Genomic DNA, 72089 nt, shown 5'->3' on the forward strand with positions numbered 1-72089 from the left:
GGTAAACTTGTAGGCCACTGTGTCAATCATCTTTGCTTCTGGACTCTCAAAGAGTAAATGTCTGTACATATAGAAAGCTGCATGAAATGTGATCTAGTCTTACATATTTTGCCAATGCTGTTTATCACGGTAGAGATGACTGGAATCCGGATGAGGTGAAAAAGGCCACACCACCATCACTAGGGGTTTGACACCTCGCATCCACTAGTGTAGAGATGGTTAAAATGAGGAACTTTGTTGCATCTAACATTAAAGGTCATAGATCTGTTGTCAAGCTCTAATCATACAACTAAATCTGCAGAGCTGTGGTTTATGAGTTATAGTCTGTCCCCAATACCATTCGAGTGTTGTAGCACAAAACAAGATAGTTTAGAATACACAACCTTTTTGATCTAATTTTCTTGGTCTCAGCTGTCATGAGACTCCACCAGTGTGTTGTTCTGCTGTTGCTTCAATGTTTGCATTAAGAGATTCTGTAGACCTCAGTAGCAATAAGTGCTATTATTTCCATTCTATCAGCTCTGAGCTTTGGAATCAGCAAGGCAATTCTGACCACGAATCTGCCTTGGATACGTTCTGTTTGTCTCTGTAAAACCTACAGGTGTCTGTGTGTGGAATTCCCAGTAGATCAGCAGTTTCTGAAATACTCAGCCCAGCCCATCTGGCACCAACAAACAAGCCATATTTAAAGTCATCTAAAGCATTTTTCTTACCAATTCTAATGTTGTTTGAACTTCATTAGATCACATACAAACATAAATATATGTACAGAACAATTTATTGTACTTGTATTATAATTTGATTGCTACAAGTTGAGTAAAGCACACACAAAAATGTACCAACACTGATTAAAATGTCCTTGTTGCATTGCAATATCGAAATACCAAATGATTATCAATAAAATGCATCAAATTAAATTCATTATGAAACAGAGTACTCCAAATGAGTACTGCGAACCTAATTCATTTGAGTAAACGAAGTAATTAGAGTACAGTAAAACCCAATAAATGAAGAGAACTCAAATCAACTGAGTACTGTAAAACCCAATAAGTTAAGGCAACTCAAACCGTTTGAGGAAACTGATTGCTACAAACCATTTGAGTTAAAAAACTAATCTACAGGAGTACTGTGAACTTTCTTCATTTAAGTTGACATAATGAGGTTTTTAATTAACTAATTACCTTCAACACTGAGTTCAAAACTCTTTTCAAATGAGTAGAATTAACTTTCAGTAAGTTTTGAGTTAACACTCATTTCATTTGATAAAGTTAACTGTTGGGTTTTACAGTGTATGCTGTAAGATAACACGTTGAGCATGCTAGATACAGAAACTGAGAAAACATTCAATAAATGATCTGATTGTTCAGGGCTTTATATGATAAACAGATTCTTAAACCTTTTCCAAAGTCAAATTTAAGCACTTTTTGTGCATTTTGTTGGCATGATTGCCCGAAGCGCAACACTGAATTACTGTCATTTACTCTCATCCTAAATGTCATCCTTTTAAAGTTATGCGTTGTTCACTTGTGAAATTGTAATCTCCATGCAGTCTTCAATCACTGCTTAATCAAAGGGCACAGATCAACATCACCACCATCAGCACATGCGAAGACTTTTCATTTTATGCAAACGCAAAATATTTGTAATTTGAATAGTAAATTATGTCCTATTTAACAAGTGATTATAAAAGCAACATTTTTACATTTTCAAGCAATTTATGCAAAAAACGAAGCACTTTTCAAGCTTTAAAACACCACAATAAAATTCAAGCATTTTCAAGGATTTCCAGCACCCATACAAACCCTGGATACAATATCAGTTGTGAAGTCACTAGTGCCCTGGGTGCCTGAATCATGGCTGCATATAGTAGCACTGTTGGTCAGGTGCGGTGCCCTCTAGTGAGCCCATAAGGAGCTGCATCTACAAACAATAGTTCAGTTTACTGATAAGACTGTCACACCAATAAATACTATTGCTTTTAACTGTGTTTAGAATTCCAAAACTGTAAAGTGATTTAGAAACTACAAGAAAAAGGCACGTCTAAACACCCAAAGAACTGAGGTGCTGTGAAAGAGGAAGAGCAGACAGGGTGTGCGTTTCAGTTTGTTTGTGAAACCGCCTGAACTGTGCTAAGAAAGTTTCGTAAGGCAGATCTGAATTACTCACTTGCTCTTTACAAAATCACATTAGTGTGACACATAACATACCCAAACATTTTACTGAAGCCCTGCCCAAAAGTATCTTAAAGTGATATTTTACCCTTGTGTGTGTTGGGAATGTTTTCAGCACTCTGGGGTGATTTTGAGGTTTATTTGGCAACAAATCTCTGTGTTTGAGCAAATGGAATGATTTTTGGTGACAAATCTTATTTCTATGCATATTATGGGAAATGCTTTGGATTATTACACAGGTTTCAAACATTTGTTAACCTTCGAGTATTGTTCAAATGTACTACCCTTTTTTTTTGTTAGTAGCTGTTTTTGCCCCACTGACTTCCATTATGACAACATTTTTTGATTGCAAAGCCATGACACCAAATCATGCATTCTTGATTGTTGGTGGTTTTCCCTTTTGGAAAGAGATAACATTTGTAATTTTGGTCCCACTTTATATTAAGTGTCCTTAACTACTATGTACTTGCATCAAAAAATAAATACAATGTACTTACTGTGTTCATAATGCATTTGAGAACACTTGTGGTGCTCTTGAGTTGGAATAGGGGTTGGGTTATGGACAGGTTTGGTGGTATGGGTAGGTTTAAGGGTTCTTAAGTTAATTACAGATGTAATTACATATAGGTATTTAATCAAGCATAAGTACACAATAAATACATGTATTTACACAATAAGTACTTTGTAACAAACTATTAATTCCTGTGTAAGTACATATTTGTTAAGGCCACTTAATATAAAGTGGGACCGTAATTTTTACTGTTGATGATCAGTTACAGTGCAAAAAATTATTTTGAGTGTGTATGTGTGTGCGCGCAAGAGAGACCTTTGTACACTTACCTTGATATTTCTAAAGAAAATAAATAAACACCTCGGCTCTCAGAACATAGTAAAACTAGTAAGTGTATTTATTCACACACACTATAAACTGCTGTTATACTCCATAAAACTCCATATAAAAGCCAAAACGTTTTTGCACAAGCCTATCAAAAAAGTAAATAGTGGATCAACGGTATAAAATAAACATTTTTCCTCTTCACAACAGGAAAAACCATCAACAATCAAGATGCATAACCATATGGTGTCAAGGCTTTGATGTTGTTGAAAATGTTGTTATAATAAAAGTCAATGGGGCAAAAACAGCCACTAACATAATGAAAAGGTAGTCAATTTGAACAATACACAAGGGTTAATGAATGTTTGAAACCTGAAGCCACAGTATACATAGTAGAAATGATACTGCTGGAATCAATGGCTACTAGTTTTCAACATTCGTCAAAATAGCTTGTTTTCTGTTAAATACAAGAACGAAGCTCAAGTTAAGAGTGAGTAAATGACCACAGAGTTTGACCTTTTGGGTGAACTGTCCTTTTAAGCACAAATCTTAACCTATTTAATTACACAATTGCTTTAGTTCAGTATATACTGAGATGATTTACCAATAAATTAATAATAGTTAATAATAATATAATTATTAATATAAATTATATTAATGAATAATTATTATTAATCATAAAGAGAACAGTAATAATTATTACAACTTGAATCAAGTATGTACCCTGACCAGCAAGCGGTGAGTAATGATGATTAATGACTTTTGCATAGTAAAGGTCTGCACATATATGGGTGTAAAACTACCAGTGGTTGGGTGTTTTTTTTTTTGACAATTCAGGCAGGAAGGAACTAGGCCGAGATGTGCAGTAGCCTACCCACAGAGAGGAAATGAGAAAACATTTATCAGAAACGCCACCAAAATTAGAAACCAGTGCCAATGTCTGAACATTATGCTATTATATGGTCACATTCTTAATACATTCATTCATCTGTTCACAGGAACGACTATTTAGACAACAATCTCAACTCAGAGATCACTCTAGCCAAGATCAATGAGGTCCTCCTCTATGTATCCAGTTTCCTTGCGCTTCTTCTTCAGCCAATCAGCTCTTAGCTGCCTAACCTCATTTCCATAGTGTTCATGCAATTTGCTGAATTCCTCCAAAGGATCGAAGCCCATCATTGGCCACTCACTATGAGATGGTGCCGGACCATTTAAAGGGGTGACGTGAGCATTTCTCTTTGGCCAGAGTTTTGGAGATCTTTTGTTAGTAGCTTTGAACTGAGCTGGAGGGGCATGAAGACTGAAGTTGCTGGGCCTGTTCGGCACATATGTAGGTGCTATTGAACTGGTGCTGTAGCTCCGCCCATCTCTGGGCACTATGGAAGTCCCTTGTATAAAATACGGTTGTCCGGTGTACCAAGAAGCCATTATCGTGTTGGGTGCTGAAGTCACTTCAGAGGTCTGGATGGAAACACAAAGGCCTTTGTCTCTTTTGGCTTCTGTTTTATTGGGAGCATGAAAAAAACATGCTTACAATGGATAGCAGTATTGAAGCAAATAAACACACATCAAACACAATAGTTTGGGTAGTTCACAAATAGGCAGTAAAAATAAGATTTTGTAAGATATCGATTTTTTTTTTCTTATAAAATGGCGTATTTATGTAGTTTGAAGTCTATGTATGATCAAATAGAAGACATCACTAACTTTAACTGTTTCAAACATTTTTTGAACAATATCTAAAATACATTATAAAATGCGACACAGCAAAAATGAAGAAAAACTTTACATTTTCATCTTCATTGTTGGACACTTATATCTATATAGTGCTATTTATTTTATATGAAATTATGAATAATCTTTTTTTTCATGATCTGTCTGCTTGATGGACATTGACTAGGTTTACATGGACATCAGTAATCTAATGACTTGCCTTAATCTGAATAAGACAGCAACATGATTAATGTGTTTACACGAGTTGCGTTTTGAATGTTTCTTTCATGATGCCGTTTCACGTTACAGCACATAATTCAATTAACGTCATTGCTCAATGCTATCCACGATTCCTCATGAGTTTCACGTAATTTCAAGCGGTTTCAATTTTTAATTTTGGGACTTTAACTGCAGTTCGGCAGTTTCACTTTCATTCAGGAACATTTCATTCATGCCTCCGTGACAAACTGAGGTATTGGATGCAAGTATTAAGAAAGAGCTGGTAAAAGAGTGATGTTTTAATGTAGTTTGATACTGCATGCCGAATGGGAGAAAAAAAAACCCTCAGCATTTCGTGGTGTGTGTGTGTCTGTGGTGCAGAGAATAGTGTCAAACAGCCATATGTGTATGTAATATCCTGTCACAAAACACGGCGAAAAGTTTTACATAATGTTAATAGTTTAATTTCGGTGTTAACATGTCTGTACTGCACTTCAGTAATGCGACTTTAATTGGCATACTCCACATGTCTTAATCCAATTTCTGTTCAGTTTGATTATTAACCTAATCAGATTAAACTAACTAAAAATATATATAATAATAATAATAAACAAATAAATAAAATAATTGCTGTTTACATGGTAGACTCTTTATCAGAGTATTGTCTTAATCACATTAAAATCGGATTATTGGTGTCCATGTAAACATACTCATTATCAAGATACGCATCACACCAAAGGACAAAACTTCCTTAAATATTTTCCATGGAATAAGCACACAAGAGGACAATGACAGAATGTATTAACTTTGTATTTTTAGAGAAATATAGAGGAAAAAATTGATTGGCGTTTACTAAAATAGCCTCTTTAAAACAAAGCCTGAGGTATTTATTAAAGAATTTCCATTTGGTTGTTTTCATTTATAAGAATTGAACTATGCATAGGACATTCACACCTGTTTTGAGATTTGGCTCAAATAATGTAATTACACAGCAGTTTTTATAACAAAATGTCCATGGTGGACAAAGAAATGTTTAACCATTTGCTGCATTTTAATGATGACAATACTGATTATATTAATTTTTGTCATGTGTGACTGAAAATGTAACGTCACGTCAACAAAAAACCCACATGAGCATGTAAACATACCTTCGTATCGTCTCTCCAGGTCTCTGACTATCATGGAGAGGTAGATGTGACTGGCGCAGAATAGAGCAGCGATCCAGCTCTCCTGGCTGAGATGGTCATCAGCAGCTAGTCTATAGGTCCGTAGCCCTGGTCCAGTGAACACCAGAGAGAAACAGAACTGACCGTCCGTCTCACACGCCTGCACCATGCATCCCTCCAGCACAATCACACCCAGCAGGTTACGATCACCCGGACGCTCCTGATAAAACAGCAGATTCCCCTTCAGCACAAACCAGCGGCGCAGGTACGTGGTGTTCCTCTCCCTCTGTGGGAAAGTAATACACAGTCATATTGATTATGATGTTTGAAGAGAATTATTTTTGATATAATTATTTAAACCAGGGGTGTCCAAACTTGATCCTGAAGGGCCGTAGTCCTGCAAAGTTTAGTTCCAACCCCAAGCAGACACACCTAGGCTAGCTAATCAAGCTCTTACTATACTTTCTAGAAACATACTTGCTGGTGCATTGAGGCAATTTGGAGCAGACTAACACAAGGAGTCATCATGCTGTTAATTTGTTTCTTTTAATGACAGCAATAAATGACTAAACAATTATTTGAACTGAACAAGCGTTAAGCTAAAATTTAACATTTATGTTTATATCTTTTTTTTATCTACAAAATGTGCAGCGTTTGTCACTGCAGTTTCTGGGCTTTTGGGAGATAGATATTTATATTAGTATACTTTTATACTTGACCTTTACTTAAGTATACTTTCTTTTTCCTAAGGGTGCATTTACTGACTTTTTGTATTGTATTGTATTGTTGCTCTGACAGCCAAGTTGGGTCAAAGCCATGCTCCGATCAGGCTTTTTGCAGTAGATACAGAGTAATGATTCCTTGTCATGGTGATCGGCTAATACTGAGCACGAATTCTAATGCTTCAAGCTTTATAATGCATTGAGCACATTTTCCCTCCAAGTAGGAACCTTAAGAGAAGATCTTGCCTAACCTATTGATAATAGACATGCACAATATTCAACTGTTTTTGTTTGTTTTTTAAAGGAATATTATATTATGCAGTCACGCACATGTTTTGACAGCAAATATGATGGTGATTTGATGGTTTGCAGAAGTTGCAGACACCTTTACTGATATCAAAATGCTTTTTTGATGCAAAATTAATTTAAATTCGCAGATAAGGAACCTTAAATAGGCCTAGGTTACTGTAATAAAAAAAATCTGCTAAAAAAATGTAAAACTAAATAAAATCGCTCAATATTCTTGACACATGAAAGTGTAAGCCTGCAACTCAAAACAAAGGTGTAAAGTTATTGCGTATCATATTTAACAAACCGAATTCTATGTAATTTTGCTCACATGGATAATTGAACATTAATCAGATGATGTCATTACGCTGCTCTGCCATCAGCCAATCATTGTTGATCATGATTTGGAGGATCAATAGACCCATCCTTTACAACACACGCAGTGATCTCAGATCAGCTCACCCTGACATTTTAACTTGTTTTAAGAACCAAATTAGCCTTAGATCAGTTATCAAGATTAACAAATCATCTTAAATCAATCAAGCGAGGTATGAAGAATGAACCATAGAATGTACCAAGTATTACGCAGTTTTACTAATCTGACATCTGACAACAGCCCAGGTACTTTTTCTCCCAAAAAGCACATCAATCACCAATGCAGTTTTTAAACTGTGCAATGTTAGAGTCAGCTTTTCATGCTAGTTTTCTAATGGTTTGTTCAAAATGGGGGAAAAAAAAATCTGCCTTTGGAGTGAAAATGATCCAGGCTGCCACATTTAAGGGTTGAGTATGGTCCTGGAGGACCACTAACACTGCATGTTTTGGATGTCTCCTTTGTCTGGCACATTTATTACAGGTTTTTCACTCTCTTCTAATGAGCTGATGACCTGAATCTAGTGTGTTTGGTTAAGGAGACACATAAAATGTGCAGAGCTGGTGGTCCTCCGGGAATGTGGTTGAGAATTTCTGGTATACACTCACCGGCCACTTTATTAGGTACACCTAATAAACTCCAACTGATAGAAAAATGCTGACCATGTCTATCCCTTAATGACCACAGTGTACCCATCTTCTGATGGCTACTTCCAGCAGGATAACATGCCATGTCATAAAGTGTGAATCATCTCAGACTGGTTTCTTAAGCATGGCAATGAGTTCACTGTACTCAAATGACCTCCAGAGTCACCAGATCTCAATCCAATAGAGCACCTTTAAGATGTGGGGGAGCAGGAGATTTGCATCATGGATGTGCAGCCGATCTGCAGCAACTGCGTGATGCTATCATGTCAATATCGATCAAAATCTCTGAGGATTATTTCCAGTAGCTTGTTGAATCTATGGCACGTAGGATAAAAGCAGTTCTGAAGGCAAAAGTGGGTTCAACCTGATACTCATTCATTTTCTTTTCAGCTTAGTCCCTTTATTAATCTGGGGTAGCCACAGCAGAATGAACCGCCAATTTATCCAGCATATGTTTTACACAGCAGATGCACTTCCAGCCACAACCCATCACTGAGAAACAGCCATACACTCTCATTCACACACACTCATACACTACAGTCAATTTTAGCCTACCCAATTCACCTGTACCACATGTCTTTGGACTCATGGGGGAAACCAGAGCACCCGAAAGAAACCCACTGTTAATTGACCCAGCCGAGGCTCGGACCAACAACCTTCTTGCTGTGAGGTGAACGTGCTACCCACTGCGCCACCGCGTCACCCCAACCCGATATTAGTAAGGTGTATACTAGTAAACCTAATAAAGTGGCCGGTGAGTGTAATGTACAGTTTTCCCTCCTGTTTTTCATAATGCTTCTTTGATGCAGAGGATGAAGAAATGGCTCCAATGTAGACTATTCTTGTGGCCTACCCCCTTTATTCATTTGAAGCTCTGGAGCAAGGATAGGGTCCTGTCCTGGAGGGCCAATATCCTGCAGAGTTTAGCTCCATTCCTCATTAAAAATACCAGAAAAACACAACCAATGTCTTTAGATTTGCTCAAATTACCAAAAGGTGTGCATGAGATAAAGCTAAACTCTGAAAGATAGTGGCACTCCAGGACCGGAGCTGTCCATTCAGCTGTGGAGTGTAAACCCTTTGAAGGTATTACTGAGTATGTTCAGTCCTGTTCCTGGAGATTACCAACCTGCAGAGTTCAGTTCCAGCCCTAACAAACACACCTGTCTTTAATGATCAAGTACAAAGCTTGTCGAAGGCAAACCTGCAGGCTGCAACCTACAGCCAAAAATGTGACACTTTGTTGGCATGCACTTGAAGAGACAAGAGGCCATTTTCTTAACGAATGTCAATGGAGGATATGGAAAAAACGAAAGTGAACATTTTAATCTCTTCGTGAAGGTTATGGTATTAGGTTATTTGACCCGAATGAAGTCCGCGATTCATGTATATTATTATGCCTCTTCAATATAGTTTAATAACAGGTGCGAAGTGCGTTTAATAGCCTATAGACAATTTATACATACGTTTTATACACAGCAGAGAAGAAAATATACACACATATCTGTTTTAATCATTGTACATGCGTGCAGTGTACATTTATTTGCAACATAATAACAGCAATCAATCACAGCCGCCTTGCCATGTCACGGTATCGTGGCAGGTAAGATAACGAGGTACACGTCGTCTTTCGTTGACTTCTCGTGTATTCCAGACGACCTAATGTTACAGTGCCCTTAAATCTGTCCAGATATGTGCGCAAGATCTGGGTATACAGGTCCTTACCTTTTTGTAGAGGTATCCCTCCTTATCTACAGGTGAAGTGCAGGACAGGTAATGGGTTAGAATCTTCTTATGGATCTTCATTACACCGCCACCTGGCGTGCAGCCGTGTCCTAGCACGAGCACAGGGACGCGAGGTGAAACATACAATAAACTATAGGATTTACACGTCTCCTTTTATTACTTGTATTCTTCATTTAAGCTAAAAATTTGAAAATTACATATTTATTCGAGATATTTTGTTTTAAGCAAAAACAAAACAGAAATCTAATTATGACTAAGCAGGAAAAACCGGTCTATCCGGCTTACGCAGTCTGTCAGAAGGGCACGTAAATAGTGTGCATCCCACTAAACATCTGTGTATGCTTTCTAAAATGACAGACGAGAAAACTGGCAGATAATGGTGACCCGGAACAGTGACAGACCGACTCTATATTTGTCAGGTGCACCAACTTACTTGTCAGTGTCCTTCCGTTGATTTACCCCTGGTATCCATACAACCTTAGTGGCACACACATCAATTCGGGTCAAGCGCCCCAGCCCCGCTCATCCTCGCATGATGAAGATCGGGAGGATATTATAAGTTTCGTATTACCAGCGCGCGCGCTCACGCCGGTCTCACAAGTGTTGAAATATAAATAACGCGACCCACTTCCTGGTAACAAAAGCTGATCCCCTATTCTTTTCAGACTTCATGATGAAACGACAGAGACATGTGCGCGTTTAACAACAGATATAATCAATAAAATAAGAGGGGAGTAAATCATTATACATAATTAGAGATACTCTGTGCATAATTTATAAATGTTTCTAATTTAGGCTCTGATCAAATATTTACTAAGTTAGACAGATCAAAGCAGACAACAGTGCATTTGCTTGGTGGAGGCTGCTGGACGGTTGTTTTGCTCTGCATCTTCAATGTATTTCCTGCATTTAATATTTTGCATGACATTTTACAATGAAATTCTCTCTCAAAGTCTAAAGTGAAGCATAGGTCAAATATTTGTTTGGAAATAACAAGACAGACATTTGAAAGCGTAAATCAGGAAGGTGTCTGTACTACAGTAGGTAACATTTTCTGGCAATGTGGCAAATCAAGTGATGTACGTGAGGCAAGACGTGAGGTCACTGAAGCGTTGGACGTCATTCTCTTGGCTCCCCTCTAGGTGGCGATAGAGGATTGGCTAGATTTACAGGAGTGACGACGTTCCGGTTGTAGTTTTGCTTGAATGGCGCAGCGGGGAGAATAACATTAAGGTAACTTGCTGCCTTCTCTCATCATGTGTTTGATTTATTAGCGTCGGATTATATCCGAGCAGTCCATAAAGACGGTGTCTAGGTGGAGCTAAAGTTAGTTATGTATAGCTTTTGTGTACGTTAACAAACTGCCACAGGCGACACACGTAACGTTACGCTCATTAGCTCGGGCTCCAGCGCTGCTGAAATTGTTCAACAAATAAATATGATACTTGACCAACATATCTGAATGAATCCCCAATGGAGCAACTGCCAAAATACAAAATATGTACCCTACGTATTATGTGTATTCTAATTAGGCCTATCATTTCTGCACATTTCATCGTAGATGTAGCAAACTGTGTAGGTACGCAGTTAAGTTACCTCAAGTCAGTGTTATAAAGAAGTTATATCCTGTGTTTCAGTCTGCAATTAATTATTAGCATCATGCTGAGAATATTAAATGTTTGAGTATTGTGCAAGTTAAACCATATGTCTGTAACGTTACACTAGGCATGGGCTGATATAAGATTCTCATGGTAGGATAACCTTGTATAAATTAATCACGGTTTCACAGTATTGTGATTACTGCTCCAATATATATATATATATATATATATATATATATATATATATATATATATATATATATATATATATATATATATATATATATATTAAATGTCTGGGTAAAAAACAACTAATATTTTCCTCCTTTAAACACAATATATTTCATTTTGATAAACATTTATAAGATATTGAAACACTAAGCATGTCAGGCTAAATAATTCAAATGAATCTTTGAGTTCTGCTGACTTCATTAGTTTCAAAAACACTGATTTCTTTACTATTTAAAACTGCATCTTTTGATATTTTTTTCTGCTGGAGATACTGTTGTTATGAAAAACAACAACAAAAAAATCTTACACATGTTAGGAACGATATCGCAGAAAATTTTGGCCGTTTTAAAACATTCACTTTTCCAAACTGCGGTATAGCTTGACGGAAATCATCCCATGTCTGTGTATACACACACCATAACTATGTTGGCTCACACAGGCAATTGTGTCTCTTAGCATGTCGAAAAGGAAAGTGACGTTTCAGGATGGAGATAGTGAGATTACTTTGGAAGAAGAGATTCCGAAGAAAAAGGTTAGTGACATGTAACTATATATCCATGTACAGTGCTCAGCATATATCTAACAAAGTATATTACGATAACAAATATATAAAAGAGGAAAACAGTAGTTTTAGTAGTTTTTGCCATATTTTGCTTGAATTTAATTGTATTATCTTCCCATTTCTAAATATGTTTGGTGACTAAAATATAATTTATATATATATATATATATATATATATATATATATATATATATATATATATATATATATGTATATGTATGTATGTATGTATGTATGTATGTATGCATATCTGTTTAATAAATCTGTTTTGTTTAAATGCACCAAAATACATTGACTATATTTACTGAGAAATGGAGAAAAATTCTCATTTTTAAAATGGGCTGTACTCGATTATGCTGAGCTCTGTATCTGTTGTTTGTGTTTTGCTAATAAAATACATTTCTCATGGTCTGTTTGGTTTATTCCATGACTATTTAAAGATGGTTGATGGTTTGACTGGCCCAGGATCCAGATTTAAGGAAAAACACTCTTTGGACAGTGATGAGGAAGACGAAGTAGAGGATGTAGACAATAGCAGTAAATATGACATCCTGGCCAGCGATGATGTGGAAGGTCAGTGAAGAATTAAACAGTGCAGTTTATGTAATTAATACATGTTACTGAATAGTTATTTCTCTTTCTTTTTCCCTACTCGTATAGGTTTGTAGTACCTTTTTTGTTTTGTTTGTGAAGACCCCAGTATACTAAGAATATGAAAATATGTGATGTGTGTTTTTCTCGTTAACAAAATAAGTGTAAAACTAAATAATGACAGTTATTTGCTCAATGTTCTAAAATATTCCAAATTGATATGTAGATAAATTATTTATATAGAGATGTAACTAGAGTTTTTTTAAGTCAAAGAAAACTACCAAATATCTAATCACCATATAACAATGATAGTATGAAGGTGTTGATCAGCTGAAGCGACCTGGAATGTTTGCTTGGACAAGTTGCCTTGAACTTTAGTAACGATTTCACTTGAAGTATATTGGGGCCTTAAGGAATAAAGTGCTTTGAAACTGTTATTCAGAAAATGATTACTGGGGCATATTTAAGTAAACGTATACAACATATCTTAGGTTTCTCTCCACATCCTTATTTTAAGTTCTGTGAAAAGGAGCATCCAGATACTTTTTTTACATATGATGTGGCATCCCAAAACCTTTGGGATTCTGAGCTGGAAACTTTATTAAAGTTACAAAAATGTGTTTCCCGAAAGATCCTGTACTGTTATTGTTAAATGATAACTCTCAATTTCCCTTAGATGCAAAGGTCTGTAAGTTGTGGTTAGCTGCTTCAACTGCTACAAAGAAAATGTTGGTACAGAGGTGGAAACCCCCTCATGATCTTTCTGTTAAGCACTGGTTACAGTCACTATTGTAAATACTGTACCAAGAACTGTCATCAGCACGGATCAACTATGCTAAACTTGACATTTTGACAGTGTGGAAAAATCTGTGTGATAGTAAAGAAGTCTTAGACACTTAACCCTCATGTGATAATATGAACATCAAATTTAATGTAATTTATTTGTGTGTCTAAACTACAGCTCTCCTGTGTTTCCTGATGTGCACATAGTAGTAAAATATTTTTCTGTTTGATTGTAAAAATTGTATGTTTTATTTTTTGGAAATAAAAACGGAATTACAACAAAAAAAATATTACTGAAAATAAAATTGGTCGTATTTTTGTTTACAGGTCAGGAAGGGGCGACCATTGACTATGATGAGGGTGTACGCATCACTCCTTTTAACCTTGATGAGGAAATGCAGGAGGGACACTTTGATTCAGAGGGAAACTATTTCGTTAACAAAGAGAAAGATATCAGGGACAACTGGCTGGATAACATTGACTGGGTACGTTTTAATGCAAGAATTATTTTAAAAAGTTCCTCTCCATTTTTTTAGACCATAAACTGAAAGTAAAATTTTTATCATTTAATATGTTCTGTGACTTAAAGTCTAAAAGGACTTATTTTACAAGCAATCAGAGGGTGTAAAGTGCACACATTTTTCTTTGTACCAATGATAGGCATGTAATTATTTTTATAGCATTTAAGGATTAATGGGATATAGAATAAATTTTTAATACACATTTTATAAATGGAAATGTGGCCACTTCATCTGATATTGCTTTAGGCAGTAAGGATGAAATGACCTCAGTTTATATAAAAATGGATTTCTCATCTATTTCTACATCTAAGGTTTATAAAGCTTTGATAAGTCTAGATTGTAAAACATTTGCTGACCTGGATCAAAAAGAACCTTTTTTTTAATATCTGCAGACTTAATAGCAAGACCCATTGCTTCAATTTTTAATCTGAGTTTAACTAGTGGTCTGTTACCAAGTTCTTGGAAAACAGCAAATATACAGCCATGCTGAAGAGTGGAGATCCCACTAAGTTAGATAATTATATCATCCTATTTCAAGGTTGTCTGTTACAGCTAAAGTTTTTGAGTCTGTGGTAAATGAACAGTTAGTGGTAATTGTCAGCAAATAATATTTTATGTCAAACTCTGTCAGGTTTTATAGAGGGGCACAGCACTATAACTGCTGCAGTGTCAGTTGTCTAATGATATAATCACTGCACTGGATGATAAAAAAAATAATGTGCTGCACTTTTATAGATTTATTAAAAGCTTTTGATTCTGTGAACCGTGATATTTTGTTGCAATGACTAAGATGTACAGGGTTTAGTACAAAAGTGTTGAAATGTTTCCACAATTATTTGACTGAAAGAACTCAGTGTGTTTCCATAGAAATTTATATCTCTGCTCCTTTAACAGGAAAGACAGGTGTTCCCCAAGGCTCAATTTTGGGGCCAATTTTATTCTCTATTAATTGAAATGAACTTGGTAATGCTGTTGAGTCAGCAAATGTACACTTTTATGCAGACGAAATTATGATTATGATGCAGACAATTATTTACTCTATGGCTTCATCTATAAAAATGGCAATAGACTCCTTACAAAATGCTTTTTTATTAATTCCAAATGCCTCTAATTTGTTGGAGTACTGTTTAAATACTTGCAATACCAGATCAGCAGATATACTCTTACTAAAGATGACATTTTTTCACACAGAGTTAGGTCGATCTATGAAATGAGCTTCAACATATACTACATAGGAAATCTGTACCATCTGTCATTATATTTAAAAAAATATTTTAAAGACTGTCAATTTAGAACACTGCACATTTTTTAACAATTGATTATGGTTTATACTTTTTTGTGTGTGTCTATGTGTTGTGACATGCATTTCTTTTTTATTTTTTGTTACTTTGCTTTCAGGGCCAGGACTCACCGGTAGAAGTGATACTTTATCTCAATAGGACATTCCTGGTTAAATAAATAAATAAAATAGTTCAAGCTTGATGGATAAACTAAATGTTGTTTATAGTGATTGTCACAGAAACCTGTTTGTCTTGTACTTTGGTCTTTCATTCTTTTTTGGTCTGAAAATTAATGAACTTAAAAGTTTTTTTGTTGATTGAGGGGAAATTAAAGTGCATTTGTGAAGTCTTTTAAAGTTTTTATTTTAGAATTTTTTCTGAATTGTTATGAAGTGATACCCATACGCAAATGCACCTTAACTCTTTCTTAATCTTAATTTTTTTCCTAACAATGCATTTTCATGTGACTTATTTTCCATAAAATACAGTAAAAAATCTTTTTCCTAAAACTGATGTAGCTTGATTACTCTTCATGTCCTCACACAGGTGAAGGTAAAAGAGCAGCCTGTGAAAAAGAAGAAAGGCCTTGCAGCTAAGAGGAAGAGAAGAGTTGGTGATGAAGATGAGGCTGAGGAGGAGATAAAACGAGAGGAGCAGAGGAATGACAGTGAAGATGAGGAGGAAGAGAAAGAGAAAGAGCCGGCAGAAGACCCTCTGGCTGCATACAGTCATTATCAACTCACAGAAGCCATCATTGAGCTGCTACTGCCCGGAGAAACTGTGTCTGCTGCTCTAAGAAGACTTGGTGGTCTTGGAGGACAGAAGAAGAAAGGAAGACAAAGAAATGGAGAGGAAGAGAAAAAGGAGGCTTCAAACAGAGATGCCGATAAACTTGACAAACTGACAGCATTGGCAGATAGACTGGTGGGCATTGGAGAGTTTGAAATCTATCAGCAGACATATGAAAAACTGGCCTACCAGCTGAAGGGGATGACTAGAGGAAAAGCAGCCAAAACACTAGGGGATGAAGAGGAGGATAAAGATGAGCTTGACATGTTTGGTGATGACTTTGATGAGAAGCATGATGCGGATAAAAATGAGGATAATGATAACAGGAAAGGTGAGGGGCTAGGTGAAGGTTTGGTGTTTAACAGAGTCGAGTTAAGATGCATTTTAAATGGACATTGTGTTGATTTTATTTTTTATTTTTTTGTGGTTTTATCTTCACAGTTAATTTAGTCTAGTCCAGTTGCAAACTCATATTTTATGATTATTTGTTTCCTGGCTAATCCATTAGTAATAGCATTCTGTAAAATGTATATGTTGTTTTCCAGTGAGTGATGAGGTCATGTGGGAGTACAAGTGGGAAAATAAGGAAAGCTCTGAGCTCTACGGACCCTTCAGCAGCCAACAAATGCAGGTAAGAGATCGGAGACAACTCGTGGCTCTCTGGAGCCCTATGCAAGTGACTGCAGAAGGGGGATGGGCGACCCATACTAAAGAGTGGTGGCAAGTTGGGTGGGGGGTTGGCCTTCCATAATGTGTATCGGCTTGTGAAGTCGTGATGTATGGAGTACTGTTTCCGGGTCCAAGCCGCTACTCATTTAAATTGAGAACATTTCCATTTATTGCCACCTTTTTGTCATATCACAAATTAAAGTGATTTTAATATAAAATCATGGTGTAGACAACAGTCTCTGGACTTGCTGCATCACATATACCAAAATTTTAACAATTTATAAAAAATAGTCACTTTCTGGCCATCAGATATTAGGCATGAATATATACATTGCAATCGTGATTTTCGAAAGTTTCTCATCGCTTTGTAAACGTTTATTATTACCATTTGTTGAGTCTCCCCATATAGTTTGATAGAGCCCTTGGACCCAGAAACCGCTTCACATGACTTCACATTTAACAAGTGGATAGGGCGGATCAGTACTGTAATGGCCCGTTTCCGCTGAGTACAGTACAGTATGGTTCGGTTTAGTACGCTTTTATGGCCATTTCCATTGTCAAAATGTATCTGAAAGCTAACTGTACCGTCTGACTTTTTGGGTATGCTTTGCTTAGGTTACCTAGCACAACAAAAGATTGGTTTACAGAGATACGTCACTTGCTTGTGCAACAAGCCAGGTGAAGGAAAACAAAGGCAATTTTTAAAAACACAGCTGAGACATTATTATTACATATTTACATATAATCACAAGCCATGGTTGACCTGAGCTCAAACAAACCTTGTCGTTGTCTTGATGAACAGCCACAAAGCCAAGAAAAAGAGCAGAATCTACCCTGTGCCCCATTGCTGTTTCCAAGGCCGGCTAAAGCGTGAGCGGTTTCTCTTTCCTGCGCGCATATATTTCAAATAACGAACTTCTTGGGCTGATGATAATAACTTGCACAGGATTATTAAAGTGCTTCTGACATCCGATTCTTTCAGAGACTTGCGCGTGAAAAAACAAAGGAGAAAATTATTTTTTTTAGCAACCTTAAACATAAACAGCAATGTATAACTATTATCATCACCATTTGGACTATTATGAACTCAGGAATGACGGATTTACTTTCTAACAAGAGGTTACATGTGCTGGTAAAAAATAAAGAGACAGATGAGAAGTTTGCTCTGACTGTGAGCTATATGTTGCCTGTTTTTGAAGCCAAATAAGGACTAAATATATGCTGTGTGTAGTTTTTCCGTAATTGATAATAAATCGGAGAGTGTAATGGGCTGTGTATGTTCACATACAGTTGAAGTCATAACTATTAGCCCCCCTGTTTACTTTTCCCACAAATTTCTGTTTAACAGAGAGATTTTTTTCAGCACATTTCGGAACATATTAGCTTTAATAATTCATTTCTAATAACTGATTTATTTTTATCTTTGCCATGATGACAGTAAATAATATTAGACTAGATATTTTTCAAGACACATCTATACAACTTAAAGTGACATTTAAAGGCTTAACTAGGTTATTTAGGTTAACTAGGCAGTTTAGGGTAATTAGGCAAGTTATTGTATAATGATGGTTTGTTCTGTAGACTATCGAAAAATATATAGCTTAAAGGGGCTAATAATTATTACCTTAAAATGGTTCATTAAAAAAATGTTAACTTTTTTATTCTAGTTGAACTAAAACAAACAAGACTTTCTTCAGAAGAAAAAATATTATCAGACATACTGTGAAAATTTTCTTGCTCTGTTAAACATCATTTGGGAAATATAAAAAAAATTAAAAGAGAAGTAATTCTGACTTAAACTGTATGTTGCATTTATTTATTTTATATAATTGCAGACGTTGGGTATGCTAAATTGTCCATAGTGTATGAGTGTGTGTGTGGATGTTTCCCAGAGATGGGTTGCGGCTGGAAGGGCATCCACTGCGTAAAAACTTGCTAGATAAGTTGGCGGTTCATTCCGCTGTGGCGACCCCGGATTAATAAAGGGACTAAGCCGACAAGAAAATGAATGAATGAATTGCAGATGTTACAGTAGGCTGTTTCGCTATCATTGATCTGCAGTTATAATCAAATCTTGTTCATAGAAAGGTTAGTAATGAACTTTTATACACAAGCATTAATGTGTATAAAGCATCTGTTTTGTTAGAAGTGCTTCTCATATGACATGTGAATGACCAGTACAGATTTACTTTGACATTTTCTCGAGTGAAAATGACGTCGACTGAAGCTTTCTGTCGTACATCACGCCCACCAAAAGTACCATTGGTACGCTTTTAGCAGTGGAAATGCAAGCCTCTTAGGGCCTACTCACACTATGCCATCCGTACCGTGCCCAGGGCCCCAGGCCTGTTTCCCGGATCGTTTGAAAAGTGTGTGCGCGCTGAATCGGGCTCAAGCAAGGTTCACTTGGCTGGCCCTGGCCCGGTTGGAAGAGATGTGCAAGAGGGCTTTGTGATTGTTTATGAGTGCCAAAAGTGGCGGATCTGTTTGGCAAAATATCTAACTGCGTGTCACTGTATATCAAACGACTGAAACGATATAACTAGAGAAATCTCCACTGTGCTGCTGAGTGAGAGAGCGCTTCTCACTGAACAGCGCAGCAGCGATGACGTAAGCGTGCCGAAGCCCGTTTGTGGTGTGAGTGCGGGCCGTCGGGGGAGACGGGAGGGGGGACAAGCGTGCTTTGGCCCGGTTCGAGGCAACTGTACCTAGTGTGAGTACGGCCATAAAGGTGACCCGTACCGCACCTTCCTGTACCAGTCAATGAAAATGAATGTTTGAATGAATGATCTTGAATGGCCATCCCAGTTTCCATACTTGAGCATCACCTAAAATCTATGGATTGATTTAAAAAGGGCACTTCATGCTCGGCACCCATCAAACCTGACTGAACTGGAGAAATTTTGCCAGGAAGAATGGCCCAAAATGCCTTCAGAAAGAAATCAGGGACTTATCCTTGGAAAATGATCAGGGGTGGTCAAACTTTTGCATAAAATTATATATATATATATATATATATATATATATATATATATATATATATATATATATAAGCATGTATGAATATATATGTATATATTTATATATATATATGTATATATGTATGTATGTATGTATGTATGCGTGTGTGTGTGTGTGTGTGTGTTTGTGTATATGTGTGTGTGTGTGTGTGTGTATGTATGTATATATGTATATATATATATATATATATATATATATATATATATATATATATATATATATAAGCATGTATGAATATGTATGTATATATTTATATATATATATATGTGTGTATATATATATATATATATATGTGTGTATATATATATATATATATATATATATATATATATATATATATATATATATATATATATATATGTATATATGTATATATGTATGTATGTATGTATGCGTGTGTGTGTGTGTTTGTGTATATATGTGTGTGTGTGTGTATATATATATATATATATATATATATATATAGTAGTGTGTTTGTGTATGTGTTGGTTTTTATTTGTTAAAATGTTAACTACAACCAAACTGTAATCAATTGTGGCAGATTCTGTATTTATCTGATTATGAAATGGTCTGTCACAGAATATGTAGTTAAAACAATGGCATAATCATCCAAAATTAGACAGGCAGAGCAGTTTTGAAAGCTGATCTAATTTGGCAGCCTTGCTCTGTTTTATTCCAGGACTGGGTGGATGAGGGCTACTTCAATGATGGAGTCTACTGCAGGAGGATTGACCAGGAAGGCGCTTCATTCTACAACTCAAAGAGGATAGACTTCGATCTTTACACATGAACTGTCTATAAATCATTTTACTGGTTTTATTTGATTTCTTCAGCCCTTTCGAGAGAGCCTTTCTGAGCAATTGTTTACTCTGCAATAATTGACTTGTGTGCCCACACACATTGGTATGTGCACCTGTGTTTATACGTGATGTTGTTTTAAAATAAAGTCTTTTCTGGCTGGATCCAATCTGCTGTATTGTTCAATGCCACATATATATTCTGAATCACGCACTTCTAATACGTGCAGTGGATTTTTTTCAGTTTACAATTTTACAAAGCAGTGGCGTTCAGTATGCAAACCGCGCGGTCTATCTGCATACACATGAGCCAATGAAAACACTTCAGTTCATATCAGGACAAAGACGACTGTTTGGCGGATCGCTATTGGTTGCATTTCTCCCTCCTGAATCTCGATTGGCCAGAACGTTGTGGCTGCACGTTTCTAATTGGCTGTCATTTTAGACTCTACCCGACAGGCGGGCCGTTCACATACTATGCGAGGTTGTGATTGGTTCTTCGCCAGACCGGGAACACGGCCGCACCGAATGATAGGTCTGAACTCTCGGTGCAATGGTGAAACTCGGGCGCCGTCCGGCATGGAAATGTCACACAAACATCGGTGTTTTGAAAACAACGCGTAAAGGAGATGTTTACGCCGCCTCACTGCACTTTTCCCCTCATACGATTTTAGGTTTGTATGCACTTTATTTACGTCACGTGCCTGTGTGAGAAGTACGAGAGAGTAAAATAAAATATGAACGCAGTATGTTTTACTGGTTTATGCGTAGATAGCAGCTTAGCTCTGTTAGCCGCCGCAATTTACGTCGACGACGTACACAAAACCACACCAGTGTCTGGAAACTTAGATTTCTAGACAAGCGCCCGAGGGACACATTTCAGCGCCGTTACCTCTGTGGAATTAAAATATTGTAATATTCAGTGTTGAGAGACTTCTGGTGGTAATCCGTTTAACCGTAGTTATGGCTTTCGGCTGAAGTCTATTTTGGCGATATGAGACCGCTGTTTTTGATCTTCTGTCTGTACAGAAGTGCTCAATATCGGGTCGATTAGCAAACTATAGCCTACATGTTGCAAAATTACGATTACATTTGTTTTCATCGTATCTAAAATATTTCTGAATTGTTACTTGGTTATCATATACCAAGCAAAACATTAGGGGAATACCAGCTGTACCGATAATGCGAAGGCTCTTGATAAACGATGATGGTATGATGTACTACTGAAAGCGAATCCATGACAACAGAACTATTTACTTTAATCAATCGCAGCCAGGGCTTTCTGTTTTTGTTTCCACTCTGTCTGTCTTTATTATTGTGTGTAAACAACGCGTTATTTGTCTTGCTACTACATGTGTTTACTAATTTGTCTGGATGCTTATTGAGAGACTAATTGATGGACAAGTCAGCAAATGATTAAAATACGCGATTTAAATACTTGCACCCAAAATGCTTTCATCTGTTCTTATGCCATTCAGTGGTCCAGAAGAAACGATGGGAATAATTCAGTACCGTGTATTACAGCACAAACCTTTTTACCTAAATTAATAGTTAATTTACTACCATTAAAATAACATTTTTGTTATAATCAATATCTGGGACATTCTACCAGAAACGTACATTATCTGCCCTGCAATAAAAACATAAATACAGTGAATAAAAATATTTCATACAAAAAAAAAAGATATTTAAAATGGACTGATGGTTGATTTCTGTGAGTTGTTCTGTAAAGCAATATGTCATTCATTTGGTTCTCAGATCAGATTTTTTTGTCGTTATTAAAAACACTTTACACTGTACACAACTTGTCCTCAGCTCAATTGAACCTAGAGCTTTAATACTTTTGTTTTGCTAAAAAAACAGCTTTTAGAAAAAAACAGAAATAACAAGTTTAGGTTGTTATCATTCACATCAATTGATTAAAAGCATGAAATTATAAATAAATCCTACAAATATATAATACAAATAAATGCATAATGATCCCCTTATTTATTTTCATCCTGTTACATTTGCATTAAATTTAACATGCAATGCGTGCATTACATGTTTAAGGCTATGACTCGAAAGTGACATCGTTTAACTGAGAAGAAGCTGAGCGTGATCAAGGATGCTCTCTATCATTGAATTGTATGATTTTATGCTTGTTTTTGTATAAATTTTTTTAAAAGCTTAAGTCAAGCCCTGCCACTTTTTTTATAAGTGAAAATATACGTTTCTGGTAGAATGTCCCTTCTGGATTAGATTTCCCTTTCATTTTAAATCTTAAGGGTGTGAGTGTATATTATTTAAAAATTTAAATGTAATTTGTTTATAGTTTAAAATTTACTTAAATACGTTTATGTGAGTCAAGTTAAAGCTAGTGAAAATGAGACATACTGACTTTAAAATATGTATAACTAGTTTTGGTGAACTGTAACAACTGCCTTTAAGGGCAGCAAAATATGATTTTATATATATATTTTTTGACTCCCTAAAATTAAAGATAGTTCTCTTACAGATTGTTGCATTGTTACAGCCCTGTATGGTGTTCATAAATAAAGATAATTTGCAAAATGGCTTTCTTTTATCTTACTAGGGAATTGATTTGACCGTTATTGCACAATATAATTACTAAAAGATCACAGTCTTATTAGTTTATTAAGTTGATTAAATTAAGTTTAAAAGGGCATCCTTTTTAAATTCTAATTAATCAGACCATCAGTTTTGTTCATATTGAAGTACTAAACAATAGCTTTGTAGCTAAAAGAGAACGTTCAGTACACTGTAAAATAAATTAACAGGTTCTGCATTTTGGGTTTTCTGTTTATTTACATTTGTGAATTGCATTATATGGTCTTGATCTCTGTCAACTTTTGATGTTGAAATTTCAACTTTACAGTTTAACAAAGTGACTTTTGTTGACATTTTAGTAGTTTGAAATAATATAATGTATAAGAAATAATATATAAATAAACGAATCTTTAAAATAACCAAACATGTTTTGGCAGTTTATTACAAGGTTTATGCAGCATAAAAAACAACACAGACCCAGACAAGGTATCACCTTTAAACTATTAAAAATTTTCATACAACATCAATTTTTCCAACTTTTTTATTTTAAAAGTTGTCAGAAGAAAGAAAGGTCTCATAATGCAATTCAAAAGCATAAAAAAGATAAATAACATGAATCACAAAATACAGAAAACTGTCGATTTACGGATATTTTTTAACCATGTAAAACATCAAAACAATTTTTTAAGTGAATAAAAGTTGGTGTTTGGGGATTCATAAACTGTCAGTGACTACCTGCACTGTCAAAAACACAGGCAAAGCTAAATAAATAAATATTATGACTGCAATGCATTAAAGTCTTTTCAAGTGAAATGATTCTTTGCAAGAAACTGAACATCATTTAAAACATTGGGTGTAAGCAGCAACCTTTTTTTTTAAATAGGAAACAGGAAAGAGACTCAAAGATGAGACTCAGTCATCACAGCCTCAACACTTGAGTTCATTCCCATGCAAGAGACGAAAACATGGTAAGGTCCCGCTGTTTTTCCATTCTTCAGCATGTCTTTCACTTTTCTCCTTTTTCATTGAATCATAATTAACGTATTAATCCAGAAGCAAGTCTTAATAAATTTGCTCAAGCTGATACATGTTGCAGAGCAGTAGTAAAGAATGGGTTGCTTGCAGTATACAGTTTACTACACCATTCGATGCATTACTCATATTCTGATGTTGTTGTTATAGGAGTCAGACAAACAATAGAACTGACAGGACACACCTTTGTGAGACATTCAGAAGGAAAAAAATGCAAAAAGGTAGACAGCGAGGAATGCTCAAAGCCAATAGCAATCTTGCTTGGGTTAGTTTTGCCACTAGTTAACGCACTGGTTCTGTGAATCACCGGACTCCAGTAAGGGCTGCATGATATTAGAAGTCTAATATTGCAGTATTTTGTTTTTCTGAAGAAAGAGGACTCTTAAAATAATACATCAACAAAGTTTAATTCATGACCTTACACAAAACACAATTTGTGAATTTACAAGTAAAAAAACTAATATTTCCTCAAATGATTTCAAATGGTTTCCATTTATGAGTTGTGCTTTGAATTTTAGAATTGTATTTGCGAATTGACAAAGTGTTTTGAATTTACAGTTTGGATTTGCCCATTTATAAATTGTGTTTTGAATTTAGAAATTGTGTTTTGTGTATTTATGAATTAAATTCTGTAAATATTATTTTTGAGAGGGAAGTGCATTTGCATAAAATGTAATAATCTACTAGCATAGATAAAGTAAAAGATACAAATCAAATAAACATTTGATAGTTATTTTTTCTGAGGATTCTAACAGTATTCAGGTAAATAGCAATTGAATAACAAAGTGTAAACTAACACTGCATAGTTATCTTGGTAGAAAGAAATCAATAAAACCAATTGTTTTTAAATTTAGAAACCGTTCTCATATGCAAGAATGCTTTAAATATCCTTATACAGTCACAGGCCTCAAAAACACATGCAAATAACTTATGAATTATAATCCAGACTCCAGATCCTGCAATGTGTCTATTGCCCATGGGCACATTTTGATATAGATGCTGAAACAACATATTGTGCAGCCTTAACTGCAGTTATTTTTGTTCTCTACATGATGGCAGAGAATCCCCTCAAACTCTCAATTTATTTAATTTGGTCTAATAACAAATTTACTTGTAGTTACTCACTCGACTTTTAAAAAGATGTCAATATTAAAAAAAATAAAAATTTTAATGATAGGTTAGGAAAAAAAGAGACCTGTTGTGTTTATATCACTTTAATATGACTATGCACACTATACTAACACTATACTATGTTTAAAAAAAATGAACTATCTCTCTTTGGTGTGGACATTGAAATTTGTAACATTTTCATGCCCAATTGTACACACTACACTACATGCTAACTAAAATCCAAAAGTGAAAAAAACATAATTGGACCCCTTTAAATGTTTTTTTTTTCTCCTTCGTTTTTTTCTTGATACAGACAAGCTCTGCAGTTGAAGCTGAGATGGAGGAAGAATATTCAGAGTGAGTGATGCTGGGCCAAATGGACAATAAAAATCTTGAATCCTTTTCCAGCAATCATGTTTTAAATGTCTTTTGTGTCTTTATTTTAGGGATGAATGCCACAAACTGGCATCACCCTGTGTGACCGTACAGTTAGGAGGTGGCAGCACTGCAAAAAAGCCAAACCATGACCAGAAGCCAGCCGAGAAGGAGTCACCAGAGAACCTTTCAGCAATAAAACGATGGGAGATTGGTCCACTTCTACAGTCATTCAAATCCAAGATGGCTAGCTTCACTGAGATCGTTATGAGCCCTGTTCGGCTCTTCAAGCCAAGTGACCCTCTGTCATCAGCTCCACTTCCTGACCATCAAGAACCACTGACTGAATCAAATATTGAGATTTCAACCCGGGCTCATGAGGTCGAGACTGAAAGTGATCCATTTAGAAATGGACTGATTCCAAAAAGGCCTTCTTCAGAAAAGGTACAGTGCAATACTGCACCGAAACGCCACAGAGTTTCACCGAGACTGAATTTTTGTACAGTTTCAACAAGTGACAACCACAAAGCAGTATTGGATGATATTCAAATGCCCAGTGACGTTGCATCAAATGAAGAAAATCAGATTAACTGTCCTTCAACCCAGTCACAAGCCGTCCTTCAAGATGAGACACGTGCTACAAGTCCTTGTAAAGCACAGACTCCATTTCACAGGAGTAGGCTAAATCTGTCAATAGACGAACCTTTGTATTCTAAAAGTGCCACGCGTTTGTCTAGTGAAATCAATGTTCATACAGATGCAAAAGTTGTTTTGCATCCACTCTCAGCTAAGAAATGCGAGTCCTGCGGTTCAGGAAAGCGATCAACCCTTTTGAAGTCAGAGTCAAACAGTAGGACAAGCAAAACTTGCTTAAACAAGCCTGATCCTGTAGCCCCCTCTTTTAGCACTTCATCTGATTTTGACATGAAAGATAAGGAAACAAGCACAGCCTACTCAAGGATGGCCACCAGGAAAAGCCCTCGAAAGAAACTTTTCTCAGGGTTTACCGTGTCTGCTTCTGGCGAATTGGCAAATTTTGAAACAAGATCAAAGACTCTGGATGTGGAGATGAAGGAATCACGGTCTGAAAACAGTAAAGAGTGTGCAGACTACTTGTCTGGAATATCAGACCCTCCAAAGAACACTTCTCTCCCGCAAAAGAATGCAAAGAGATGCAGAGAAGCTCCTCATGAAAAGAAAGACTTGCAGATAAAGAGTGACTGTGACAGGATGAATGCTGGAGAGGGAAGATCTGTTAGGAATAAGAATTTGAAAGACGATAACATCACTCTGGAAGTAAAGAAGCTGGATGGAACTTATGTTCAGGACAGAAAAAAGACAAAAAGTGTTTTTACAGCGCAACCACTTAAAGACTCCTATTGGCCTGTTGATACTTTTCATTCTGAAGATGTTGATAGGAGAAATTCTATAGAAGCTTCAGAGGAAGTGAGACAGGAGCAGATTGTGAGTCGGTTGAGAAAAAATCTAAAATGTAAGCCATCATTGAGTTCCATCAATGTAAGTAATGCCACCGATAGTGTGTCTCCTCAAAACGGCACTCAAAATGACAGTACCATTAATGGATCATTGGAACATGTACTCCTGAAAGAGCCACACAAGACAATTGAACCTCCAAAGACAAGACGACATCTTAGAAGTTCAACTGATGTTTCACAGAAGAGAAACCTTCGAATACCCAAGCGAAAGGATTACAGCATGAGTTCAGTGGTTGATCCAGCAGGACCACGTAAACCTTCAAAAAGAAAACTACTACCTAGTGAACAGTCTACAGCCAAGGAGCAGGGTGCATCTCATTTTGGACCAAGAGTAGTATTAAAACCACTATTGTTGTCACCTAAAACAAAACATAGGAAACCCACAAAGAATGTAAAACGTCCGAGCAGAAAAGACGGTTTCGTTCAAACTAAGAATGGTGCCATAAGGGGCGAGGATGATACAGGGAGCCCAGAAAAGCCGACAGAAGATGTTCCAGTAGTGTCGTCGACAGGTAGCGGCTCAATCCACCTCAAGCGCAGCTACTCCTGCCCTGAAATCCCGTCCATAGAATTCAATGACTATCATTTACCCCGGTGCCACACACATGACAGCAGCACTACCTCACGCAGCAGAAAGAGCTTACCCGCTCCACTTCCCATCCACCATCATTCACCGTCCAAGCGCACTCGTCGGCACACTGTCTGCAGTGTGGAGATTGAGCGAGAGATTGCTCCCTTGTGTCTCCGTAAGGAGGTGTACCCTACTAGTCGGGGTAGCCCGTTGTCCCCTTCTTCCCCTTATTCTCCCTCCACCTCTCTCACAGTCCTTGCCTCATGTTTTTTGTCCAGTCCTTTAGCGTTCCTGTCTAAAAGCTCAAGCCAAGGGCGTAGTCATGCTAGCAATGCCAGCTCTGGCAGCATTTCAGCTGCCTCCAGTTTTGTAGCGTCATCATCACCGTCCTTCAGTTCCCCCCTTACCTCCACCCTCACGTCCTGTCATGCTTTTACCGGCCAATCCTCTGTTGTCACTCCCAGCCCCGAGACACCTTCTGCCTCTGTGTCATCACTCAGCAGGTAATTGATCAGATTCCCAGCTTCCCTCGCCGAGTATGCTTGCCTTTTATTATTTACCCATTCTTTTTTTTAAAGAATGTATCATTTTTAACAAGATCCGACATATTCCAAGATGGATGAAAATCAGTAATGAACATTCTCTTTCTTCTCTCAAGTGTGTTTTCACAAAGCTCATTGGAGACAGACAATGTGCATCAGATGGAGTGTGAGGAGGCAATAGCTGAAGAAGAAGAGAGATCCGACTTTGACTTTAAGCTTTCTGCATCAATCTCAGAGGAGAAAGCTCTGTCAGATTCTGAAATCAAGGTATTCATTTTCTCATGACTGTAGTTTTTGGTGTAAAATGTATAGTTTAGTTGAATCCTCACTGGGTCTTTGCTTTCTTTGTAAGCAGACAGACACAAAGGGCAGTCAGAGAGGAAAGGTCTCCTCCATTCGGATCTGTAAAAAGATTCCAAAACCTCAGAATAATCTCACCCCAATGGGACTTCCTAAGGTCATCAGGTGCGTATATATAGAGAAGATACATTTTTCATTTGTCCCTAGCTCATGTGCATCTGTAAAAAAAAAAGTGTTTCTTGTTTGTGCTCTACAGAATAAAGAAGAAGGATTTCAGCTTGGAGGAAATCTACACAAACAAAAATTTCAGCAAACCTCCAGATGGGTAAGACATTGGTTATTACACTTATTTCACGGTAGTTTAGTGCAAACACTTATCAACTTGATTGGCTTTCGAGCCAGAAACAACATCTGATCACAATTCATAGCAGTTTGTTTTTTGGTATTAAGCTGTTAATATTAATACCTTGTTTTGGTGTACTTTCCCACAAGCTGTCTCATTGTGATCATGTTTATGTCAGTATGAAGAGAGTATGTGCCTTTTTCTTACAATGCATTTGAGCACATTAGTGTCTACACCATAAAAACAATCCAACCAAATTTATTCAGTTTCTGCTTCCAGTTACTGTGGAAACCGGGTATTTGAAAAACATTAACCTTAACACTAATGCATGCAGTTGCAGTGGATAACACAAAATATAAAATCAGTTTCAAACACATGAAAATGAAATGTTTTGTGTCATTTGCATGCTAAACTGTTTCAGTGGTTGGGACTCTCTTTAGGCTGGTTACAATTTTTATCTGACCTTTCAGAATTCTTGTACTCAAAGCTACTTTTGCTGTTTTTAAACCACCTTTGACATAGGGGTGCTCAATTATGGAAAAAAATCATGATAATTTTGGTCATAATTATTTTGTAATCACGATAATTCAAAACAATATACAGCCAAAGTCAAAATTATTCGCTCTTCTGTGAATTTTTTTTTAAATAAATATTTTCCAAATGATGTTTAACAGAGGAAGTTTTTTTTCTTCTGTATTTTCTATAATATTTTTTCTTCTGGAGAAAGTCCTATTTGTTTTATTTTGGCTAGAATAAAAGCAGGTTTAAATATTATTAAAACTATTTTATTGTGAGCATTATTAGCCCTCTTAAGTAATATATTTTTTGATTGTCTGCAGAAGAAACTACTGTTATACAATGACTTGCCTAATTTCCCTAAGTAAGCATTTCAATTGCACCGTTAGCTGAATGCTTTTATCTTGAAAAATATCTAGTCAAATATTATTTACTGTCATCATGACAAAGATAAAAAATAAGTCATTAGAAAAGAGTTATTAAAACTATTATGTTTAGAAATGGGTTAAAAAATAATAATTCAATAGAATAAATATAGGAAACAAACTGTGCTTTAAGCATCTTCACTGTAAGAAAAAAACTAATTATAGCTACAAAAGTCTTTCATTCAAGAGCAATGAGTGATTTTTGTCTTTTAGTTGTTTGATTAATGATAAACAGTCGGCAGAAGGAATATTGCACGCTGTCACTTTAAGAGCAGCACGGTTCTCATTTATAGTTTCACTTTCACATGTGCTTTGATTCTCAACTCGTTTGTTTATTACATAAATAAGGGTTAATATAAATAATCTCTAAACACAGCGTTTGGTCAAATTTGAATGTGTTTGACCATTAAAGTGCTCACATTAAGATGACTTTAGATGTGTGTGCTCTGCTCGTCTCTGAGGCTGAGTGCATACATACAACAACATGCAATATCTTTCGCGCTTTTAAAAACATGAATGATTCAAATGTACATCAATGAATGATGCGCATCCCTTGCTGCAAACATTACATTACAGTACATGCTTTTAGTAAATTTCATGTAAAAGTGAACTTTGCAGAGCAACAAATGTGTACAACTGGAAAGGGGGCGGTATATGATGCAATAATCGTTTGATATCGATTCAGTGTTTTTCATAATCGTTAGAAGTACTAAGTTAGCCGTACTTTGACAGAATAACAACTCTCTTATTTTAAACTTTTTTTTTTTTTTAGTTTGTTTTTATAATGCCAAAGATCACAGATAATCACTCAATGCTCACAAAACACCCTTAAAGTGGGTGTATATGTTCAAATGTTGATGCTCTTATGTGCATGCACAGTTTAAAAGTAGGTTTGTGGGCAAATCCTTCAAACGCTGTGATCTTCAACAAGATTTTATTACCTGGCACATTCTGAAGCAATCGCATGAAATTTCACACCAAAAACATGTACAGAGGAAGACATTGCCTCACAGCCTCTCTCTCTAACTCTCTAACTGTCTCTAACTCTCTCTCACTCATAAGAGCTTAATAATGGTATGAGCCGTGAATACTTGCTACACTTACAGGTCCTTTTTCAGCACTGGCAAACCAGAATGCCTCGCCATTATAAAGCCTAGTCTGCTGTAAACTACTAGTGCATCCCAATTAACATACTTCTGCACTATTCTGTGCCATTTAGTAGTATAAATGGTACACGTAGTGCATTTACACTGAAAACTTAACAGAATAAGTGCACTTTAAATACTCGGATGATGCACTTATTCAATCATTAAAAATAAGTGTGAAATGATGGACACTTCACACACTCGACGACCGCTGCTTTGCTCACGCAGCAGAAGGGGCTGAGCTTTTAGGCACTTATGTTGGATTACTTTATTTTAGATTGTGAAAGCCAAATTCTCTTACAGGAGTGATTATACTCGATTATACTATCTATCCCGATGGTCAATGTGGTTATACTCATCAGGGTTCATACTGTGCTGGAAAACCTGGAAAAGTCATGACATTTTGAAAAGGCCTTTTCCAGGCCTGGAAAAGTTTTGGAAAAACAAACCCAAGATGTTTTGGAAAAGTCATGAAATTTGTTTAACACTTAACTGTGCACTTGAATATATTTAGGATAATAAAATTGGGTACATTTTAAATAAAATAAAATTGAGCTGTCCGTCCCTTCTCGTGGCGTTCTCTGTGTGGGGTAAACTTTCAATCTTCAGTAATAATTTTAATTTTCAATAACTTTAAAAATCAAAAGCAGTTTCAGTTTCACCTCTATTTCACTTGCTTTCAACGTAGTTCAAGGTACATTTTGAGTCTCTTGTCTAGAAACAATCTCTAACTGCGGAGGTAAGATACTGGGGGTGCTAACGGCTAATTTGTCTTCTGAAAACACAAGCCAATATTTCTAAAATGTACACACAGACAACAACATACTTTCTGAAAACTATTTTACAGATATAAAAAATAAATATAAAATGCATGGATTGTCACATTTTTTGATATGCAGTAATAAATTTGAACGTGCATTTATTTTCTTATTTATCATGTGTAAGTAGACATTACAATAAACATGAAACAAGATCATGAATATTTACCTGAAAGTTTTGGAAAATCATTGAAAAGTCATCAAATTTGAGTAGTTAAAATGTGTATGAACCCTGACTCATGGCAGGAGTTATTCATTTCAGTTAATTTGGCAAACGTCACCTGGGAAACGGTTTGATTTTCCGCTTGGTATAAAATGTTAATGTTGATTTGAAACGACACTACATACATGTACCATTCTGTTAAGTGTGTAAGTGCATAAGTGTCTAGTGTGTCATTTGGGACGCAGCTAATCTCTCTGAAAAATTGTACCCGTCTTTAATTTACCTTTACCTAGAGTGTGTGCTGTTTGTTTTTATAAGATTTCAGTCCATTTGGTCAATGAAGCTACTATCTCAAACTTTTTCAGACGTCTGGAAACCATATTTGAGGTGCCTCTTAATCGGCGTGATGGCTCGCAGGCTGTTGTGGGCCCAAAAAAGTTGAAGCGCTTTGTGGAGTTTCCTGAACTGGGTGTTGCCAGGAAGCCCAAGAAGCCCCTGGTTGGTTTGGTGGCGGGAGGTGGAGCTCAGAGGAAGACAGCAGGAAACTCTGTGGTCTGTAGGACCAGACGAGGAGTCGGGGGCTCCTCTAAAGTGGAGGAGGGCCTCACCTTGCAGGAATTGGAGTCGCTCCTCTGCTCTAAGCTTGAGGAGCTGGACACCTGGATGGCTCTTCAGCAGGTCACAGGGTAAAGCAGAGGTCTTGTTTGTTCTGTACCAAACAATAGCCTTTGTGTGTTTTATGTTAAAATTAACTGTAAATTTATTAAAGGAACAATAAATATTCGCAGATATATAAAATCTGGTTTTGATTGCTAATGTACTGTAAAGATTTTAAAACGCACCACATTGTTTATGTTTCGCAAGGTAATGCGCTACCGATAAACAAGGAACACCCTTGAAAAGGGGTTGCTGCGCTCTGTTTTTCTTTTTTCTTTTTTATAACCAATCAAAAGAAGAGCACTTGTTTACATCAGTCTGTGGAGTATGGTTAAGATTTCTCTAATTCCTGCTTACCCTCTTTCTCAAAAAATAGTTTCAAAGATAGTCAGAAGATCATTGTAAACCATTCCTCTGTCAATCTATTCCACATTCATATTTCATTGGTTCAAATGAATGCCTTAATACTCTCAGGATGGCCCATGTGTTTCATTTTTATAAAGCGAACAGCACAAAGGCCTTTACAAAGTCATTGTGGCAGCATTGAAAACACTGAGTTACCAGAAAGACAAAAGATGTGCATTGTTCACTTTTAAATGATGTTTTTGTGCTTCTCGACTGTAAACATAAAAGATTTATAGGTTTCAGTGCATTCTGTGCTTTTACTCAGGTACTCCAAATATAGTCCGTTCAATTCATAGGCTTCTGCTCCTCTTTGATCTAGTGATTTGTAATACCGCTTGTGGCGTTTGGGTATGTTGAATGGTTTGTGTATAAAAATTGTTTGATATGTATAGACGTGTGGGTTCTGTATTTCTATTAGAACATGATCGAGCTCTTTTTGTAAGTAGTGCTTTGTCAAGTTGTTGTAAGAAGTTCATAATGAACAGGTATATTTTGACTGTTACACATTTTATTACAAAGGCTGAAAGACACGCATTGTACAAAACATCAAAAGCACAACATATCGGAATAACTTATTTACAAGAACAGAATGATGATAATAATAATGTAACCACATTCAACGTTTGACTGCCATGCTCTCTGTGAGTGTTTCATTTCTAATTTCCACTAAGAGCCTAAATAAAAACAGCTTGCTGGATTGTAAAAGTAGTTTGTTTGTATCTTGTGTGCTTGGCTTTAATATATGTAACACATTCCTGTTAGTTACCACTTTTGGACTACCTGCATTGGCCTTTCTGCTCTGCAGTGGTGGGTTTTAAACTCATTTAGGGATCTTGACGTATGCTTTTACTAGTAACCATCCGGTATTTTCTGTTATAACCTTACAGGTGTATATATGAATTTAAAATTTTGTCTATTTACAGAATTTGTCAGCGAGCACCATTCAACACCCCTGTAAGTGTAGGTTTGACCATCTCTCTCTCTCTCTAAAAACTGTCCTTCTTTAAGTCGTTTAGATGTAACATGCAGTATATGCAATAAAAGTCATAAACAGTTTCACAGTGTCAATCTATGAAAGTTACAATATAGGAAAAAAATACCACTAGAAATGGGAAGATGAGAATTAAAACCACCCAGGCTACAATCGCCCCAATTCCCCATTTACAAGCTTTTTCAGAATATTTTTCCACCTTTGCTTTTGTTTCACTGCTGCTTTCATGTTCAAGCGTTTTTCTCGTCTCTCGAGCCTGAAAAAAAAAAAGAGAAAAGGCAGTGTCAGGTTTCAAGGTGTTTTTCCAGATTGCTAGATTACTTTATACATTTCTTTCTCCCCTGACTACACTTCTAAAATTTCATGGTGTTCGTTTTTGTTTCATCTCTACCAACAGTATCTATGCTACTGGCCACAGATCAGTTTACTGTATAGCTGCACTGTATATGTGAGAATCTGTTCATAATTACATTAGATTCACACAAACTTACTATAAAGATATACAAAGTGTTTATTTTCATTGCATAACTCTTGTGTTTTGTCTTTACTCCCTATTTTTAGTGGGATTGCACATATTAAATGTAGTTTAACTTCTATATCCAACAATAATCGATAACTAACCAAAGGAATGGTACAAATACAAAGATACGGTACAGATATTTCAATACAGTAATAATTAAGCCATAGTTACCTTAACGGAGTACATAAGGGACATAATTCCAAAGCAGGAGAGGCCACATATGATGCTGCATATTGCTAATTTGCGGTGGTCTTTGTCTGTACAGATGGCTGTCAGACCAGGATAGTGGTCAGTGCTTTTCTCAGTCTGCTTACGAAAAGGCTCGAGAACCTTCACTTCCTCTAATTCAGTCATCTCTGTTCAGAATATAAAAAATATATAAATATACACTCAGTCAGTTCATGCAAAAATGAGCTAAAACGACAATTGTTGAGCATTTATTTTGGGTTGGAAACAGTATAATTGTTTTACATTCAATTAACTTAAATTTGTAAAAACTAATAAGTTTCCTTAATTCTTTCATGTTGTCTCAACACACACTGATTGTGTGGAACCCGAAAAATGTTTCCAATACCGTAAAAAATGAAAACTTAAACAAATTTAATTTATGACAGTTTTCAGTAATAAATAAAGTCATTTATTTTAGGTAAAGGAGCAATTTGAGCACAGTAAAATCCAATAAATGTAGAGAACTCAAACCAAACGAGTACTGTAAAACCCAATAAGTTAAGGCAACTCAAACCATTTGAGGAAACCGATTGCTACAAACCATTAGAATTAAAAAACTGATCTATACAAGTACTGTGAATTTAACTGAAGTAGAAGTGATGAGCTATTTAACTCATTACTGTGTCAGCACTAAGTTCAAAACTCTTCATGTGAGTAGAATTAACTTTTAGGAAATTTTTTTGAGTTAACACTCATTTCATTTGATAAAGTTGACTGTTGGTTTTTGCAGTGTATTGTTCGCTATTTAATAGTGAGCAATGCGTGCACTTGTCACAAAACAAAAGTATTACTATGATATTAACATGGAAAGGAAATTATTTGTACTGTAATAAAAGTATTTTTCTATTTATTATTGTATTAACAATATTATATTGAATCATTTGTACTGTAGTTTGTTAAACTTAATTTAATTGTAAGAAGTCAAAGTAATTTGAATTTTCACTTTTTACAGTGAATGTAGGGGACTCGACATGGAAGTAATAATTTTGCGTGTACTTCACCATGCACACTGTTGAAAACGATTAGTTTAGGTTAAAAATAAAATAAAGTAAAGCTGTTGCATTAAAAGCAACAAGTTTGCTTAACATTGAGTAAACCTGTTGTAACTTGAAACTTGAGCCTGGTTTGTCTCAAGGTTTTTTTTCCTTCACTTTCACCAATTGGTGAAGTTTGTTCCTCACTGCTGTTGCCACAGGCTTGATTGGTTTGGGACTTGTGGAGCTGTGCATCAATGGATTTGCTCTTCAGTGTTTGGACTTTCAGCAGTGAAATTTAAACTACACTGAACTGAACTAAACTGAACTTTAACTCAGAAAACTGGACTGACGTAGTTTCAATTTACTAGAATTTCAATTTACTAGAAGCTGTGTTGACAATCTACATTGTAAAAGTTCTATAGTAATAAAGATGAATTAAATCGAATGGTTAAATTGACTTATTTTAAATGGTATTGATTGTATAATATTTTAACTTACTTAAAGGAATAGTTTATTCGACATTTTCTCATTCTCAATTGGTTCCAAACCTTTGTGAGTTTCTTTCATCTCAAAAAGAATATACTTTGAAGAAAGCTGAAAAGCTGTTACTATCGACTTTCATAGTGAAAAACAAATACTATGAAGTCAATGGTTACATGTTTTAGCTTTCTTCAGAATATCTTGCTTCTGAATTCAACAGATGAAAGAAAGATAAACATGACAATATTTATTTTATGGTGAACTATTTCTTTAACTAATTTAAGGGCAAGGAGTCAACTAATCGCTTTTACAGTGCAGCAGTCTCCAAAAAGCGATCTCTGCCATATTAATTACTGATGGTCTTGTTTAGTAATTAATTTTTTTTTAAATGCTTCAATGTGATTGATGTGATGCTTATTTGTGAAATATTAATTAACTGGCAATCAATGTATACTATATTTTGTTATATGCATTTATATATTTAAAACAATTTGATAGTTAAAAAACACATTTTGTTACAAATGCAATCTTTTTGCTAAATAAGTTCAATCAAATTGAGTATTTATTTTCTTCCCATTTAAAAAAAGTGTTCCACTTGTGGTTTAATTAAACTTAACCAAATGTTAAACATACACTTGTGAATTAATGGGCTGATCACTGATTTGTAAAATGAACAGATTCTTGCCTCTAATTCATTTTACTTTCAGTTTTAATATGAGGTTAAAAAGAAAGAAGTTTATAAATAATAAAGAGTGAGAATCAAATAAATAAAAAACGGCTGAACAGGGATTTCCTAAAATCCCCTCAAAGCATTTCATGCGAAGAGACTTTCTTGTATCTCTCATTGTTTTGGAGCTTGAAAAACTAGTATGGACAGAGATGGTCATGTTATGACAGAAACTGGCAACTATATTGAGTAATGACAGACTTCACTGTTCATTAATTACAAAGCCAGCTTCCCCCCAAGCTTTATTATCTTTTACTTTTTATTTTGACTGTGAAAAGCCACATCTTTATCAATTTCTGAATCACAAGTACAGGACTGTCACGACGAGACTGTGATTTAAAATCTCAGCAATGTACAGTGGGCTCCCAGAAAGACAATAATCTTGAAAGAAGAGGTGAAAAGCATGATATTTTGAGCCAGTTGTTGAAACTGAAGCCCTCTGTACTTACAGACTCGCCCAGACTTGATCTTGAGGGAAGAAGTGTCTGAAATTCCTCAACTCCACCAGAGATCCAAAGCTGTTTACTAACCTTAAGTTTTGTAACCTTCCCCTTAAGTCTGGAGCTTTGCTATTCTTGATTATTTAGTAACTTTTGTTCTAGTGTTCAATGACAAGGTTGTCACATGACTTCCCATCAAAGCTTCTTCTTTTTTCAATGGAAATTTCAGGATGACTTCTTTAGCTGCTGTTTAGTCCTTTGAGGAGGCAGAGAGAGTGTGAACACTGAGCCCAATCCAGCAGTGACAGACTGAGCTGAGCACTCCTTCTCCTATTTTATCCACTGTCCCTCCCACTTTTCTTACTCGCACTCACACAGCTGGAAATACTTCCCCTCTCACATTCTTCAGGTCTTACGTTTATCAGTCTGTTTACCACACCTTGTTTCTCTCTGAATCACAAGTGGCTCTTGCAGACTTTGTCACATAAAGCTTTGACTTTGTGACAGTTTTCTGTTATCAACTTTCAATTTAAACAGATTCAACTTCCTATACGTGTTAACTGAAGTGTGTTTGTAAACTGAGATTGCGTTTTTCATGTTTCTTAATTGAGCATAAACATTGGATAAACGCTTGATGTACAGCTTGTCATGTTTTATGAACATTGTTTATAGAGTGGTTACTACTTCTAAGAATTTTCTCAAGTCTGCATTTCTCATTTATTTATTTTCACTTTCAAGGTCAGGATTGATGGTTTTTCACTTGAAACCACTCACCCCTCAGTCAACCAAATACACTGAACAAAAGGATTCAAATATGATTCCATGGATTTACTCTTTTTTTTTTTATGTCAAGTGGTCTTAAAAACTTTTTTTGGGTTTAATTTAAACAAAGTTGAACATTAGATTACATTTTTTAAAATTCAACTTGGCGATGCAGTGGTGCAGTAGGTAGAGCTGTTGCCTCACAGCAGGAAAGTCACTGGTTCGAGCCTCGACTGGGTCAGTTGGCATTTCTGTGTGGAGTTTGCATGTTCTCCCTGCGTCGCATGGGTTTTCTCTGGGTGCTCTGGTTTCCCCCACAGTCCAAAGACATGCGGTACAGGTGAATTGGGTAAGCTAAGTTGTCCGTATAGTGTATGAGTGTGTGTGTGTGGATGTTTCCCAGAGATGGGTTGCGGCTGCAAGGGCATCCACTGCGTAAAAATATGCTGGATAAGTTGGCGGTTCATTCTGCTGTGGCGACCCCAGATTAAAAGAAAATGAATGAATGAATAAGTTCAACTTATAAATTATTTTTAACAGTTGTGTAGAACACAAGCTAAAAATACATTGTGTCAAAGTAATAAAAAAATTCAAATATTACATAAAGATCCACTGATGCTCCATTAAGATTTTTTTGTTTTCCTCCCAAATATATCAAAACTCAGTCTTTGATTAGTAATGTCTATTGCTAAGAATTTAATTTGAACTGCTTCAAAAGGGATTTTCAGTATTTAGATTTTTCAAACCCTCCAATTATAAAAATACATGCATCTCAAAGAATGTTTGACCAATCCTAAAAAAGTATATATCAATGGAAAGCATATTCATTCAACTTTCATGCAATGCATGAATCTAAAAAAATCCAAAAATGTACACCCATGACTGGTTTTTGTGTTCCAGGCTTATATATACTTACTCCCGCAGGGAGATTTATATACAAGTTGATATTTAGCCGCACCATATTGGTATTTCCTAACATCTAGTTTTTATGAGGTGGGTTGTTAGCCCAACACTCAACATGGAGGACCGGGACATACACTACAGACAAATTTAGCTAATTCACCTACTACAGCACATGTCTTTGGACTATGTGGGAAACCAGAGCAAACCCACATGAACACAGGGAGAACATGCAAACTCCACACAGAAATGCCAATTGACCCAGCCAGGGCTCGAACCAGCAACCTTCTTGCTGGGAGGCGACAGAGATACCCTCTATGTTACCATGTCGCCCTGGCTCATATATATCTACATTAAAGATAAAAATGTAAAAATTCAAGTATTATGCGGTAGAGACCAAAAATGTAAATCAAGGACAGTTAAAGGGTATACAAACATTCAGCTCAGGTGATTGGGTGGACCACTTGTCAATTTGAGCGCCACCCTGCCCCTTACACTCTTAAACTAACTTAATTGCCATCAATGGTTCTATTAGTTTTCCTTTCCACAGAGATTTCCATGAGTCCTGGATGTCCTTGATAGTTTGTGAATCTGAAAACAAAAATCTCAGCCCAGGAAAGCTTTTGCTAATAAACATACTGATATAAATCCTTAAAAGCGCTCGATTTATTTTGTGTAAGAAATTTCTGAATAATGAAATGTGATGTTATTCCCTCAGGTTCACTGATGTGTTATTTGTCCTGTCCACCACTTTGCGGTCTCTACATACTTGCTTGATTTACAATACCCACATTTGTACATCACCTTAAACGTTTCCCACATTGTTTACTTTGTGTTATACATTGTCACGACATTCACACCCACCCGAAATCGGCAAGTAAAACTTTAAAGCATATTTTTCATATATATTAAAACTTCTGGTTGCATGAGCTATTTTTAAACTCTAAACAATATCTGAGTTAGACAAAGTCAGCAGTGGCTTAAAAAATTATTTAAATGTAATTGTAAAAAATTAACCCAACAGTTGGATTAGTCCGTATTTATAAATATACAAAAAATGATTTTCAGATCCTTGAGTATTTTTAAGGGTAATTGTATGTTAGATTTAACCTGCAGTTGTCTCTGTCTGACACTCATGACAACACTAATGCTGTGCTCGTAAAGGTTCACTGCTCTGGCTTGAGCTGAGCTTACACTTTAACAGAGACTGACACTGAGGTGAGACATCTGCTGGATTGAAAAACTTTCACCTCTTATTTTCTCTTTGCTTAAAATAAAGAAGAAAACATTATATGGTTGCAGAGATTTGTTTACAGAACAACACATTCATAGAATCCAATAAGTTAATATAGAAAATCATCATACTTCTTTGAAATAATGACTTTATTTGTCATACAGCCTGAAATCAAATCACATTCCCAATAAACTTTTCCAGTCTGAATTGTGAATTCATTGCTAAGGACTTTTAAAAAGAAGTGTGTAATGAGAGTAAATGTATAGATTTTCACAGAGTATAATACATTTTCTATAGGCACTATACAAGCTAAATTATTTTAGAAATAATTTTCAAGAATTAAAATGTACATTTTTATGGCTACATTTCGCATTCATGAATATGTATTTTTATGGAACAGATCAAATATATTCAAAAAATAAATGGTATATTGAATCAATTTCCAATATAATTATTAATAAGCAAAGTAGATATTAAAAATTTACATGCATTAAAAATATAACTGTACTATAAATTCCCTGGCAATTAAAATGTTGCTATATATACAGCTTCAGAAAGATCTATTGGGTTTTCAGACAAAGAAGTAATGCAATTTGTTTAATTTCTACCTTGAATAATTCTCTTAATAATTTTTCTGTATATAAATATAGTTTCTAAGTTTTTTTTAGTAATCCGTTACAAAGACATACATATAATCATTATCAGTGCATAGCAGTTATTATAAAAAAATAAGTTTTGTACGGTCTTGTTTGTGCCTTCGTCAGAGCCACGGGCCAATCATAAGCCACGACATGCTCATGACGTGGCGGTACAGTGTAAACGCGGAAGAGTGATATGCGAGTGAGGTGGGCGACTTTAATAAATCGCAACTGACATGCAAGGAGATTCTTTTTGTTATGATATTTTTGTAAAGATATAAAAAGACATTCTTATGCTCAACCACATACATCGTTAAAAATGTACATGCAGCCTGAGACTACAGTTAGTTTAGTGAATATTTAAAGGTCTATAAGTTATTGATTTTGATTGTTGTTTCTTTAAAGCTCTTACTGATGTGCAGATGGTCGAGATGGAGGAAAGTGAAGGAGTGATTGCTACTGAGCGGTATGGCTCACAGGAGTCCTGGAAATACCTGCTGAAGGAGGGAAAGGTGATGAGGCGCAAGGATGCAGTGAACGGAGGACTGGCGGCAAATTCAGTCTCTGGCGTGTTTAAAGTGCGTGAGGAAAAACTTTAATGATGTCTTACTGAAAATAATCCCCAAACCATCAATCAACCAACCACATATTTACTTTCTCAGAGCGTTTTCCTGCCACAGGGATACCCAGAGAGTGTCAGTGAAGATTACCTACAGTATCAGCTCTGGGACACTGTACAGGTACATCATGACCCTACACCTAGTCAACATCTAGTCGAGTCAGCTTTATTTCTGTTGCACTTTATTTGGTGCAGATTTATTAAAGCTGCTTTACCTAGATGGACAGGGTAAACAAACAAACAAACAAAAAAGGGCATAAGAACATTTCACTCGGACAGTTTGAATGCTGGCGTAGTTCTAGTTAAAGTAAAACTGATTCAGTTTAGAGCAGCTCTACCATCCCCAAGCAAGCCAAGGTACAGGTACAGAAGGAGATACCTTGTACTATAGTTATATAAATTTGCTTCAAAATTGGTGTAAAAAAGTTCACTGGAGATCAATTTTAATAAAATGGAGATGATAATTATTAGAAATAAACTAGTTCTTAGTCAAGGGTTAAAACCTCTGGTCCTTGAGGGACATGAAAGACAGTTGGATGTTTTAAATATTTAGCAACATTTATTGATAGTGGATTGACATTTGCTGCAAATGCAGAGTGCATTTTTAAAAAAGCAATGCAGAGACGATATCTCATTAGGAGATTACAACAATTTGGTGTGAGTCAAGATGTCCTAGAGATCTTATACAAGAACTTGGTTGAAAGTGTTGTGAGTTTTAACATGATTGCATGGTATAAACTGTTGCCAATTAAGGAAAAGAGTAGTAAACATTGCCAGTGCAACTGCAGGTAAAACTCAAAGATAACGAAAAGAAATTTATTCAATGAGAATTAAACAGAAAGCACATGCCATTATTGAATATTGTTTACATCCTTTAAATGTAAAATTTCAGCTCTTGCTATTAAAAACATGTTTTAGGCAATCAGGTAAAGAAAAATGTGTATCAAATGTCCTTTGTGCCGAGTGCCATTAGAATTTTAAATACTGGGTTGTAAGTATGTGAAGGGTTTTAAATAGAGTTTTTAATGTGATTTATGTGATGACGTTAAATGTTATTGTGTTGCCTGTTTTTTTCTGTGATGTGTGTCATGTTGCTGATTTGGTTGTGTGGTGAAGCCAAAGATAAATTTCTACTTGTGGACAGTAAAGAAAGTAAAGTAAAAAAGATATAGCGACAGTGAACCAAAAAATGATAAATAAATCAGTTTTTACCAAGTTGACGAAAGAGGACAAACTTTGGGAGAATACAGGCTCAGTCGGAGAACTTGTTCTCCTCTGTCCAGATGGAGCAGAATCTGAGCTGCAGTCAGAAGCATCACTCACTCATATAGTTGCATGTGTTTTGTTTTTATTTTCATGTATAAAACAAATGTTTTTTTTTTTTCCGTTTGTTGTTTTCTTATATGTTCAAGTCTAACACATCCCTGTATGCAGATCTAATTTTGATCAAATGTTTGATCTACTTTAAGCAGATCTTTTTGAAATACATCAAATTGGTAGCATGCTAATAAAATGTTGTGCTTTAAAGCAGTTAAACAGGTGTATATAAAAAAGAAAATCTTATAACCGCTAATGTATATATACAGTATACAAACACTTACGTCATATCATTGTCTTCTCCCTAAAGGCATTTTCCAGCTCTCTGTCTGGCACTCTCGCCACTCAAGCGTCTCTCAGAGGTGTTGGGGTTGGAAATCAAGAGGCAACAGTTGCAGCAGCTACAATAACATGGCTACTTAGAGGTATGTGCATTCACAAATGACTCATTTAAATGTCTCAAATTATTTTCTTAACTGTTTTCTTTGTTTGTTTGTTTTTTCAGATGGAACAGGGATGCTGGGAAGAATTCTGTTTGCCTGGCTCAAAGGGTAATGTTTGCCAGGGATTCAGATTGTGAAGATGCCTGTTCAGATATTTAATCATGTCCCTGTATTTCAGGAGCAAGTTAGATTCAGAAGCCAAAAAATGGAGGTACAGCATGCTCAAGAGTTTACTTTTTGGCTAATAAAAATATAATAATAACAAATACCTAAAGTAATTGTCCTTTCAGGCTCTTTGCTGATATTCTTAATGATGTGGCGATGTTCATTGAGATCGCGGCCCCTCATTTCCCTCCTTTTTTCACTATAATCGTCTGCATTGCTGGCATATTTAAGGTAAAATATTAACAGCGTCTTCTTCTTTTAAATATTAACATGTCTGTACCTTAGTCATGATCTGTTTGATGGTGCATATCTAGACTTCCTCCTCTTTGTCTGTCTTTCCAGTCTATTGTAGGAGTTGCTGGTGGAGCAACAAGAGCTGCATTAACTGTCCATCAGGCTCGCAGAAACAACATGGCTGATATCTCTGCTAAAGATGGCAGCCAGGTTAGTGTTCACTTTGGCTGCATTGGAAATAGCTTGCTGTTTGATTACTTTGCAACCATTATAAAACGATGTTCTTCATATTATGAATGAGTGTAATATGAATATAATAAGACTTGTTTACTGTTTGTATGCTGTTTTGTAAACTATAAATACTGTACTTGCTCCTCCACTCGCATGCAGTTTTCCCCCTTTGTATAACAGATGATAAATATGTGAGGTAAACTTCGTCCTGTGTGCTAAGATTGTTTCTTTTCCAGCAAAATTCCTTCTTAGTGTGGGAAATTAATGTCATTACATGTGTCTCTGTGTTGTATAAGTGTATCATTTCTCTGCTTTTGTGTTCTGTCAAGGAAACCCTGGTGAACCTGGCAGGACTGCTGGTCAGCCTGGCTCTAATCCCGCTTGTAACCGATAACCCATTGTGAGTTCCACCCAGATATTCCAGTAAACTCTGTAAATGAATGGATACTGGACCGACTTGTGCTCTTTCATGCAGGTTGACGTTCATCCTGTTCTACCTGTTCACTGTTCTCCACCTGTTTGCCAATTACAAAGCTGTACGTTCGGTTGTTATGGAAACCCTCAATGAGGCTCGGTTGTCCATCGTCCTGCATCAGTACCTGCTTCACGGTCAAGTGCTCAGTCCAGCCGAGGCCAACCAGAGAGAGCCTGTGTTCTTGTGTACGGCCTGAAAAACTCATCCCATTTAACCCTTGTGTGTCCTTAAACTGTTACTATTTTTGACCACTGTGGCTGTGTTAATGGAAACAGCACGCCATCCTGATTTCACCAAGTAGGACATGTTTCTTATTTAACATCTAGGTTGTTCCTGGAACAACATTCAAGCAATCAGTCAATCAGAATTAGGGGATACTTTTTACTGTTTACCGATACCGTTTATGTTATGTTTAGGCTTACGGTTAGGTTTATGCACTTCTACATGATTGCTATCCAACTGTTTTTCCCCTTGGATTTTGGGAATAATTTACAGTTATTGTTGGGTTTAGGGGTAGGGTATAGGTATGGATTACATTTTCCAACAAAAATGATGTTCCAGGATCAACAGAGATGTTAATCCAGGATCACATCATACTTGGCAAAATGATTTTGACAAAAACAAAAAAATTATCATGACAAAAACCAAAACAGAATTTTTGTTTTTGTTGAAATTTTAAGATTTCTCTTCATAAATGCGCTTGGTGATTTATACAAGTCTCATATATTTTATTCAACTATTAAGAATTATCATATTTTATCAATTATTATATTTTATTCGTGAGCCCTGGGGTTATTATGCTTGATTAACATCACAGCAATAACGTTAACTGCAGCAGATTGATTTTGCGGTACAATATTAAACTTTGACACCTTTATGGCATTCACATACATTAAAAATTAAGGCCATGACTGAACAAGGAGGATGATCTCCAAATGGCTCAAAGTCTATAATATTTAACCAAGAATAGTTTTGTGCTATAAACATTGGGCTCACCATTCTCACTAAGTGAGGTTAATATTAAATTAAATGAATAATGATTATAAAAAAAAAGATATGGTTATGGTTATGCTTAAGACTATTGCTCTTTTTTTTGTTGACAATATGCTTATGTTCATATAATTCCTATTGGTGTGTGTGTGCACCATTGTGTGCAATATTTGTATGGTTATAACCACTTACAAGCACGATGGAGGTCGCGAGTCACTGGAGTGAAAAGTTTGAGTACCCTGCTTTAAAGGATAATTTAGCCATAAATGTCACTTCTGTCAGGATTTCTTTCTCCCTCTGTTGAACATACAAGACATTTGACACCCCAACCTTTTCTGATAATGGGCTTTCATTCTGTTGTAATGGCTTTAAAAGGACTTTTTTATATAATTATTGGCACATTATAATGATTTCCTCATAAATATATTGGTGTATTCATATATCAAAGTATATGTTGTACAGTATTTGTACACTTAGAAATGTGTGAGTTTTTTCTGAACTCTAAAATTAATTCTAACGCTTCTGTGTAACTTTTGATGCATTGACACACAAGGGTTAAATGCCTTATTCTTGTTGGATGTATCATTTGTGCTAATACTCTAATGTAAATGCTCTTTTCTCTGCAGCATTTAGAAGAACTGTTCCAATCAAGCTGGGCGTGAGGCTTGGAGACCTCATTCACGAGTCTGTTTATCTGCTTTTAATTAGTCACCAAATCAGTAGTCTTTTTTTTATTTTGGTTAAAAAAACACTAGTGACTGTTGAAATCATTTCTTTATGACTCAAAGGCCAGGAGATCTGCAGCTAGCGTTGAAGAACAACAGCAAACCATATCTCATCGGAATCAAAAATGGTAAGAAAACCTTCCCTGATTCTGCTAAATGTTTAAGTGAAGAGTAACATGCTACAAAACGAATATTTTGAATGAATATGCTGTGAATTCTTGCTTAACTATTACTCAGCCAAGACTGCAGACACATTTATGGGCTGTTTTGTCTTGCCAGGTGCCGTGTGTGTTTGTCTGGGGAGTGATGCATCAGTTGATGATGAAATAAAGGCAGTATGCCAGGCCTTGTGTGTCAGTGCAGTGCTACACAATGAGTCCCCTCTGCCTGCCGTTCTCCAACAGCTCTCCAACACTAAAGGTGAGCACCTGCCCAATTGTTGTTCTTTGAATGACAGTGCTGATTGACATATAGTAGTGTTCTTTGACTCTGGATTTCTTTTTTCAGACCCCTGGGCGTTAATATCACAGAGTCATAAGATGATTGATGAGATTTTCCAGACTTTCCTGAAAGGTAAGAGTAAACATTTTATTTGCTGACAGAGGGAGATTTATTTTGATGTTTGTAATCCTGGTTCTCTTTGTCAGAACTTGATCGAGCAAAATGGCAGACAGACCGGACACTACTGGATTGGAATGAGTGGCGTGTGGAATGGACCAAAAAGAGAAGCTGAAGTAAACTGTTAACAATGAAATGGGAGCGGTTTTTGATTGTGCAGATTTTCACTTTTGAACATCTGTCAGTTTTATATGTAACACCAGTGATCTCGCACCAAGCTGAAAGTGTACAGATTACTGTACAATTAAAAACAATTATGAGGATAACAGGGTCAAAACAGTTCATGTAAGGTCAACAATGAGGTCAAACCGAGACAAAATAAATCAGAAATGAGTGTAAAAAAGTAACCATGTAAAAGCCTGGGGTCAATAACTTTTTACAAATATTTTCCATTCAATGAGTAAAATGTATTTAAGGGGACCTATTATGCTGATTTTTACTAGATGTAAAATAAGTCTCTGATGTCCCTAAAGCAGGAGTGTCCAAACTCAGTCCAGCATTGCTGGTGTCCTGCAGATTTCAGCTCCAACCTCCTCAACACACATGCAAGGATGTTTCCAGAAAGCCTAATAAGAGCTTGATTAGCTTGTCAGGTGTGTCTGATTGTGGTTGGAACTAAACTTTTCAGGACACCTGCCCTTCAGGACTGGGTTTGGACACCTCTGTCCTAGAGTGTGTCTGAGAAATTTCAGCCTTAAATACCCGACAAATAATGTTTTATAACTCTTTGAAACTGCCCCTTTTGGGATTTGATCCTAATTGTGCCATTTCAGTGACTGTGGCTTTAAATTCAAATGAGATTGTGCTCCCAGGCTTCTTTTTAAAGGAGGGTGGACGTACAAATGCCTGTGTGTCAGCATAGTGGCAGATTCAAAAACAGTACTAATGTTCTACACTGATGAGGGAAAGATTGTCACTAGGCTTTCCCCATCCCTTGACATGTACAAAGGGAGCATTGTCAAAGTGTTTCTGCAGTTTTTATCATGTGATTATAAAAAAAATTTTTTTTTACTATTAGTAGCTTTTACATACATAGACTGTTGCTACACAACTGTGTTTAAACCCCATATAAAAGTGATTTTTGCATTATAGATCCACTTAATTGACCAAAACATGACCATACCAAAATTCTCCATAAGTCTTTAAGTCTTTATATTTCAGATAAATGCTGCATTTGAACTCTTATGAATCATGATTTCCACCTAAAGTGTTGATATAATCACTGATCGTTAAGAAGTGTTTTTTAAGCTTTGATAATCACTAATATATTCAAACATTTAAACAAAGTCATTTTAAATTGTAAAATTCATTCATTCATTTTCTTTTTCGGCACACAGCGGAATGAACAGTCAACTTATCCAGCATATGTTTTACACAGCGGATGCCCTTCCAGCTGCAACCCATCACTGGGAAACACCATTCACTCTCACTCATACACTATAGAAAATTTAGCTTACCCAATTCACCTACCACAGAGGAAACCCACGCAAACACAGGGAGAACATGCAAACTTCACACAAGACGCCATCTGACCCAGCCGGGTCTCGAACCAGCGACCTTCTGGCTGTGAGGCGATTGTGCTACCCAGTGCGCATTACATTGTAATAATCATTCAGAATAATGCTGGTTTACTGCTGTTTTTTTATTAAATAAAATGCAGCTTTAATGAGAAAAATATTTTCAAAATCATTAAACAGGGTGTCTTTTATTAAATATTGTGTTGTATGTCCTAAATCTTTTTAGACAGGTCTTAGTTTTCCTCTGTTCAAGTAAAGCTACCCAATCGGGGATTTGGAACAAAAGCCGACAAATAAATATTTTTATTTATGCAACTATCTCCAAAATAAATACACAATGTTAAACTTGTCAATAAAAAAAAAAAGTGTATGCAACTATAATTGTCTTGTTTTGACACATTAAGATATGTTGCTAGGAAATAATTACATTTGATTTAATTTTGAAAAAAAAAAAATATCCACTCCTAACCGGGTCATTAGAAATAATCATTAGTGTTTAGTCCTGTACAAGTCTAAAGTTTCATTTATAATGGTTTTAAAAGGGTCTTTAAAAATTTCAAATTTGACTTGATAAAAGCTGCAGAAACCCTCATTAAAGCTGACCCCAAACTTTTGAGCAATGATGTTTGTTTGGCATAACTTTTGCACTTCTAGAGAAAACATTTGGTAAAAAACCAAGTAAAAGAATGCTGCTATAAATGCTAACAATGTCAAAAATCCAGTTGAACTCATCAGTGTGTCATATTTCAGATCATAATTCACCTTTGTTCAACGCAAACAGTCAGCAATGCATGATATTAACGTGAGGAAAACTTTCGTCAGACTGATTAATGCCATTCAGATGCAACATCAGCATGCAAAGTGAAAAGGATGAAGCCTGTGAAGTCTAAAGCTCACAGCGCTGCTCCATAATGAACTTTCCTCAGGTGTCTTTTGAGATTCTCTCTGCGGTTGAAGCGGCGTCCACAGAGGGAGCAGTGATATGGCTTTTCTCCAGTGTGAATTTGCTCATGCTTCTTCAGATCGGCCAGACGACTGAACCTGAACTTACAGTATTTGCAGCCAAAAGGCCTCTCGTTTGAATGGCACACAAAGTGGGCACCGAGGCTGGAGGGTGACGCAAAGGTCTTCCCGCACAAATGACAGCTGTGCAGCATCTCTCTGCTCGTGCTGATGCTGACGGCACTACGACCACCCTGAGCCTCCACCATTTTCTTCACCCGCGACCTCAGAACGTGTTTAGAAGCACACCTCACTGGTTTATGAGGCTGGCTGAAGTGGATGATGTTGTTAGGAATTGAGGATGCCGGCTGCTGGATGTGTTCCTCTGCAAAAGCAGCGCCCTGCACAGGAACAACAACAGGAGCTGGTGTTGGCACATGATCTGCATCTCCTGTAAGAGGACATTCCAGAGGCTCTGGTTTAGACTCCAGCTTGATTGTGTTTGAGGCCTGCGGTGTCTCCGTCGCTGGAGTCTTTCTGCTGCCAGATGAAGAGTTGGAGATCCTACTTGAAGAGCTGGTCTTAATTCTGGATAGGGGTCTTTGATTATTGAAGGAATATTCACAGGTCGCTTGCAGAGAATGATGTTGACTATTTACAGGAGTCTCATCTAAAACTAGGCTTATATGAGCAGGTTCATCAGTCAGCTTTATCTCCTCGCTCACAGCTGAATCTTCATGAGAAATAAGATCTTCCTGTGCTTGATCCTCTTTCAAATGAGACTCATCTCTTGGAAAAGCTTCATCTGAAAACAGATATTTTTAGTAGAATCATTCACTACTGTGGCTACAGTCTAGTCAGCTTTATTTATAGAAGGATGAACTGGCAAATAATAAATTATAATACAAATCTCTGACCTGGTGCTTTAGTGTTTCTCTCCTGGAGTTCTCGGAGCTTCAGCTGGAGTTGGTGATTCTCCAGGCGTGTTTTGGCAAACTCCTTCTGATACTCTAACACAGCCTGACCCATGAGCTGAAGCACCTCCTGGACAGCAGCCGTGAGGAGCTCGGCCACATTGGTGACCAGGAGATCCATCTGCAACTATTTGTACATTGACATATGTACAGTGCTCAGCGTAATCGAGTACAGCCCATTTTGAAATAGAATATTTTTCTCCATTTCTCAGTGAATATAGGCAATGTATTTTGGTGCATTTGAACAAAACAGATTTATTAAACAGATATATTTATTAAAATAATATTTTATTCACCAAACATATTTAGAAATTGAAAGATAAAACAATTTAACTCAAGAAAAATATTACAAAAAATACAACCTACAAAATTTATTCAATTATTATTATTTAATATTTTACTATAACATAAATTTGGGTGTATTTTTGACTGTTATCGCAAAATATTTTGTAAGATAAGCTGCAGATTTGGCTTCAGTACTGACTAATGTATGAGCACAAATATAATTTTGTACAGCTTCTTATTAAAATATGCATGCAGTGGAAGTCAATGATCTCCAACAGTTTAATAAACAGCTTCCATTAAAATATATTTTCATTTTGTGTTCCAGTAAAAAATGAAGTTACAAATTTGGAAAACAAGTGTTTTGATAAAGGGACATTCCAAGAATCATAACGACAGTTTTTGTTGAACTGCATATCTGAAGCCTTACATGGTTAAACAATGAGGTCAGTTTGGTTTTATATTCCCACATTCATTCAGTGACAACTTGTGACATGCTCTCTATATTGTTCAAGAAGGTATTGCTGCAGCCTGGAGACCTCCACGTTTGAGGGACTTTCACCACAAGTAGTTTGGGTTTAGGTGGTGTAGGTGGAGCAGATATTTATAAAACACAACAGGTTACTGTGAGGTTGGGCTTAGGGTTGGGGTAGGTGTAGACATTCATAAAGCACAATACTGGACTCTGGACTGTGTCATGTACAAGACATTAAATAAATAAATAAAAACTCCGAGTTTGTATAGCCCACTTAGAGCTGGCTCCGACCTCCATATATACCCTTCTAATATTGATTACCATGGTGCTTTGAATATTCGGCTGGAAATCGCATGTTTATTTTTTTGACTGTGAACACTGCAGTACTTTAATAGTCATTGGCTGCTAATGTGATTTCACTGTTTAATATTTGCAAAGAATACTTTATTGAAAACGAAATTAGTTGTATTATTAAGCAGAGAGACCGAAGGTGTAATTATAAAACCAACTTTACCTCAACTAGGTAAACAGTGGCACCTCTTGCATGGTTTGGGATCGGTAGAGCAACGCATCGATGGATTTGCTCTTCAGTATTTGGACTCTTAAGTAGTGAATATTAACCACACTGAACTGAGCTAAACTGAACTGAAATTAAACACTAAAAACTGAACTACACTGTTTCAATTTACTATGTTCTTTTATGTGAAGCTGCTTTGACACAATCTACATTGTAAAAACACTATACAAATAAAGCTGAATTAAATAAAAAAAAAAAAAAAAACACGACAGAAATCTTAACATATATTTGCTTTATGTTGGAGACTTGACAGCATCATTTTGGTAAACACCATTGTTTGGTACAGCCAGTTAATGTCAACATTAAATAAGACGCTGACACGTACCTCTCAGTCCTCAAGAGCGATGACAGACTATAACAGAGGCTTCAAACCGTGAACTAACATCCGAGAGAGGTCTTTCATAACATTTCTATCTTAAAACTGTTCATGCTGTTGTTTTTAGTTCAAAAAGACTGACTAGTAGAAACAATGACGTTTCCAGCGCCCGTGTTGTGAAAACGCATGTTTGTGACCGCGGTAAAGTTAGTTTTACTTTCGACATTCATTAGACATTCGATTTTCAAATCAATTAAACTCTTTGTTCCTGTTATACTTTGGGCCAAAAATAGGTCAGATAGGCATAAATATGTGCCCTTTATGTTGCACAAGGCTTAATTTCTCGATTAAAAAAAAAAAAAAATTACCATAAAAACGAATTAAACAATTCAACCATATGGAATTATACAATAAAACTAGCACCACAATATTCAGAAAAACATCCTGCATATTGCACAAGACTCGTTTTTTTTGAATTAGCACTCTATTTATTTTATAATATTTTTTAAATATCTTTTAATGTAAAAATTGCAAAATTCAATTAAACTCTGACACCATTTGAAATAAAATATTCAAATCAACTGTACAATTGTCTAAATATTATTCTCTATGATGCACAAGCTTTGTTTTTTACAGTTATGCCTTTGTTGATTTTATATACAGTATTGAATCCATATTTTCAGTATATCGAATATACTGTAAATCTCTTAATGAATTAAACTCTGACACCATTTGACATATAATATTCAAATCAACTTTACAGTTGTCTAAATATTATTCTGAATGATGCACAAGCTTTGTTTTTTACAGTTATGCCTTTGTTGATTTTATATACAGTATTGAATCCATATTTTCAGTATATTTAATACACTGTAAAACCCCCTTAATGAATTAAACTCTGACACCATTTGAGATAAAATATTCAAATCAACTGTGCAATTGTCTAAATATTATTGTCTTTCATGCACAAGCTTTGTTTTTTACAGTTATGCCTTTATTGATTTTATATACAGTAATAAATCCATATTTTTAGTATATCGAATATACAGTAAATCTCTTAATGAATTAAACTCTCACACCATTTGAGATAAAATATTCAAATCCACTGTACAATTGTCTAAATATTATTCGGAATGATGCACAAGCTTTGTTTTTTACAGTTATACCTTAATTGATTTTATATACAGTAATAAATCCATATTTTTAGTATATCGAATATACTATAATTCTCTTAATGAATTAAACTCTGACACCATTTGGCATATAATATTCAAATCAACTGTACAATTGTCTAAATATTATTCTGAATGATGCACAAGCTTTGTTTTATACAGTTATACCTTTATTGATTTTATATACAGTATTGAATCCATATTTTCAGCATATCGAATATACAGTAAATCTCTTAATGAATTAAACTCTCACACCATTTGACATATAATATTCAAATCAACTGTACAATTGTCTAAATATTATTGTCTTTCATGCACAAGCTTTGTTTTTTAGAGTTATACCTTTATTGATTTTATATACAGTAATAAATCCATATTTTTAGTATATCGAAAATACTGTAATTCTCTTAATGAATTAAACTCTGACACCATTTGACATATAATATTCAAATCAACTGTACAATTGTCTAAATATTATTCTCTATGATGCACAAGCTTTGTTTTTTACAGTTATGCCTTTGTTGATTTTATATACAGTATTGAATCCATATTTTCAGTATATCGAATATACTGTAAATCTCTTAATGAATTAAACTCTGACACCATTTGACATATAATATTCAAATCAACTTTACAATTGTCTAAATATTATTCTGAATGATGCACAAGCTTTGTTTTTTACAGTTATGCCTTTGTTGATTTTATATACAGTATTGAATCCATATTTTCAGTATATTTAATACACTGTAAAACCCCCTTAATGAATTAAACTCTGACACCATTTGAGATAAAATATTCAAATCAACTGTGCAATTGTCTAAATATTATTGTCTTTCATGCACAAGCTTTGTTTTTTACAGTTATGCCTTTATTGATTTTATATACAGTAATAAATCCATATTTTTAGTATATCGAATATACAGTAAATCTCTTAATGAATTAAACTCTCACACCATTTGAGATAAAATATTCAAATCCACTGTACAATTGTCTAAATATTATTCGGAATGATGCACAAGCTTTGTTTTTTACAGTTATACCTTAATTGATTTTATATACAGTAATAAATCCATATTTTTAGTATATCGAATATACTATAATTCTCTTAATGAATTAAACTCTGACACCATTTGGCATATAATATTCAAATCAACTGTACAATTGTCTAAATATTATTCTGAATGATGCACAAGCTTTGTTTTATACAGTTATACCTTTATTGATTTTATATACAGTAATAAATCCATATTTTTAGTATATCGAATATACTGTAATTCTCTTAATGAATTAAACTCTGACACCATTTGAGATAAAATATTCAAATCCACTGTACAATTGTCCAAATATTATTCTGAATGATGCACAAGCTTTTTTTTTTACAGTTATGCCTTTATTGATTTTATATAAAGTAATGAATCCATATTTTTAGTATATCGAATATACTGTAAATCTCTTAATGAATTAAACTCTAACACTATTTGACATATAATATTCAAATCAACTGTACAATTGTCTAAATATTATTGTCTTTCATGCACAAGCTTTGTTTTTAGAGTTATACCTTTATTGATTTTATATACAGTAATAAATCCATATTTTTAGTATATTGAATATACAGTAAATCTCTTAATGAATTAAACTCTGACACCATTTGACATAAAATATTCAAATCAACTGTACAATTGTCTAAATATTATTCTGAATGATGCACAAGCCTTGTTTTTTACAGTTATGCCTTTATTGATTTTATATACAGTAATAAATCCATATTTTTAGTATATCTAATATACAGTAAATCTCTTAATGAATTAAACTCTCACACGATTTGAGATAAAATATTCAAATCCACTGTACAATTGTCTAAATATTATTCTGAATGATGCACAAGCTTTGTTTTTTACAGTTATGCCTTTATTGATTTTATATAAAGTAATGAATCCATATTTTTAGTATATCGAATTTACAGTAAATCTCTTAATGAATTAAACTCTGACACTATTTGAAATACAATATTCAAATCAACTGCACAATTATCTAAATATTATTCTCTATGATGCACAAGCTTTGTTTTTTACAGTTATGCCTTTATTGATTTTATATACAGTATTGAATCCATATTTTCAGCATATCGAATATACAGTAAATCTCTTAATGAATTAAACTCTCACACCATTTGACATATAATATTCAAATCAACTGTACAATTGTCTAAATATTATTGTCTTTCATGCACAAGCTTTGTTTTTTAGAGTTATACCTTTATTGATTTTATATACAGTAATAAATCCATATTTTTAGTATATCGAAAATACTGTAATTCTCTTAATGAATTAAACTCTGACACCATTTGACATATAATATTCAAATCAACTGTACTATCGTCTAAATATTATTGTGAATGATGCACAAGCTTTGTTTTTTACGGTTATGCCTTTGTTGATTTTATATACAGTAATAAATCCATATTTTTTTAGTATTTTGAATACACTGTAAACCCCTAAATGAATTAAACTCTGACACCATTTGAGATAAAATATTCAAATCAACTGTGCAATTGTCTAAATATTATTGTCTTTAATGCACAAGCTTTGTTTTTTACAGTTATGCCTTTGTTGATTTTATATACAGTATTGAATCCATATTTTCAGTATATTGAATACACTGTAAACCCCTAAATGAATTAAACTCTGACACCATTTGAGATAAAATATTCAAATCAACTGTGCAATTGTCTAAATATTATTGTCTTTCATGCACAAGCTTTGTTTTTTACAGTTATGCCTTTATTGATTTTATATACAGTAATAAATCCATATTTTTAGTATATCGAATATACAGTAAATCTCTTATTGAATTAAACTCTGACACCTCTTGAAATTAAATATTCAAATCAACTGTACAATTGTCTAAATATTATTCTGAATGATGCACAAGCTTTGTTTTTTACAGTTATGCCTTTGTTGATTTTATATACAGTATTGAATCCATATTTTCAGTATATCGAATATACTGTAATTCTCTTAATGAATTAAACTCTGACACCATTCGAGATAAAATATTCAAATCCACTGTACAATTGTCTAAATATTATTCTCAATGATGCACAAGCTTTGTTTTTTACAGTTATGCCTTTATTGATTTTATATAAAGTAATGAATCCATATTTTTAGTATATCGAATTTACAGTAATTCTCTTAATGAATTAAACTCTGACACCATTTGACATATAATATTCAAATCAACTGTACAATTGTCTAAATATTATTCTGAATGATGCACAAGCTTTGCTTTTTTACAGTTATGCCTTTATTGATTTTATATACAGTAATAAATCCATATTTTATGTATATCGAATATACAGTAAATCTCTTAATGAATTAAACTCTCACACCAGTTGAGATAAAATATTCAAATTAACTGTACAATTGTCTAAATATTATTCTGAATGATGCACAAGCTTTGTTTTTTACAGTTATGCCTTTGTTGATTTTATATACAGTATTGAATCCATATTTTCAGTATATCGAATATACTGTAATTCTCTTAATGAATTAAACTCTGACACCATTTGAGATAAAATATTCAAATCCACTGTACAATTGTCTAAATATTATTCTGAATGATGCACAAGCTTTGTTTTTTACAGTTATGCCTTTATTGATTTTATATAAAGTAATGAATCCATATTTTTAGTATATCGAATTTACAGTAAATCTCTTAATGAATTAAACTCTGACAACATTTGAAATACAATATTCAAATCAACTGCACAATTATCTAAATATTATTCTCTATGATGCACAAGCTTTGTTTTTTACAGTTATGCCTTTATTGATTTTATATACAGTATTGAATCCATATTTTCAGTATATCGAATATACTGTAAATCTCTTAATGAATTAAACTCTCACACCATTTGACATATAATATTCAAATCAACTGTACAATTGTCTAAATATTATTGTCTTTCATGCACAAGCTTTGTTTTTTAGAGTTATACCTTTATTGATTTTATATACAGTAATAAATCCATATTTTTAGTATATCGAATATACTGTAATTCTCTTAATGAATTAAACTCTGACACCATTTGACATATAATATTCAAATCAACTGTACAATTGTCTAAATATTATTGTGAATGATGCACAAGCTTTGTTTTTTACGGTTATGCCTTTGTTGATTTTATATACAGTAATAAATCCATATTTTTTTAGTATTTTGAATACACTGTAAACCCCTAAATGAATTAAACTCTGACACCATTTGAGATAAAATATTCAAATCAACTGTACATTTGTCTAAATATTATTGTGAATGATGCACAAGCTTTGTTTTTTACAGTTATGCCTTTGTTGATTTTATATACAGTATTGAATCCATATTTTTTAGTATATTGAGTACACTGTAAACCCCTAAATGAATTAAACTCTGACACCATTTGAGATAAAATTTTCAAATCAACTGTACAATTGTCTAAATATTATTCTCTATGATGCACAAGCTTTGTTTTTTACAGTTATACCTTTATTGATTTTATATACAGTAATAAATCCATATTTTTAGTATATCGAATATACAGTAAATCTCTTAATGAATTAAACTCTGACACCATTTGAGATAAAATATTCAAATCAACTGTACAATTGTCTAAATATTACTGTCTTTCATGCACAAGCTTTGTTTTTTACAGTTATGCTTTTGTTGATTTTATTTACAATACTGAATCAATATTTTTTAGTATATTGCATACACCGTAAACACGTAAATGAATTAAACTCGAACACCATTTGAAATTAAATATTCAAATCAACTCTAAAATTGTCAAAATATTATTGTCTACAATGCACAAGCTTTGTTTTTTACAGTTATGCTTTTGTGGATTTTATTTACAGTATTGTATCCATATTTTTAGTATGTCGAATACACCGTAAACACTTAAATGAATTAAACTCGAACACCATTTGAAATTGATAATTTAAATCAACTCTGAAATTGACTAAATTCTATAACCTATGTTGCACAAGCTTTGTTTTTTACAGTTATGCTTTTGTTGATTTTAATTACAGTACTGAATCCATATTTTTAGTATATCGCATACACCGTAAAAAGTTAAATGAATTAAACTCGGACACCATTTGAGATAGAATATTCAAATCAACTCTGAAATTGTCTAAAAATTAGTGTCGATGTTACACAAGCTTTATTTTTTACAGTTATGCTTTTGTTGATTTTATTTAAAGTGCTGATTCGATATATTTTTGCATATTATATACACAGTAAACACTTAAATTAATTAAACTCTGACACCATTTGAGATAAAATATTTAAATTGGCTCAACATATTACTAAATATTATCCTCTATGATGCACAAGCTTTGTTTTTTACAGTTATGCATTTGTTGATTGTATATACAGTAATAAAACAATATTTTCAGTATTTCAATGTAAACACTTACATGATTTTTTTTACAGTAATGCCCTTTGTTGATTTTATATCAACACTGAATATATATTTTTAGCATATCGGATACAATGTAAATACTTAAACGAATCCTCTATGATGCACAAATTTAGTTTTTTACAGTTGCAAAAGAGCAACCCAGCCCAGTTGTCCCCCCCAGATCTGAGGGTTACAGTGGGAGTAAATCCACTTCCTTCGGGCTCACGGACATCTCACTCGTCAGTGCGCTCCATCCAAGCTTCAAACAAGAGAAGCGCTTTGTCCTCCCGGATGGTCGCCCTCTCACTCGATGACACAGAGGACCAGATGTCCATCATTGCACCGAACCCGCTTCCTCTCTCCGGGATGGTGAGCACGGCGCAAGATCCAGAAGCGCATATGCTGACCGTGCTTTCCCGGGTTGCTTCGGCCATGTGTCTGAAGACTGTTTATCCCCCAGCCTTGTGGCCAGACTGACTAGATGGGTGCTACATGGAGGATACTAAAAGGCCAGACCTTCTAAGCCTCCCGTCCCCTTCTTCCCGGAAGTGCACAATAGGCTCATGCTGTCTTGGACGGCATCTTTCTCTGCCGATCTGCGTGCGGCTTCGCCACTCCTCACCACCTGACGGAGCAGCCAGGGGGTACGAGACGATCCCCCGGATCGAGCGCACCATTGTGGTCAATTTATGTTATGGTTATTTGCCTCTCTCAGGACCAGAGCCTACACAGCCGCGGACCAGGCTGCTTTCGCTTTCTGTACCGCAACAGACTCTGCTTTGCCTACCACCAAGTCAGCTGCGTGTGTCCTAGGAAGGACGATGGCCCCATAAGTGGTCCTGAAACGCCACCTCTGGCTAAACCTAGCAGATATGTGCAATCTTGACAAAGTTCACTTTCTTAACTCGCCTATATGCCAGGCTGGCCTGTTCAGCGATACCGTTGCTGAATTCACCTAGAAGTTCACGGCAGTGAAGGAGCAGTCAGATGCAATGGGCAAGGCCATCAATTAGTAAGACCGTAAGACCACTCCCCCAGCCGAACCATCCACATCCACCACTCCTTGCCGAGGGCGCCTGCCTGCGGCTTCCAGACCAGCTCTGCCACCTCCGTCTGCGCCTCTGGCCAAGCGGCAGCGCCAAGCACCTTGCAGACGTCCAGCACCCCCGCCCCAGGGCACCATTTATTCCAGTAAACAGACCACGAAGCGTCCCTGAGACGGGCCATCCGGAGAAGAGGGAACTTGCTCTTTCCCCGGCGGAGGGCCGGGCTCCACATCAAATAACATCAAAGGCGTTTTTCAACAACCAAAAACTCAAAGAAAGAGCATTTTCCTCTTCCCCGGATGTGACAGCCCGAACACTGCTAGTCGGAGACTCTATGCCTTCCAGCTCACAGGATCAGTGCATCAATAGCCAATAGCTCGTGGAGTGCAGGAGAACGATCTCTTTTCTCCCACACTCTCAGCCCCTCCTCCGAAGTCCGAATATCTCGCCTCCTGCTCTCCTTTGGGACCCCAGCGCTGCCTGGTTGACCCCATCCACTCTGTGCTGCCCAACCGCTGGTACGCCAACGATCATGCGGATGGTCACCCTCAGCCCTTAGAGGGACACACGTTCCTTCAGGCCGGATTGCCTCTAGAAAAGGAGTCCAGGCATATCGTTGTCTCGACGAGTCTTCTGGAGTCATACGCGGCTGAAATCGATGCGTACTGTTTATATCCTGGGCGAGCTCAAGCCCAGGTTGACCTGTTTGCTTCGTTTGAGAATGCCCATTGCCTATTGGTTCTTTTTTCCTGACCGAGGACTCTTTCGGCACGGATGCACTGGCCCACAGCTGACCTCAGGGCATGCGCAAATATGCATTTCCCCCAATGAGCATGGTCGCGCAGTTTCTGTGCAGGGTCAGAGAGGACAAGGAGCAGGTCTTTTTAGTTGCGCCTCTCTGGCCCAACCGGACCTGCATATCAGAACTCTCCCTCCTTGCGACGGCCCCTCCCTGGCAGATCCCTGTGAGAGAAGATCTTTAATCTCAGGGACAGGGCACCCTCGCCCAGATCTATGAAACCTCCACCTGTGGTCCTTAGACACCGCAAGTAAGGCTAAGGTAACCTGCCGATTGTGGTGGTTAACACCATCACTCAGGCTAGAGCACCCTCTACGAGGCATGCCTACGCCCTGAAGTGGAGTCTATTCACTGGATGGTGCGCTTCTCACCGAGAAGACCCCTGAACTTGCCAGATCAGCGTTGTGCTTTCTTTTCTTCAGGTTAGTCCTGAAGTGGAGGCTGTTGCCCTTTACACTGAAGGTTTACGTGGCATCATGACGCATTGGATGGCAGCACTGTGGGAAGACATAACCTCATCATCCGGTTCCTCAGAGGCGCGAGGCAATTAAATCTACCCCACCCCCTTTCATGCCCTCTTGGGATCTTGCTGTAGTGCTACGCAGAGATCCGTTCAAACCACTCAATTCAGTATCTTTGAGATTTCTGTCCTTGAAAACAGCTCTGCAGGTCATGTTGACATCGATTAAGAGGGTTGGGGACCTGGAGGCATTTTCGGTCAGTGACTTGTGCCTGGAATTCGGGTCGACCCACTATCATGTGGTACCTCTCTAACAGGCATCTGTAGAGCTGTGGGCTGGGCGACACCACATACATTTGCAAGTTTTATAATCTTAGAGTGTAGCCGATTTTCCTCAAGGGTGTTGGGAAACCCTAATGAATGAAGTTAGGTGTTGTAACATGCTTGCTGCGCCTTTCTCTCTAACACAGAGATACGTGAGCTTTCTCGCTTCGTCAGTTGAGTTCCCCACTTGGCGAACCCTGCAGAGTTCCTACGAGGCTTCCAGCACCTGACTCAGTGGAGGAGTCATGTGTTGGCCCGTTACATTGTTTGTATGCACCTTGGTCATCCCGCTATCTGGGTATAGATGCCTGCTATGTGCCTACCCCATATGCTCACTCAGCCACAATGTAGTCCCCCCCTCTAGGCAAGCTTATGTCTTCCCACCCTGCTAACCATCTTTTCGTATGCGTACTCCCCCTTTTTACGGCTAGTCTATATGCTTTTTTGCCACCAGGTCTCCCCATTCGGGCAGCAGGTGGCTTCCACAGCGTTCTTTCTATCGGGACTGCATGCTTTCCGAACTTACTGTCATATTAAAAATTTCTAGAATTAACTAGGTGTATTTTTACGACTCCCTGAAATATATATCTAAACCAGGAACAGGTAAGTAAGGGCAAGGAGACATGCTGGAAGGCTGCACCTCTGGTCTTGCAGGTGTGCTCACGCTGCAGCTTGGCATGCCCCTCACCAGACACATGGTAAGGTTCTTTCGTTATGGCGTCTTCCATAGATTTCCCCATAGTCAAAGTTTCCACATAGCACTGAATTTCCTCTCTTAATAATAATATTAGGACAATTTTAGAGTTAATTTGTATACTTTATCTCAAATGGTGTAAGAGTTTAATTCATTTAAGTGTTCACAGTGTATCCGATATTCTAAAAATATGGATTCAGTACTGTAAATAAAATCAACAAAGGCGTAACTGTAAAAAACAAAACTTGTGCATCATAGACAATAATATTTAGACAATTTTACAGGCAATTTGAATATTTTATTTCAAATGGTGTGAGTTTAAATCATCAAGAGTTTACAGTATATTTGAAATACTGAAAATATGGATTCATTACTGTAAATAAAATCAACAAAGACATAACTGTAAAAAACAAAGCTTGTGCATGAAAGACAATAATATTTAGACAATTGCACAGTTGATTTGAATATTTTATCTCAAATGGTGTCAGAGTTTAATTCATTAAGAGAATTACAGTATATTTGATTTACTAAAAATATGGATTTATTACTGTATATAAAATCAATAAAGGAATAACTGTAAAAAAACAAAGCTTGTGCATCATAGAGAATAATATTTAGACAATTGTACAGTTGATTTAAATATTATATTTCAAATAGTGTCAGAGTTTAATTCATTTAGGGGTTTACAGTGTATTCAATATACTGAAAATATGGATTTATTACTGTATATAAAATCAACAAAGGCATGACTGTAAAAAACAAAGCTTGTGCATCATTCACAATAATATTTAGACAATTTTACAGTTGATTTGAATATTATATGTCAAATGGTGTCAGAGTTTAATTCATTAAGAGAATTACAGTATATTCGATATACTAAAAATATGGATTCAATACTGTATATAAAATCAATAAAGGTATAACTCTAAAAAACAAAGCTTGTGCATCATTCAGAATAATATTTAGACAATTGTACAGTGGATTTGAATAATTAATTTCAAATGGTGTCAGAGTTTAATTCATTAAGAGATTTACAGTATATTCGATATACTGAAAAGATGGATTCAATACTGTATATAAAATCAATAAAGGCATAACTGTAAAAAACAAAGCTTGTGCATCATAGAGAATAATATTTAGATAATTGTGCAGTTGATTTGAATATTGTATTTCAAATGGTGTCAGAGTTTAATTCATTAAAAGAATTACATTATATTCGAAATACTAAAAAAATGTATTTATTACTGTATATAAAATCAATAAAGGCATAACTGTAAAAAACAAAGCTTGTGCATCATTCAGAATAATATTTAGACAATTGTACTGTTGATTTGAATATTATATGTCAAATGGTGTCTGAGTTTAATTCATTAAGAGAATTACAGTATATTCGATATACTAAAAATATGGATTTATTACTGTATATAAAATCAATAAAGGCATAACTGTAAAAAAAAAAAAAGCTTGTGCATGAAAGACAATAATATTTAGACAATTTTACAGTTGATTTGAAAATTTTATCTCAAATGGTGTCAGAGTTTAATTCATTTAGGGGTTTACAGTGTATTCAATATACTGAAAATATGGATTCAATACTGTATATAAAATCAACAAAGGCATAACTGTAAAAAAAAAGCTTGTGCATCATTCAGAATAATATTTAGACAATTGTACTGTTGATTTGAATATTATATGTCAAATGGTGTCTAAGTTTAATTCATTAAGAGATTTACAGTATATTCGATATACTAAAAATATGGATTTATTACTGTATATAAAATCAATAAAGGTATAACTGTATAAAACAAAGCTTGTGCATCATTCAGAATAATATTTAGACAATTGTACAGTTGATTTGAATATTATATGTCAAATGGTGTCTAAGTTTAATTCATTAAGAGATTTACAGTATATTCGATATACTAAAAATATGGATTTATTACTGTATATAAAATCAATAAAGGCATAACTGTAAAAAACAAAGCTTGTGCATCATTCACAATAATATTTAGACAATTGTACAGTGGATTTGAATAATTAATTTCAAATGGTGTCAGAGTTTAATTCATTAAGAGATTTATAGTATATTCGATATACTGAAAATATGGATTCAATACTGTATATAAAATCAATAAAGGCATAACTGTAAAAAACAAAGCTTGTGCATCATAGAGAATAATATTTAGATAATTGTGCAGTTGATTTGAATATTATATGTCAAATGGTGTCAGAGTTTAATTCATTAAGAGATTTACAGTATATTCGATATACTAAAAATATGGATTTATTACTGTATATAAAATCAATAAAGGCATAACTGTAAAAAACAAAGCTTGTGCATCATTCACAATAATATTTAGACAATTGTACAGTGGATTTGAATAATTAATTTCAAATGGTGTCAGAGTTTAATTCATTAAGAGATTTACAGTATATTCGATATACTGAAAATATGGATTCAATACTGTATATAAAATCAATAAAGGCATAACTGTAAAAAACAAAGCTTGTGCATCATAGAGAATAATATTTAGATAATTGTGCAGTTGATTTGAATATTGTATTTGAAATGTTGTCAGAGTTTAATTCATTAAGAGATTTACTGTAAATTCGATATACTAAAAATATGGATTCATTACTTTATATAAAATCAATAAAGGCATAACTGTAAAAAACAAAGCTTGTGCATCATAGAGAATTAATATTTAGACAATTGTACAGTGGATTTGAGTATTTAATTTCAAATGGTGTCAGAGTTTAATTCATTAAAAGAATTACATTATATTCAAAATACTAAAAATATGGATTTATTACTGTATATAAAATCAATAAAGGCATAACTGTAAAAAACAAAGCTTGTGCATCATTCAGAATAATATTTAGACAATTGTACAGTTGATTTGAATATTATATGTTAAATGGTGTCAGAGTTTAATTCATTAAGAGATTTACAGTATATTCGATATACTGAAAATATGGATTTATTACTGTATATAAAATCAATAAAGGTATAACTGTATAAAACAAAGCTTGTGCATCATAGAGAATAATATTTAGACAATTGTACAGTTGATTTGAATATTATATGCCAAATGGTGTCAGAGTTTAATTCATTAAGAGATTTACTGTATATTCGATATACTAAAAATATGGATTTATTACTGTATATAAAATCAATAAAGGCATAACTGTTAAAAACAAAGCTTGTGCATGAAAGACAATAATATTTAGACAATTGCACAGTTGATTTGAATATTTTATCTCAAATGGTGTGAGAGTTTAATTCATTAAGGGGAGTTTTACAGTGTATTAAATATACTGAAAATATGGATTCAATACTGTATATAAAATCAACAAAGGCATAACTGTAAAAACCAAAGCTTGTGCATCATTCAGAATAATATTTAGACAATTGTACAGTTAATTTGAATATTTTATCTCAACTGGTGTGAGAGTTTAATTCATTAAGAGATTTACTGTATATTCGATATACATAAAATATGGATTTATTACTGTATATAAAATCAATAAAGGCATAACTGTAAAAAAGCAAAGCTTGTGCATCATTCACAATAATATTTAGACAATTGTACAGTTGATTTGAATATTTAATTTCAAGAGGTGTCAGAGTTTAATTCATTAAGAGATTTACAGTATATTCGATATACTGAAAATATGGATTCAATACTGTATATAAAATCAACAAAGGCATAACTGTAAAAAACAAAGCTTGTGCATCATTCAGAATAATATTTAGACAATTGTAAAGTTGATTTGAATATTATATGTCAAATGGTGTCAGAGTTTAATTCATTAAGAGATTTACAGTATATTCGATATACTGAAAATATGGATTCAATACTGTATATAAAATCAACAAAGGCATAACTGTAAAAAACAAAGCTTGTGCATCATAGAGAATAATATTTAGACAATTGTACAGTTGATTTGAATATTTTATTTCAAATGGTGTCAGAGTTTAATTGAATTTTGCAATTTTTACATTAAAAGATATTTAAAAAATATTATAAAATAAATAGAGTGCTAATTCAAAAAAACGAGTCTTGTGCAATATGCAGGATGTTTTTCTGAATATTGTGGTGCTAGTTTTATTGTATAATTCCATATGGTTGAATTGTTTAATTCGTTTTTATGGTAATTTTTTTTTTTTTTTAATCGAGAAATTAAGCCTTGTGCAACATAAAGGGCACATATTTATGCCTATCTGACCTATTTTTGGCCCAAAGTATAACAGGAACAAAGAGTTTAATTGATTTGAAAATCGAATGTCTAATGAATGTCGAAAGTAAAACTAACTTTACCGCGGTATGTTACCGACGTATTACTTCCTCTACTACGAGCGCCCACCACTTCCTGTAAATGTTGCCAAGAATCACACGTTAGACGTTTATTGTTTCTATGGTTACTGTTTCATTGAGGATGCACCGGAGTGCACGCGCAGCGAGGTTGCAGATAAAACCGGGAGCGTTAGCATTTACAGCAAAGGAATGACATCCGATCCGGTACAGTTTGTTGTTGTATAAGAGATAAGTCTTATGTCATATATATATATATATATATATATATATATATATATATATATATATATATATATATATATATATACACACACACACACACACACACACACACACACTTTTCTGCTTATTCTTTGCATACAGTAGCGTTATATCGCATTATTTGCAAGGATTCACTTTTAAAGTAATTGTAAATAAAATGCAAGAAGGACCATAGGGCAAAGGATGCATTAAATGCAGGATCGTTCTTCATAATCTAAACGTGCAACAACTTATTTACAAATAACAAAAAGTAACAAAACGTATTATTTTAAATAATAATATAATCATTTACATATACAGTTAAAGACAGAACAATTAACCCCTCTGAATTTTTAGCCCCCTTGTTTGTTTTTTCCCTCAATTTCAGTTTAACAGAGAGGTTTTTCAACACATTTTTAAACATATAAGCTTTAATAACTCATTTATAATAATTGGTTTATTTATCTCTGCCATGATGACAGTAAATAATATTTGACTAGATATTTTTCAAGACACTTCTATACAGCTTAAAGTGACATTTAAAGGCTTAAGTTGGTTAATCACATTAACTAGGCAGGTTAGGGTAATTAGGCAAGCTATTGTATAATGATGGTTTGTTCTGTAGACTAGTGAAAAAAACAGCTTAAAAGGTCTAATAATTTTGTCCTTAAAATGGTGTTTAAAAAATTAAAGACTGATGAGAAGATGACGGATGTTTAATGTATGATGACTGAAATCACCAAATAGTTTTAAACAATCACTAACTGCACTACAGAATTTTACGTGTACACATCCTTGCTCAAATTGTATGTTAACTCATCAGCTTTTCACAAAGTAATACTCACTACCCACGAGGACTACTTTTTACTCATACTTTGAGTAATATTTACAACAGACACTTTTACTCTACAGAGACTACATTTTTAGGCAAGTAAGGGTACTTGAGTGTGAATTTTCAGTCGTATTTCCACCACTGATCATGGTGAAATAGTGTCCTCTCATATTAAAGTGTAAACCAATAGAAAGCTTATTTACTTCAGCTGTCAGATGATGTAAGAATCTTAATTTAAGAAATGACACATGAATATTAATTTTAAAATGACACATGACTTTTGTGGTCCAGAGTCATATGAGCCTTTTCCTCCTGTGGAACATAAAGATTAGATTTTTAATAAATGTTCAACTGAAATCAACAGTTTTTATTACCAAACCTTTAATTTGTGTGTTTGAGCAAATGTGTAGTCTAATTTTGGGGTAGACAGTCCCTTTCAGGGGTTTTTGCACTATCTATTTATATATATATATATCTCATGAAATCACACATCTTCATTAGATTAAACAGTGGTCAAATTTATTTTGAAGGAAAAACATAGAAAATTAAGTGCAATCATGCTACTGGCATATCATAGTATAGTCTGTTAAAACCACTATGTGGAGTCTACAGGTGCATGATGGTAATTCTGTCAGCTAAATTAAGCTACTCTGACGGATCACAAATGATGCGTTTGCTGCAATATATAGCCAAGACATGCTCTCATAAACTAAGTGAAGCTTCCACCTAAATAGTTTTTTGTCTTTTGAAAAAATAATATGACAATAAAGAATCAATATACCACATTCACTGCAATGTGTCTCTTCCAAAATACAAGTTAGTCTCGCTTGAGCTAATAAAATAATCTTTTTACTTAGTGCAATGACTTTGGCTAATGTCAAACAGGGCTGAAAATACATATCTGGTTTGGAGGAACTAAAAATAAAGACAAGAACTAAAATCAGAAAAGTTGAGCTTCTTAGCTCATAAAACTACAGTTTACAGTTACACTGTAATGTTTTTTCACATAAATATTTAAGTCAAACTATAAATTCCCTAAAATAGAGATCAGCAGTGTGTTCTGCTGTGGCTAAAAACAACTGCTGTTTGAGCATCAAACACTGGGACGTTACCGGAAATATTAGGTCAGGTCAGGCATCTAATATGCAGCAGTAGTGCAGCGAATGTTGAAATGTGTCAACCATGTTTCTAAAAAACTAGTACAGGACAGTTCAGGTAACTGGAAATGTTTAAACTGCATCATGTGACAAAGGCGCTACAGTTTGAACTTACTTGAGCTATTCTACTAAGACCTGCTAAACTACAGCAGACAGTGAAGAGCATGCAGAAGGTTGATTTATGTTCCTTTGGGTGGACTCCACTTCAGGGACGTAGGGTCAATAGTCTTGTTGCTCCCACGTTTAGCCTCTTTGGTTTTCCAGTCATCGATTAGATCCTAAAAATCATTGCAGCATTTAGAAAATGACACATATCAGTAATTTTAACAATGACATCCATGCTGAAATCACTTCATGCTTTCGACTGCAGTTACCTGTCTTTTTAAGATCAGGTGCTTCCCTTTCCAGTACTTCAGCATCTGGAGCGACTGTAAAGTGCTGACAATGTCTACAGGATTGACTGCGGTTTCTTGACTGATTTCTGCTCACAGGTGTTTAAACATGACAGAAGAAGAAATGAATTAGGGGAAAATGACAATATTAAATGTTTAGGATACACATAAATAAAGTTTAGAGTTGCTTTGATTTACTGTGCTTTCTAGAAAAACAAGTCAGGCTTTATATAATGTGAAATGTGATGTGACACATTCCAGAACAGCACATGTAATGCAATTAACATCAAACAAATAAAACCGGCTCAAAGTGTGTTCAGATTTGAACTGTTGCTGAAAGAGACACATGAGCATATGAGTATTTCCTATCGGTTTCCCATTCTTTCAGTTAACATTAGTTGATGGATTTATATCTTTATAACCACCCTGTACATTGCAAATTTTCATTATTTGTACATTAAATACTATATTTTTTTTCTCTAAAGTGTTTTTGCCAGCTGCAAATGATTTTTCAGAAATAAAAGAGGTCTCTTATGCTCACCAAGATTGAATTTGTTTGACTCAAAACACAGTAAAACTGTAATATTGCTGTAATATTGTAACATCAGGTGTTTTCAATTCAAAAGAAATGTTTTAATACATTTTCAAATGTTTTCCTGTAATTAAAAGGTTAGCATTACTTCAGTCTTTAATGTCAGATCATTCTACACTCTTAACACTTGTGTGGTGTTGGAGATGTTTTCAACCACTCTGGGGTGATTTTGAGTCCTAATTTCACCACAACTTTCTCTGTTTCAGCAAATTAAATGATGTTTGGTGACAAATCTTCTTTTGAAACGTTTGGGAACGTTTTGGGCCTTTGGGAAAATTCTTTGTAGATCTTCAAAATGTAACAATACACTCAAAGTCATGACATCATATGTTCATGCATTTTTGATTGTTGCTGGTTTTCACTGCTGGGAAAAGGTCAAATGTGTCATTTTTACTGTAGATCATTGGTTACAGTGCAAAAAAGCTTAGTTTCTGCCTTCTATGTGGAGTATGGTGTGTAAACTTCGTAGAAATGATTACATGCTGTCATGGCTTTGGAATGGACCAAAAACAGCCAAGAGCATAACAAACAGGTAGTCAATTTGAACAGTGCACAAGGCTTAAACTTGTGAATGTCGAGTGCTATTTTGGGCTTTCCACCTGGATTTTGCATACCCAATTTAAACGCTTCCCAAATCCATGTGCAGAGGTGTAAATGCAAAAGTTTGGTATCATTTTAAAGAAAACCCTTTTTTTTTATAAAACACTGTTGGAAGTGATTAAAACAATTGTATATGTTGTCTGTGTTATAATAAACCCCTCCCAAAAAGAGACGCTGTTTTTGCAAATCAAATTTGAAAGTGTATGTTTTAGGTTCTGTGTGGTGTAGGTTACTGTAATTATTTAGTTGGTTCCTGCAAATGTCAGTAATCAGAGGAACGGAACCACTTATGGGGGTATTGGGCAAGTATGGACCTTCACCATTTAAAGAATGCGAAAATAAATGACGTCACGGACCCAGTACCGGGTGCGCAGAGTTAAAAAAAAAATTATTAACTATAGTACATTGCAGTGAAACAATCATTCAATCAAAAGTAAAATAAAACACATTTTTGATCTTACACTCTTGTAACGGTGTATAGGGTGTATCACCTTTGATGGAGATCTCTTTGCCCTGAAAGTTGTGCAGGTACCGCAGCAGCACTTCTTTCCAGTAGCTCCTGTAACTGATGAGGCCAAGATCAGACAGAGGCCGCTCAGGTGAACCAACCTTCTCCTCCACTTTAGACAGCAGATAACCTGAGCAGACAGCAGCATTCACACATTAACATCTGCATCTTATCAATGACCAGCAGCATTCAAACATGTGCTTGATCACATAATAAAGTATCTATTCTAGCACATTCTTTAAGCTTTAAAAAAGTGACATAACACAATGCATACTATCCAGACAACTTTAACTTTAACATCACATGTTTAAAACAACAAGGACAAATGACACTGATCTAGATCTAGCACTGCACTCACTGAAATCAATCAGCATCTTGCCATAGCCCTGCCTCATGTACTGCGGCATGGTCAGAATGCAGGAGACGTTGTAGTTCAGGAATGAGTTCTTTTCCTAAACCCAGATGCATAATTTGATTACTTCAAAAGGATCAAATGCTCATTAACCAAAGCTCATGGTGTGCTGGATTCACTAACTGAGCACCTTGGAGAAATATCCAACAAGATGGCAGCCGGTGTTGTCAGCTTCAGTCATCACATAAAAGAGAAACGGCTCCACATCATAGTACAAGGTCTTGTGGTCCAGGAAGAGTTTGGCAAGGAGACAAAGGTTTTGGCAATAAATCTACAAACAGCAAATGATATATGTTAGTCAGGCAGAGACCAAACATTGAGATTTTTCATGACTAATAAAAAGAGAACACCTACCTTGTTCTTTTTGCCGTCGACTTCAAAAACAGATATCACCCCTTTTCTGTAAATCTCATCACCTGGTGGATGTTTCCACACACATTTGGCCTGATTAAGAAAAAAATAAGGCCGAAGTGTATGGGTAAATGTTGAAATTAAAATCAATGTCATGATTTGGGATTAAACAAAATTCAACAATCACTATTGGAAAACTGGCTTTTGTAGAAATCCATCAGGTCAAATTTACATGATACCCACTTTTTTAACCTTAAGAACAAAAATGAAGACATTACTTCTTAAATTGTACAGATTTCTGTCCTCTCTCTAAAAAAGTCATGAGCATTTGTTGACATAAACAGATTTCATTTAGATTTTTATTCCAATAAAACCTTTGATAGGTAAATGAGTTCCTGTGGCCAAATATAATTAGGCTCTAAACACGTTCCATTCAGAAGGGCTCATCCCTGTGCCCAACCCCTTCAAAGTGGCCAGTATTGAGCACTTCGGTTTGGAACGACACTTTAATATAAAGATCATGATTGTTTTCCCTTAATTGCACTTCGGAGGGCAATATATCCCATTTGAAATGCACAGACTGTTCACTAGTCTAGTTTTATAGGTCAATAAATAAATGAAACTTCTAAATCATATAAAGTAACTGTCTCATCCGAAGACTTGTATTAAGTCACTCAATTCATATGGACTTTTTTCTCTTTACAAATGTTGTGAATGTTTGATTTGGTCTCTCAGTCGCAAGACAAACAAAAAAAATTGATATCTACAAAAAATA

General features: G+C 35.2%; 5 protein-coding genes and 1 non-coding gene across 17 annotated transcripts; 3 read left to right on the forward strand and 3 right to left on the reverse strand.

Annotated features, from left to right (window-relative positions):
- Positions 1–3822: 3822 nt before the first annotated feature.
- Positions 3823–10485, reverse strand: pheta2 (PH domain containing endocytic trafficking adaptor 2). The gene is given in 4 exon segments (NM_001045399.1): positions 3823–4508; positions 6090–6393; positions 9863–9972; positions 10317–10485. Coding segments are annotated over 3 exon segments (849 nt in total). The 5' UTR covers positions 9944–9972; positions 10317–10485; the 3' UTR covers positions 3823–4044.
- A 574-nt stretch (positions 10486–11059) lies between these two features.
- On the forward strand, positions 11060–20893 carry cd2bp2 (CD2 (cytoplasmic tail) binding protein 2). The gene is given in 7 exon segments (NM_200961.1): positions 11060–11116; positions 12172–12247; positions 12718–12850; positions 13979–14136; positions 15999–16572; positions 16787–16872; positions 20611–20893. Coding segments are annotated over 6 exon segments (1137 nt in total). The 5' UTR covers positions 11060–11116; position 12172; the 3' UTR covers positions 20722–20893.
- Positions 20894–21286: 393 nt separating this feature from the next.
- Positions 21287–33881, forward strand: prr14 (proline rich 14). Of its 2 annotated transcripts, none has more exons than XM_021474311.2 (8): positions 21287–21402; positions 24162–24246; positions 25734–25777; positions 25867–28365; positions 28521–28671; positions 28757–28869; positions 28961–29029; positions 32480–33881. In XM_021474311.2, the coding sequence occupies exons 2-8, from the start codon at positions 24244–24246 to the stop codon at positions 32802–32804; spliced, it is 3204 nt and encodes a 1067-aa protein (XP_021329986.1). In that variant the 5' UTR covers positions 21287–21402; positions 24162–24243; the 3' UTR covers positions 32805–33881. The 2 variants fall into 2 exon arrangements, with proteins under 2 accessions (XP_021329986.1, XP_021329993.1); XM_021474318.2 differs by having other exon boundaries at positions 28760–28869.
- Positions 33250–37847, reverse strand: si:dkey-16l2.20. Its single transcript, XR_002457912.3, has 3 exons — positions 37549–37847; positions 34859–35043; positions 33250–34423 (listed from the first exon to the last, which is right to left on the reverse strand). It is a non-coding gene; the product is annotated as a si:dkey-16l2.20 (transcript).
- A 3392-nt stretch (positions 37848–41239) lies between these two features.
- Positions 41240–50262, forward strand: rusf1 (RUS family member 1). Of its 11 annotated transcripts, none has more exons than XM_073941276.1 (16): positions 41240–41416; positions 41496–41651; positions 41736–41813; positions 43320–43434; positions 43515–43560; positions 43631–43663; positions 43743–43848; positions 43960–44061; positions 44412–44482; positions 44558–44742; positions 46174–46231; positions 46336–46400; positions 46552–46692; positions 46780–46845; positions 46920–47006; positions 49158–50262. In XM_073941276.1, exons 1-15 carry the CDS (start codon positions 41393–41395, stop codon positions 47003–47005), a joined length of 1332 nt encoding a protein of 443 aa, XP_073797377.1. In that variant the 5' UTR covers positions 41240–41392; the 3' UTR covers position 47006; positions 49158–50262. The 11 variants fall into 11 exon arrangements, with proteins under 11 accessions (XP_073797377.1, XP_073797393.1, XP_073797430.1 ...); XM_073941292.1 differs by having other exon boundaries at positions 41240–41394; positions 41479–41651; XM_073941329.1 differs by having other exon boundaries at positions 41240–41394.
- zgc:113090 lies at positions 48695–52151 on the reverse strand. The gene is given in 3 exon segments (NM_001020712.1): positions 48695–50154; positions 50267–50450; positions 51983–52151. Coding segments are annotated over 2 exon segments (1032 nt in total). The 5' UTR covers positions 50445–50450; positions 51983–52151; the 3' UTR covers positions 48695–49300.
- Positions 52152–72089: the final 19938 nt, after the last annotated feature.

Source organism: Danio rerio, chromosome 3, assembly GCF_049306965.1.
Source record: "Danio rerio strain Tuebingen ecotype United States chromosome 3, GRCz12tu, whole genome shotgun sequence".
Lineage (NCBI taxonomy): Eukaryota > Metazoa > Chordata > Actinopteri > Cypriniformes > Danionidae > Danio > Danio rerio.

Bases quoted from the DNA above. Each gene is read 5' to 3' on its own strand.
- rusf1 (XM_073941276.1), top strand. From the start codon at position 41,393: ATGTACATGCAGCCTGAGACTACA. The intron at 41,814-43,319 runs GTACATCATGAC...TTCTCCCTAAAG, and splicing joins AGCTCTGGGACACTGTACAG to GCATTTTCCAGCTCTCTGTC. The intron at 43,561-43,630 runs GTAATGTTTGCC...CCTGTATTTCAG, and splicing joins CTGTTTGCCTGGCTCAAAGG to GAGCAAGTTAGATTCAGAAG.
- prr14 (XM_021474311.2), top strand. The intron at 25,778-25,866 runs GTGAGTGATGCT...TCTTTATTTTAG, and splicing joins ATGGAGGAAGAATATTCAGA to GGATGAATGCCACAAACTGG. The intron at 28,366-28,520 runs GTAATTGATCAG...TCTTCTCTCAAG, and splicing joins TCTGTGTCATCACTCAGCAG to TGTGTTTTCACAAAGCTCAT.